Source organism: Triturus cristatus, chromosome 4_1, assembly GCF_964204655.1.
Source record: "Triturus cristatus chromosome 4_1, aTriCri1.1, whole genome shotgun sequence".
NCBI classification, from domain to species: Eukaryota; Metazoa; Chordata; class Amphibia; order Caudata; family Salamandridae; genus Triturus; species Triturus cristatus.
In genome coordinates this window covers 1,195,144,633-1,195,205,580 of record NC_140585.1, presented here as the reverse complement: position 1 = coordinate 1,195,205,580, position 60,948 = coordinate 1,195,144,633, and the positions used below count along the sequence as shown (strand labels likewise).

The 60,948-nt window shown below is 45.6% G+C and overlaps 2 protein-coding genes across 2 annotated transcripts; both read left to right on the top strand.

The window, feature by feature from the left end:
* Nucleotides 1-620: 620 nt before the first annotated feature.
* LOC146856365 (uncharacterized) lies at nucleotides 621-3,459 on the top strand. Its single transcript, XM_085654480.1, has one exon. It carries the CDS (start codon nucleotides 1,048-1,050, stop codon nucleotides 2,698-2,700), a length of 1,653 nt encoding a protein of 550 aa, XP_085510606.1. The 5' UTR covers nucleotides 621-1,047; the 3' UTR covers nucleotides 2,701-3,459.
* A 12,750-nt stretch (nucleotides 3,460-16,209) lies between these two features.
* On the top strand, nucleotides 16,210-18,992 carry LOC146856364 (uncharacterized). Its single transcript, XM_085654479.1, has one exon. It carries the CDS (start codon nucleotides 16,581-16,583, stop codon nucleotides 18,231-18,233), a length of 1,653 nt encoding a protein of 550 aa, XP_085510605.1. The 5' UTR covers nucleotides 16,210-16,580; the 3' UTR covers nucleotides 18,234-18,992.
* The last annotated feature ends 41,956 nt before the right edge of the window (nucleotides 18,993-60,948 follow it).

The following is a 60,948-nucleotide window of genomic DNA, read 5'->3' as shown; positions in this document are numbered from 1 at the left end:
AAAGATTTTTTTAAAGTTATTTCCTCAATTTATGTGTCTGAATTCAGTGTATTAGATTATATTGATGCATTAATTAACGTTTGTTTAAATAAACGTAGAAGAAGAAAAGTGGTTGGCCAATTTTGGCTTTAAAAAGGGGAAAGGCTGAATGCCTGTTCTGCTTGGGCCGGCGTGATTTCGGCTTGTTAGTCCCACAGGACCGAGGGCCCAGCCAGAGCCAGACATTCGCCCTGTAAGGGGCACCACTGCAGGCTCATAAAGCTCTGTTCGTAAGACAACTCCATCAGATGAGTTTTTGTTTACCATCTGAGTGCCCTCATTTGCACTATTTCATCTATTGAACTAGTTTCCTTATGTGGGTCAGGCCAACTTTCTCTGACGGCCTAAAATACGAGTTCTTTGGAAAAAAAGCATCCTCTTCCATAACACGACTGATAATCGGGGAGGGCGCGATTTTGAACTCTTTCCAGGTCTTCGCCCCTCCCTTGCCAGACTTTTGCTGCATGGCTCAGGCTTGCAGGAGTTAGCACTGCCAACTTATGTAATCGATGTTTATCCGGTGTCTCACAGTCTGCTTGTTTTTTTCCTGTAGGTGTGTCGTGGGCAGGGCGGGGTTGAGATTCCCCGCGTGACTCTGGAAACGAATCAGACGAGCAACCTAAAGCCAGCAGCAGCACCAGTGGAGCAATATTCGCAGCCGCGACACCAGAGAGGTAGCAAGTCAAGATCACCACTGAGCAGCTCTTCGCGTGCAGTGTGGGTCAACTGGTGATGGCCATCTTCAACAACACATAGGATTGAACTGGTGGCAGATCCCAGGCCTGACAACAAAACAAGATCTCGTCCTCCATCAACAGAACCAGAAGCAGTCGGAGTGAGTGCAACCTGGTGTCTCCTTCCTTAGCAGCGGGAAAGATTCCGGAGAGGGACTTGCGGAATCCTGTGCAATATCCATCCAACCAGTTGGAGCAGTCTCGGAGACAAAGACACCACCAAGAACGACATAACGCTGCATTTCAGGCCAAGACTCAACATCACTCACTGCCTATGATGGAGAGTCTGAGCTTGCCTTCCATCCACCTGCCCAACAGTTTTCCCGAGGCCCTAGAGCCGGGCCGGCAAACCAAGAGCAAGTCTAACCTCAGTGGCCGCCGCAAGCGGGAGTTCATTTCTGATGAGAAGAAAGATGCCAGCTACTGGGAAAAGCGCAGAAAGAACAACGAGGCAGCCAAGCGCTCACGAGAGAAAAGGCGCTTCAATGACTTGGTGTTGGAGAACCGGGTGCTGGCACTCAATGAAGAAAATGTGCAGCTGCGGACTGAGCTGCTGCAGCTGAAGTTGCAGTTTGGCCTCATCAGCTCTGCCTCGTTTGTGGAAAAGAGTCAACAACTGAGTGACCGAAGCTCCCTCAATCGTATCTATGGCAGCTACTCCAATGACTCCTCAGTTGCCCACCACTCGGACTCCTCTGAGGCAGAACAGTCTAGCCGGGACAGTGCTGGCAATTCCTTGCCCAAGTACTCACCTAGGGGCTCTCTTTCTGACCTATCCGATGGTTCTTCCCGAGACAGCCCGATCCCGGCCACCTACTCTGAAGCCAAGGCACTGGCCAGATCTGGTCGAGACTATGACTTCCACCATCACATGCACTCAATGGACTTCGACCACGAAAGTCTGAAACCACTCGTAGCTGAGCCCCGGGTGGCAGAAGGCCATCAACAGAAGATCACCAGCACAAGTCCACGAGGTGGAGTAATTCTCTTTCGGACCGGTGGCTACACCGTCGACCCACAACGAGCACCAGAGCTGCAGGCTGCTGGCCTGCTCTCTACGTATCCGAACAGGGTGCAGTCAGCAGCACCGGAGAAAGAAGACGAGACAGTGGTGCACCACGTCAGCACCGGCTCAACCCATTCCAGCCAAACAGTCCAGGTGGAGTTCAAAAATCCCACTTTGTACACTGGATACAATCTTTCCAGTGTGGATAGGCACTCAGAAGCTGTTGCACCACAACACACTGCAACTGTGATGGAAACCACTCCAGACTTGCAAACAAGCCAAGATGTCAACTATGAATGCAATGCAATGGGTCGGTGCACACCAGACACTTGTAAAGAAGCGGGTTTTCTTGATTCAGCACGGCCACTGAGCACAATCTCAGAGAAAGGAGAAATGGACAGTTCCCCTACGAAACTGGCTGTGGTCAGCGAGGAGCACACCTCATCCAACATGGCTGCTGCAAGGTCCCCCTGCTCTAGGGACTTTAGCGATGACAGCAACCCTGAGCAAGAGGACTCTTCCTGTAAACTGGACCAGCAGTCCCCACCACCCTGCGTCTCCAGTGACCTGCCACAGGAAGTCAAGATGTCCTCCCTACCCCACAAACTCCGCCTAAAATGCCGGGAGCACAGCAGTGGCGTTCACGAGCAGCCCACCACGCTTGGGGCCAATCACCAGGCTGTAATGCCACATGCAGAACATGCCCAACGATACCTTCTGGCCCTCGAAACAGCCACCAGCTACTGTCTAGCAGCAGGTACCCTTGGGCCCACCGAGATGGGGGGTTTCCAGCAGCAGAGGTGGCTGTGCCGCAGCGAAATGGGGGAGGACAAGTCGAATGAAGCATGCCGGATCTTCAGTGTTGGCCTAGGTCCCCAGGGCTGGAACTATTCGGACATGGACTGTGCCAACTGCGGATGAGCCATTTCTGGAGTAAAATGGCGCCAAAGACTGTGCTTAGTCAGAGGTTTCCTCTGACAGGGGGAAAGGTCAAAGGACAGGTGAGCTGTACCTAAATGGAGCCCTGCGCTGCCCCAGGACAGCTGAGGTACATTGCAAAGTTGTAACAGATCTACTGCTTTTCAGCAGGATTAGCACGTGGAAGGTGGAAAGACTGAGTCGGGCTCTGTGGACATCAGATTATGCTGAGGTCTCTGCAACAGGCGCATGAACTCTGTCAGCTATGTCACCAATATTTCACCCTGCCGTCCTGCGAGTGCCCACGAATCTCCGCAGCAGGTGCACGAGCGCACGAAGCAATGTGACTAACTCATCATGAGCTGAACCGCGCGCTGCCAGCGCGCCCCTCCCACTCACCTGTGTTGACATGCAGAGCCTGACACAGACACTGCGCAGAGAAGCAGCAAACATTGAACTAGCAGCAGGCTCGTTTTAAGGGCTTTGTCTGCGTTACTTCGAACCTCGCTTTCAGGCGGCTGAACGGATTCCGCCCCTCGTGGCGGGGTCAATTGGACAATGTTGCCTGGAATGCAGGCCTCGGACTAAATGTATATAGTTTATTTATGTTTGTCCAGGAAAAGATTTGTTTTGCCTCAGTGGTGAGCAGAGCCCTCATCTCCAAAGATTCTGCTGAACCTCCTAGCAACGAGACTTTTTATACAGCTGAAAAGCTAACATGACATTGTACATTAAATAATAAAAAAAGTTATTTCAAACTCATTTTCTGTCGATTGATAAAACAAGATATACAGATGGAGGGTTGGGAGTGAGGGGGCGTGGTACCAATGAAAATGTCATGTTTACCTGTTTGCGTTTTTTTGTGAAGGGTAAAAAGCAGACATTAGGTTTTGACTTGAGTGTCTGTCCATGCTGTCAGTAATTACTACCAGATCAGAGATGTGCGTGTTGACAGCACAGTGAGTCAATAAATGGGGGAGGTTTCCTTAAAAAAAATATTAATAGCTGTAAACGTGCACATGTGCTGGTACTGCTACGCTAATAATTTCAGGCGAGTTTATTATTTTATTTTATATGCCTCCTTAGCATACTAAAACCCGTTAAAATTCAAAGTGGACATGCAATTGTTAAGTAACTAGTTTCGGACATATTGTCGTAGAAACCTCGTTTTTTTCTCGCACAAAATAATATAGATGGATAAATACCAATAAGATGCGAATAATTATTGATTAATACAGACAGAACTGTAAAAAATGAAATACACTGGGGAGCCCTCGCTATAATCTGTATTTTTAAGAACTGGGTGTTTTATAATTTGCTATATACAAGGCAGCAGGTAGAAACATGTAGACTGAGTTGCATATATTTCTTTACTCATTTTACATAGTGCCAACGTGCCCTACTACTGCAAAGCACTTCAAGCCACTATACACATATACAGGCAGCAAAAACGAAATAGAAGAACTCTGAAAACACAGGCAGTCTCGGTAGGAATCTAAGGGGGTGTGAACTTGGATGTGAAGTTGGGGGGCGTGCCCCTGGGCTCTGATATCATATAATGACTATTATTTTCATATCTCCAAGAACAATTCTTGTTCAAAGAGGAGCTAGCCCACAATAGAAGGAATTTAATGCCCGTAAATAAACATCACAGCCGTTGTAAAATAGTAAAACAAAATAACAGTGAGAGATAAACTACAATTAAAATAAAATACAAAGGGCACACATATCATTAAAACAATTGTTGAAGAATGAAGGTAATCTATTAAGAGATAATGCTAGGATGGTCTATGTACATCGGCACTCAATGGATAATTCGTCTAGTTTTATCCATGCACTCAGGAAGTCTTTCTTTTTAGGGGCAGTGCATGCTTTTGTTTTGCTTCCCTTTCTTATTTGCAAAAGATCGGTTGTCCTGCTCTGGAACGCAAGGTAGTGTTTAATCCAGTACTTATTGGTTACTGTTGGTTGCTGGGATTAGTTTTGTACTCTCAAGGAACCCATACCACGCTCTTGCTCCAGTTTCGGCGTGGTATATTAAATTAATAGAGGTTAGATGTGATCATTTGTGGAGGATCTGTGATCATGCAAAATGACAAGTGGGATTACCAGATAGGCCAGAGGGGATATTGGGCCTAATTTAGAGTATGGCGAGCGGGTGGGTTACCCATCACAAACATGGCAGAAATCTCATCCACTGGTGGGGAAGTGTGGCTCAATGGTTAGAGCGGCAGACCCTGATGCAGAGGTCTGGTCCGGACCAGGGTTCAATTCCTGCCTCGGCGGGTCTTGGGCTCAATTTCCCCGGGCCCGATAATTATCGCCTCGGTGCCTATTCTAATCATGGGTCTCACTCTGCAACTCTGGACAATAGCTTGCTTAATCTCCACAACGGCCCCAAAAGCGCTAGGATGCCTGGCTTTCACCTTGGGGGTGCCCAGGAGTGGGCACTTCACAGGGAAAGGCCAGGAAGGGTTGCACAGCGCCTGAGAGACCCTTTCAGGGGTGTGTGGAGCGCTATATAAATGCACTACATTTACATTTACATCCACTTAATTACAAGTACCACAGGAAATAATGCACTTGCAATAAGAGACAGAGCATTTGTGACAAGAGTAACCCGTCCGCCAAACTACACATTGAACCATAGGTATTGTTAGGTTGCAGGGATATGGTTTTAAAGAAGGAGAGGTTGTGATCTATGAAATGAGTTGTGGGCATTTTGAAGAAATACAATACTAGAAACAGAAACCATTACAATTTCAGTTATAAATGATGTTGTGTCCGTGGCATACCTATCCAGTACATTTGGTTTTAGATCTAAATTCAATACAAATATTAAGGAGCAGGTACCCCTCCTCCCCTTTTCCTATTTATTCTCCTTTACATTTGCTTCCAGGTCTGGGCCTACAAAGAGATTTCAGCAGACAGGAAGGTAAAGGAGCTGAGGGCAACATGCGGAAGTGATGGAGCGCCCTGCTGGCCACCATCCCTCACTTTTCAGTGGAGGCCTGCACTGCAGGGAGGTGTCAGTCAGGGGGGGTAGAGGTGACAGAAGAGTGCTTCATTTCAGTGGCAGAACCCCTCTCTTTGATGTCAGGAGCACAGGCTCTTTCCAGAGATGGAGGAGGGTCTCTTAAGTGTCGTCCCTGGCAGGATCACAGTTCCCAGAACAGACAGCCCGGTGAACTTCCTGTTTAACCCCAGCCCCCACCTGCCAAGCTTTCCTATCCACCCAGCAGTTACTGTGCGCTCTATTGCTACTGTAGGTGCAACAGTGTATCCGGGCAGAAAAGGTGCTTGCAAGCCTAGATTTGTGCTCTGCACAGACTTCCTAGAAATGCACAATTGATTCCCAGGGCATTTAGGATTCTGCCAAATGTAATTAACTCTTACACTACCCTTATGACCTAGATGCATAGGAATTCAGAGAAACCCTTGCAGTAACAATACGTTTGTTTGAGGTGTTTTATACACGCGGCCTTGCTGTTTCAGAGCACCACGAAGCCTTCTAAACATACATGTAGATGCACTTGTCACCTAGTATCATGATCTCTAAGCTTTTTCGTTGATTTGTTCCTTAATTGTTGATCTCTGGACTTCCAGGCTGTCACGACCCAGTGCCTCATCAGAAACCACACTTATACAAGCACAAGATCGTGTGCAAAAAGTCCAAAGTGCAAAAAACCTTTTGCATAGGTTGTCTTTTAAGTCGTTGCAGATTATGTATTTGTGCAAACAGTTGGGAATGATGCACTTACACACTTTGCACAGATGAAGTTCACATTTTCCGAATGTGTCAGCTCCAGACAGGTACTAATCCATAAAAGGCACAAACACTTGGGCCCATTCTATCACCACATCATTTACTTCAGCTCTCTTCACACTGTTTACTGTCAAGGGACACCCTTTTAGATCTGAGATTTTCTTTGACAAATCATAGTTTTCAGATATGTTAGTCCTATCGGTTACATTCAAGTGAACTAACACTGGAACTCCCACTCTGCTTTAGGGTACAAAACCAAAGCTTTGGACAGGAGCATGCCGTCTTTGGCGCCAGCAAGTGGTAACACCATGACTGCCTTGTGGGTTCCGGGCCATGTTTTTACTGCAATCCTATTATTGAGTTTACCACTGCTCATTCTTGAACGCTGGCTTCTATATCACCTTCAGCCTCATAGTGACAAGTCCTAACCAATAAATAGATTTTATACAGCTGGGTTCTCCAAAGTCGGTCCTCGAGGGCCGGATCCATGCCAGATAAATGTAGTTATCTTAAAAATCTGGCACAGGCCCTCCAGGACTGTTCTAGAGCATGGGTGTTTAACGTGGGCCCAGGAGTGCCAGGGTTTGCCAAGTAGTCAATAGAACCATAGAATATACATTTACATACCATTGATCCACATTGAGCACCTTCACTCTAAAAACATGATATGGATCTGCCCTCATGGACGTGAGTTGGCCACCCCTGTTCTAAAGCCACTACTCCGCTGGAATATGTTCACCTCCTCCACTACATTGTTTGGAATTATTTAAATGTCTGTCATGTGTCACCTCACCCTTCTGTGCTGTATTCCCACATCTTGATATGGGAATGCCTCGCTAATATCTCCCCTTTTCCTTAAATACTTTGTTCCAAGCGCATGGTGCTTAAAAGCCTCTCCTTTCCCTACCCTTCTTATACACATTTGATACCATATGTAATTTAATTATCTTTTCCTCATCTCTCCCCTCTGCAGCATTTACATCTCTGATGCACTTAAAAGTCCTGCTCATATCTCCCCTCGCTCATCATCCCACTTTTCATCCATTATCCTTACTTCTCAGCCATCATTCTTACTTCTCATCCCTACTTCTCACCCATAATCCATACTTCTCACCCATCATCCTTACTTCTCATCTCTACTTCTCCTCCATCACCCCTATGGCTTCTCCCATCTCACATTCATCATCCCTACTTATCACCCATCATCCTTATTTCTCATCTCTACTTATCATCCATCACTCCTACTTCTCATCCCTACTTGTCATCCATCATTACTACTTCTCATTCCTAAATCATACTTCTAGTCCATCATTCCTAATTTTCCTCCATCATCCATCATCTCTACTTCTCATTTATCATCCCAACTTCTCATTGCTACTTCTCATCCATCTTCCTTACTTCTCATGCATCCTCCATTATCCCTACTTCTCATCCATCATTCATCATCCCTACTTCTCATTCATCATCCCTACTTCTCATTGATCTTCCTTACTTCTAATCTATCATCCATACTTCTCATCCCTCCTTGTTATCCATCATTCATCATCCCTATTAGTTATCCCTACTTCTCATGAATCATCCATCATCCCTACTTTTCATCCATCATCATTCATTCTTATGTCTCATCCCTACTTCTCATCCATCATTCTAAGGTCTCAACCCTACTTCTCATACCTCATCTATCATTCCTACTTCTAAATCCTCATGCCTCAGACATACAACACACTTTCAATGTTGTGAAACACAGATTCACACTGATTGGTTTGCAACAGCCAATCAGAATTAAGAGAAAGGGCTGCTTTCCATTGGTCTAGTCACGGGCACAAAGTCTTCTCATCGCACACTGTGTAGTTTGCTTCCAGTGAATCCAAGGTTGGATACCATTTCGTTTTTTTAATGCTTTTGTGTTTACACAGGCCTCTGCAGACAGCTCTGATCTTTTGGGAATGGCAAGGGTCCCAGGCTTGGGCTATAAATCAACACTTGGTGATGGGGGTATACATGTCACCAGAAACCTTTTCTGGTGTCAGTTCTGTGGCTGCCTTTGGCTCTGAGAGCTGTTTTGTTTTCTTTCCTTGCAGTCTGCAGATATCAGGGGCTAGGCTTCAGTGGTATAGGTAACTAGGAAGAGCAAGGCCTGAACAGAGGCATTACTTATAAAACTGAAGAAGAAAATGTTTCCTGATTAAATGAATAGCCTTCTCTCCAAGTGTTGGTTTATGTCCCATGTGGGAGGCCCTTTGTCTTGTGCAAACCATAAGAGCTTTCCTCAGAGGTCTGAGCATACAGAAAAACACTTACTTAAATTAAATTAAATGCTTTACGGCCTTGGATTCAGTGGAAGCAAACACCAGATGTATTTCCTCTCCTCTGTCCTCAGCCAGCATCTGTTTTTTCCAGTGGCTAGACCAATAGAATCAGCCCTCTCTCTTAACACTGATTGGATGTTGCTAGTCAATCGTTAGGAAGGGGTGTTTCATAACATTGAAAGTGTGTTGAGGTATAGGGATGATGAATGTGACGTAAGGATGATGGACGAGAAGTAGGGATGAGAAGTAGGTATGATGAATGGGAAATAGGGATAATGGATAGGAAGTAGGGATAAGAAGTCAGGGTGATGAGTGAGAAGTAGGGATGAGAAGTGTGGATGATGGGCGAGAAATAGGGCTTGTGGATGAGACGTGGGGATGATGTAAGAGAAGTAGGGATGATGGATGAAAAGTATGGAAGATGGATGTAAAGTAGGGACGAGAAACAGGGATCATGGATGAGAAGTACGGACAATGGATGAGAAGTGTGGATGAGAAATAGGGATGAGAAGCAGGGATGATGGATGAGAAGTAGGTATGATGGATGAGAAGTAGGGATGAGAAGCAGGGATGACCGATGAGAATTAGGGCTGATAGAAGAGAAGTAAGGATGATTGATGAGAAGTAGGGATAACAGATGGGAAGTAGGGATAAGAAGTAGGGGTGATGGAAGAGGAGTAGGGATGATGGATGAGAAATATGGATGATGGATGTGAAGTAGGGATGAGAAGCAGGGATCATGGATGAGACGTAGGGATAATAGATGAGAAGTAGGGATCAGAAGCAGGGATGATGGATGAGAAGTAGAGATGATGGATGAGAAGTAGGGATTAGAAGCAGGGATGACCTATGAGAATTAGGGATGATAGAAGAGAAGTAGGGATGATGGATGAAAAGTAGGGATGATGGATAAGAAATAGGGATGAGAAGCAGGGATGAGGAGTGAAGAATGAGGAATGAGGATGTCCTAAAAAGTATGCTGTACACCTGAACAAACTAAGACCACACATCTTCGCTTTCCAGTTTCCAGTGTTGTACCACCATATACTCAATACAAAAGTGTGTTTTTAGTAAAACATACTCATCGCAAATATTCTAAAACATGAACAAAGTACACAACTCCTTCCTACCCATCAATACCCTGCAAAAAACCCCAAAACAAATTACCTAGATGGCAAACAAATTGTGCACCAATAGCTATGAATACATCAATTGAAAAATAAACCGCCCTTGCTGCAGAATGTCCCTAAAAACACAATATCAAAGATGAGATTGTCACTAGCACCACAGCTAAGAATATTCAAGAAATCATTTGATGAAAACGTTTAATACAAGCAGACCTCTTTGCAGACAGATCCTCATAAACAATAATTCAGACACTATGACCACAATGATCACTAAACTGCAGAACACTACCTTCAAAACAGGCACAGTTTTCCTATCAACCTAAAATACCTAAAGATTCTATACCTACAATGACATGGCTCTCTGGGGTGATTGCCCACATCTTCATAGACATGGTAATTTGGGGTACACTTCCATGCCTTTAAAGACAAAGTTTTCTGGGGGCTTCCTTATCATCAGTGACATGGTCACCCAGGGTGCACTTCTATGTTCAATTAAGTGGTCCTACAGGGTGAGCTTCCATATCTACTACAACAAGGTTCTCCAGCGTGGGCTTCCACATCTACAAAGACACTGGTATCTATAATCTGCTACTGTAGCTAAACCGTCAAGGCCCTTAATGGCTGACTCTCAGATCTACACAGACACGTTCTTAGGTCCTCTAGGTGCACATCTGTAGCTACCTGAATATTAAGGTGTTACAGGACAGGCTTCCATGTCAAAGATGACAGCATGATACTTCAGGTGGGCCACACGGACAATGTCAATCCAGATGGGATTCCATATAATGATAGACAAAGTTCTTAAAGGATACTGTTATCTCTGTGAAGAAGACAAGATGCACTAGCGTAGTGATCCATATCTACATAGACAACAAAGTAATCCTAGGTTGATTTCCATTTCTACTCCATATTTGCTCATGTAATAGGGAAGCCTCCCTTATGAAAATTGACAATAAGGTCTTCCAGGTTAAGCTTCAGAATTTATATCTCTAATATGGTGCTCCAACACAGGATACCATATGGCAGAGTGATCTAGGGGGTCTCCATAACTACACAAAAATAGAGTCCCCTCATGTGGTGTCCCAAATCCATATGTGTATCCAGATTCTCTGCTGTGAGCTTGTTCATATAGACTTACACCCAGAAAGACACGATCCTTTAATGTTGGCTCATCTATCTAGGTAGATGTGAAGTTCATTCCTAATGGGCCTCTAAATCTACTAAAATTGTAAGGGCTTCCAGGTGAGCTTCCAGGTCCGCTGAGATAGCACTCAGCTACATCTGAGCCTGTGAGGAGACCCAAAAATAATATTTAGGAACTATATACTTGCCTCAAAGAGAACACAGGGAAGTGAATGAACACAAAATAAATTTCTCTTAATGACATGGAGATTAGAATTCTCATGAAAGGTACAAAAGTTGACCGGACTTCACCAAAGTCTACACATGCAAACCCAAATATCCGACATGAATATCTAGACCAAACTAGGGTGTAAAGAAAAAAAATCAATGTCGACAATTAACCCACTCTCGAACAGTATGTGACTGCCATCTTTTGTTGAATTTTCTTAACTCAATTAATGAAAAAATAAAAAAAAACATTTGACTGCTGTAAGACCAGAGAACCCATAAGTTTTCATTCAATCCGGACTACTGCCACTCTACGAAATGATTGCTAAGACCACCTGTAACACTGTCATCTGCTTTCCTTAAAATGTCATGGAGCTTTCTTCCAGACCAGCATAGGAGAGGGATTAAAAGTATGTTAGAACATTGGAATGTTGAGTGATCCATTGAAGACAATGGAGTAGCTCCAGTCTTATGAAGGCTGTTATAAGCCCGGAGCTCCAACGTTCCAATGTTTTTCTTTCTGTTGCTCCCTTTTTAAATTAGAACATTCTACCGTTAGTGGGTGGAGTGTTCTTATAGCCTTTTAGCCCTTCTGCCTCAGGCTATACTGGCTGTTAAAGGCCCTCTCCCTTGTTTTAGGCCCTTGCCTGTGGCTTGGGTCTATACCTCATGTTCAGAGCCTTTAACAACTGGACTAGCCCTCGGCAGCGGGCTATAATAAACACCATGAAACATAACAAGGGACTTGCAGAGTAACTTATAGCTGTAGGCTAACTCCAATTATAATTTTCACAACTATCTATCACACTTCCTCCTCTTTCACAATGCTACATGCTGTGCCCTTAAGACAAGGTAAAAGCATGTCTCTGGTCATTCACACATGACACCAAAATCCTTCCCTAATAGACTCATGGCAAATGCAACACACTGTCCTACAGTGTACCCTACTACTTACCCGCTTACACTGATGTGCTTTGGGGCCCCTCAGTGGAATACAAAGTGCTTTACAAATGCTAATAATGCAATACAATATAATGCATATGACATAGGTATAAACATGGAATGTTATCCTATGGAGGTAGGCTCATGAATTGCTGACTATGCTTCGACACGGTTGTGTCTCAGTCTTCATATTATGACTTAATTTAGTCTCTGGTCAACTGAACCAAAAGATGCCAGGCATTATGCTACCGTGCATAAAGTGAGCCATAGCAGGCCTGCCCTTTGTTCATCTTTGTCAGCATACCATAATACATGTGGCCACAACTCGGTAAGCTTGAATCCGCCTAAGCCACCACAAAAGCACAAAAATAAAACCCATCACCATGAAGTGAACTGTGATCGCCATGCACAGAATTTCCGTGTCCCGTTAGAGCCATGGGCTCCGGTAGTTGGTGACCAAGCCCTGGATATTGCTCCAAAGGGAGAGGATTCCAGCACCAACTGTTCTTCACACTTCTAACTGGTTGACTCACAGTGATGGCACTGGGATGGGTGGTATTTATTTTATTTTCTGAGAACCCACAACATATATGACTAGGGTCCAGTTGTGACATCACTAGAAGTTTAAGAGATAGAGAGGTAGTTAGAACGTTTCGAGAATCAATCAATCAATCAATCAATCACATTTGTAAAGCATGCTACTCACCCGCTAGGGTCTCAAGGTGCTGGGGGGGGGGCTGCTACTGCTCGAAAAGCCAGGTCTTGAGTCGCTTCCTGATGGAGAGATGGTCCTGGGTGAGTCGTAGGTGGGTGGGGAGGGTGTTCCAGGTCTTGGATGCCAGGTAGGTGAAGGATCTCACAGGGCCCTCCCCAAGACGGCAGGGAGGGGCTTTCAGAGCCTGGCAGGCCAACCCCCTCAGGAGAGATCAGAGAGGTTTTAAGGCATGAACAAAGTGGGCTCTGTCCCAGGGCCCCAGCCTTTCAGGGGGCCCCCTGACAGAGCCATCTCTGTTCTGAAAAGAGTCTTGCCCAGATGACCTTGAATAATTCTTAAACGGATTGTTCTAAATACTTTATTTTTTAATGTGGGTGATGTGTGTGAGAGTCGATTACAGGCATTTTGCAGAGAAATGTTGTGTTTATGTTTCATGCAACCTCCATAAAAAAGTTTATTTTAGATCAAAACCGAACCTCACATATTAGAAATCGGAGGATGTCACAGAGATTATGTACAGTAATATTAGTGAGCTGCTGCTGCGTTACAATATTGAAAACACATGCAACTATCCCTGAATATTAGATGTAAAACACATTTAGAATTTGGAGGAGTGTATCTGTACAAAGAGGGCATGAAATGGAATCATAAGTTCAAAGTTGTTCTGAACAGGGGCCCCCAAAATACGTTTGGCACAGGGACCCCAAAATCCTTAAGATGTCCCTGGGAGAGATGCCTGGAAACGAGGCACAGGACACAGACCCCGCTAGAGACGGTGTGGAAGAGATGCGATTGGCTATGCCTGGGCCCCAGAGTAGAAGGATCACAGGGAGGCAAAGGGGCACAGTGGAGATGCTAGGGTGCAGGGTCCCCCATGTAGTGATATCCTAGTCCTCTATGTGCCATTGGCCCCTGGCCTCTACCGATCATGCACATCACAACCCACAATTTACAATACCGCTGGAATGTCCCCCTCACAGCCCATGCAAACTATCCCATCACTCATCACTAATATTAACTCGTCCAAAATCAATACATTCTTTACACCCACTCACCTCTAACCCCATGTACCTCCATGCCCTCAGATCCCTCCCACTACCAATGCTGCATCTACTCTAACCCTTCTATGCTGTCATTCCACCCCAATCCTACTAGCTCCACAAAATCAGTGTGCACCTTCCTTCACCTACCATCATTACATCACCTCTCCACCCGCATTACCATCACTATACCAGCCGCGGTCCATGCAGATATCAGCGGTGGGTAGGTGGGGCGGGTTGGGTGGAGGATTTCATGGGATGACGCAGAGGGAAAATTAAATAAATAAATCATTTTCCCTCAGCATTGTCCCTCGAAATCCACCTCCACCCAGCCCCACTGCGGTTACCTGCACGGACCGCGGCTGCCCTATACTGCAGTAAACATACCACCATTCTCTTACTCCATTACCACTTCCACTCCCTGAACTACCTTTAACCCTGCGCTCCCCTCCAGGCCCTTCCATTCCCGTCTCACTCCATCACAAACCACCCTTCTCAGGGCACTATTTTGGAGACATGTCAAAGACATTGAAGCAGCACACGAATGACACAGCCATGTAAGCACTTCAGTGAGAAGGGGGGCATCTTCCTCTTGATGAAGATACGTTCGAAATGGGGCTCAGAGTAATGGTCAAGATAGTGTTAGTCGGTGAAGGCTGGAAATAAAGCCCGTGGTGTAGTGTTGGCCAATTTCACACCAGGAATAGGATTCAAATTAATGGGTGAGACAACCTCAGTTGAAGTGAGAGAAGAAGTAGGGTCTAGAAGAATGGACACAATACTATTGACTGATCTTAGAATAGAAGTGCGGCGTAACAGACAGGATAGTGTCCGCCCAAGTAATACTGGAGGTATAGTTAGGCGTAACGGCCGCCATAGTGTCAGTCAGTGTGAAACTAGAGTATACTGTCGGCCAAAGTGAGAATGGGGGTAGCGTCAGGAGTAATCAGCAAAAAAGTGTCAGTCAATGTTAGACTGGAAGGAGGGTCTGCAGTAATGCACAGTATGTGTTGGGTGATTAAGAGTGGAATTAAGGTATGGAATAAGGGAATGGGGTAGTGTAGGCTAATATGACATTGGAAATAGGTCCAATGCTGTTGGCCGAGGTGAAACTGGACTGAAGTAATAGACATTACCATGTTGACCAATGTTAAACGAAAACGAGGTACACGGCAATAGACAATATAGTTAGTGTTGGCCAAAGTGAGAATGGAAATAGGATCCTGAGTAATGAAACATATAGTGTTGACCAATGAGACAGGAAATAGGGTCTGGTGTATGGAGAGGATAGTGTCAGTTGCAGTAAGAGTCGAGGTAGAGCCATAGCAATTTCCAAAATAGTGTTCACCAATGTTACATAGGAAGTAGGGGCTGAAGTAATACACAGGATAATGTAAGCCTATGTGAAAATGGAAGGGGAGGAGTATGGTACATAGGACGGGTGGACATACTACTTAATTCATAGAGCAAGTTGGCCCAGAGCCGAGACAGGGAATTGGCTTGCCTTTAAGAGCCATAACACAAGCCAAGCCATTAACACATATGACATGTGAATTAGACACCCAACTCCGTTATATGATAAAGGCCCTTTAAAGATTTTTTTTAAGTTATTTCTTCAATTTATGTGTCTGAATTCAGTGTATTAGATTATATTGATGCATTAATTAACGTTTGTTTAAATAAACATAGAAGAAGAAAAGTGGTTGGCCAATTTTGGCTTTAGAGAGGGAAAGGCTGAATGCCTATTCTGCTTGGGCCGGCGTGATTTCGGCTTGTTAGTCCCACAGGACCGAGGGCCCAGCCAGAGCCAGACATTCGCCCTGTAAGGGGCACCACTGCAGGCTCATAAAGCTCTGTTCGTAAGACAATTCCATCAGATGAGTTTTTGCTTACCATCTGAGTGCCCTCATTTGCACTATTTCATCTATTGAACTAGTTTCCTTATGTGGGTCAGGCCAACTTTCTCTGACGGCCTAAAATACGAGTTCTTTGAAAAAAAGCATCCTCTTCCATAACACGACTGATAATCGGGGAGGGCGCGATTTTGAACTCTTTCCAGGTCTTCGCCCCTCCCTTGCCAGACTTTTGCTGCATGGCTCAGGCTTGCAGGAGTTAGCACTGCCAATTTATGTAATCGATGTTTATCCGGTGTCTCAGAGTCTGTTTTTTTTTTCCTGTAGGTGTGTCGTGGGCAGGGCGGGGTTGAGATTCCCCGCGTGACTCTGGAAACAAATCAGACGAGCAACCAAAGCCAGCAGCAGCACCAGTGGAACAGTATTTGCAGCCGCGACACCAGATAGGTAGCAAGTCAAGATCACCACTGAGCAGCTCTTCGCGTGCAGTGTGGGTCAACTGGTGATGGCCACCTTCAACAACACATGGGATTGAACTGGTGGCAGATCCCATTCCTGACAATAAAACAAGATCTCGTCCTCCATCAAGAGAACCAGAAGCAGTCGGAGTGAGTGCAACCTGGTGTCTCCTTTCTTCGCAGCGGGAAAGATTCCGGAGAGGGACTTGCGGAATCCTGTGCAATATCCATCCAACCAGTTGGAGCAGTCTCGGAGACAAAGACACCACCAAGAACGACATAACGCTGCATTTCAGGCCAAGACTCAACATCACTCACTGCCTATGATGGAGAGTCTGAGCTTGCCTTCCATCCACCTGGCCAGCAGTTTTCCTGAGGCCCCAGAGCCGGGCCGGCAAACCAAGAGCAAGTCTAACCTCAGTGGCCGCCGCAAGCGGGAGTTTATTTCTGATGAGAAGAAAGATGCCAGCTACTGGGAGAAGCGCAGAAAGAACAACGAGGCAGCCAAGCGCTCACGAGAGAAAAGGCGCTTCAATGACTTGGTGTTGGAGAACCGGGTGCTGGCACTCAATGAAGAAAATGTGCAGCTGCGGACTGAGCTGCTGCAGCTGAAGTTGCAGTTTGGCCTCATCAGCTCTGCCTCGTTTGTGGAAAAGAGTCAACAACTGAGTGACCGAAGCTCCCTCAATCGTATCTATGGCAGCTACTCCAATGACTCCTCAGTTGCCCACCACTCGGACTCCTCTGAGGCAGAACAGTCTAGCCGGGACAGTGCTGGCAATTCCTTGCCCAAGTACTCACCTAGGGGCTCTCTTTCTGACCTATCCGATGGTTCTTCCCGAGACAGCCCGATCCCGGCCACCTACTCTGAAGCCAAGGCACTGGCCAGATCGGGTCGAGACTATGACTTCCACCATCACATGCACTCAATGGACTTCGACCACGAAAGTCTGAAACCACTGGTAGCTGAGCCCCGGGTGGCAGAAGGCCATCAACAGAAGCTCACCAGCACAAGTCCACGAGGTGGAGTCATTCTCTTTCGGACCGGTGGCTACACCGTCGACCCACAACGAGCACCAGAGCTGCAGGCTGCTGGCCTGCTCTCTGCGTATCCAAACAGGGTGCAGTCAGCAGCGCCGGAGAAAGAAGATGAGACAGTGGTGCACCACATCACCACCGGCTCAACCCATTCCAGCCAAACAGTCCAGGTAGAGTTCAAAAATCCCACTTTGTACACTGGATACAATCTTTCCAGTGTGGATAGGCACTCAGAAGCTGTTGCACCACAACACACTGCAACTGCGATGGAAACCACTCCAGACTTGCAAACAAGCCAAGATGTCAACTATGAATGCAATGCAATGGGTCGGTGCACACCAGACACTTGTAAAGAAGTGGGTTTTCTTGATTCGGCACGGCCACTGAGCACAATCTCAGAGAAAGGAGAAATGGACAGTTCCCCTACGAAACTGGCTGTGGTCAGCGAGGAGCACACCTCATCCAACATGGCTGCTGCAAGGTCCCCCTGCTCTAGGGATTTTAGCGATGACAGCAAGCCTGAGCAAGAGGACTCTTCCTGTAAACTAGACCAGCAGTCCCCACCACCCTGCGTCTCCAGTGACCTGCCACAGGAAGTCAAGATGTCCTCCCTACCCCACAAACTCCGCCTAAAATGCCGGGAGCACAGCAGTGGCGTTCTTGAGCAGCCCACCACGCTTGGGGCCAATCACCAGGCTGTAATGCCACATGCAGAACATGCCCAACGATACCTTCTGGCCCTCGAAACAGCCACCAGCTACTGTCTAGCAGCAGGTACCCTTGGGCCCACCGAGATGGGGGGTTTCCAGCAGCAGAGGTGGCTGTGCCGCAGCGAAATGGGGGAGGACAAGTCGAATGAAGCATGCCGGAACTTCAGTGTTGGCCTAGGTCCCCAGGGCTGGAACTATTCGGACATGGACTGTGCCAACTGCGGATGAGCCATTTCTGAAGTAAAATGGCGCCAAAGACTGTGCTTAGTCAGAGGTATCCTCTGACAGGGGGAAAGGTCAAAGGACAGGTGAGCTGTACCTAAATGGAGCCCTGCGCTGCCCCAGGACAGCTGAGGTACATTTCAAAGTTGTAACAGATCTACTGCTTTTCAGCAGGATTAGCACGTGGAAGGTGGAAAGACTGAGTCGGGCTCTGTGGACATCAGATTATGCTGAGGTCTCTGCAACAGGCGCATGAACTCTGTCAGCTATGTCACCAATATTTCACCCTGCCGTCCTGCGAGTGCCCACGAATCTCCGCAGCAGGTGCACGAGCGCACGAAGCAATGTGACTAACTCATCATGAGCTGAACCGCGCGCTGCCAGCGCGCCCCTCCCACTCACCTGTGTTGACATGCAGAGCCTGACACAGACACTGCGCAGAGAAGCAGCAAACATTGAACTAGCAGCAGGCTCGTTTTAAGGGCTGTGTCTGCGTTACTTCGAACCTCGCTTTCAGGCGGCTGAACGGATTCCGCCCCTCGTGGCGGGGTCAATTGGACAATGTTGCCTGGAATGCAGGCCTCGGACTAAATGTATATAGTTTATTTATGTTTGTCCAGGAAAAGATTTGTTTTGCCTCAGTGGTGAGCAGAGCCCTCATCTCCAAAGATTCTGCTGAACCTCCTAGCAACGAGACTTTTTATACAGCTGAAAAGCTAACATGACATTGTACATTAAATAATAAAAAAAGTTATTTCAAACTCATTTTCTGTCGATTGATAAAACAAGATATACAGATGGAGGGTTGGGAGTGAGGGGGCGTGGTACCAATGAAAATGTCATGTTTACCTGTTTGCGTTTTTTTGTGAAGGGTAAAAAGCAGACATTAGGTTTTGACTTGAGTGTCTGTCCATGCTGTCAGTAATTACTACCAGATCAGAGATGTGCGTGTTGACAGCACAGTGAGTCAATAAATGGGTGAGATTTCCTTAAAAAAAAGATTAATAGCTGTAAACGTGCACATGTGCTGGTACTGCTACGCTAATAATTTCAGGCGAGTTTATTATTTTATTTTATATGCCTCCTTAGCATACTAAAACCCGTTAAAATTCAAAGTGGACATGCAATTGTTAAGTAACTAGTTTCGGACATATTGTCGTAGAAACCTCGTTTTTTTCTCGCACAAAATAATATAGATGGCTAAATACCAATAAGATGCGAATAATTATTGATTAATACAGACAGAACTGTAAAAAATGAAATACACTGGGGAGCCCTCGCTATAATCTGTATTTTTAAGAACTGGGTGTTTTATAATTTGCTATATACAAGGCAGCAGGTAGAAACATGTAGACTGAGTTGCATATATTTCTTTACTCATTTTACATAGTGCCAACGTGCCCTACTACTGCAAAGCACTTCAAGCCACTATACACATATACAGGCAGCAAAAACGAAATAGAAGAACTCTGAAAACACAGGCAGTCTCGGTAGGAATCTAAGGGGGTGTGAACTTGGATGTGAAGTTGGGGGGCGTGCCCCTGGGCTCTGATATCATATAATGACTATTATTTTCATATCTCCAAGAACAATTCTTGTTCAAAGAGGAGCTAGCCCACAATAGAAGGAATTTAATGCCCGTAAATAAACATCACAGCCGTTGTAAAATAGTAAAACAAAATAACAGTGAGAGATAAACTACAATTAAAATAAAATACAAAGGGCACACATATCATTAAAACAATTGTTGAAGAATGAAGGTAATCTATTAAGAGATAATGCTAGGATGGTCTATGTACATCGGCACTCAATGGATAATTCGTCTAGTTTTATCCATGCACTCAGGAAGTCTTTCTTTTTAGGGGCAGTGCATGCTTTTGTTTTGCTTCCCTTTCTTATTTGCAAAAGATCGGTTGTCCTGCTCTGGAACGCAAGGTAGTGTTTGATCCAGTACTTATTGGTTACTGTTGGTTGCTGGGATTCGTTTTGTGCTCTCAAGGAACCCATACCACGCTCTTGCTCCAGTTTCGGCGTGGTATATTAAATTAATAGAGGTTAGATGTGATCATTTGTGGAGGATCTGTGATCATGCAAAATGACAAGTGGGATTACCAGATAGGCCAGAGGGGATATTGGGCCTAATTTAGAGTATGGCGAGCGGGTGGGTTACCCATCACAAACATGGCAGAAATCTCATCCACTGGTGGGGAAGTGTGGCTCAATGGTTAGAGCGGCAGACCCTGATGCAGAGGTCTGGTCCGGACTAGGGTTCAATTCCTGCCTCGGCGGGTCTTGGGCTCAATTTCCCCGGGCCCGATAATTATCGCCTCGGTGCCTATTCTAATCATGGGTCTCACTCTGCAACTCTGGACAATAGCTTGCTTAATCTCCACAACGGCCCCAAAAGCGCTAGGATGCCTGGCTTTCACCTTGGGGGTGCCCAGGAGTGGGCACTTCACAGGGAAAGGCCAGGAAGGGTTGCACAGCGCCTGAGAGACCCTTTCAGGGGTGTGTGGAGCGCTATATAAATGCACTACATTTACATTTACATCCACTTAATTACAAGTACCACAGGAAATAATGCACTTGCAATAAGAGACAGAGCATTTGTGACAAGAGTAACCCGTCCGCCAAACTACACATTGAACCATAGGTATTGTTAGGTTGCAGGGATATGGTTTTAAAGAAGGAGAGGTTGTGATCTATGAAATGAGGTGTGGGCATTTTGAAGAAATACAATGATAGAAACAGAAACCATTACAATTTTAGTTACAAATTAAGTTGTATCCGTGGCATACCTATCCAGTACATTTGGTTTTAGATCTAAATTCAATAAAAATATTAAGGAGCAGGTACCCCTCCTCCCCTTTTCCTATTTATTCTCCTTTACATTTGCTTCCAGGTCTGGGCCTCCAAAGAGATTTCAGCAGACAGGAAGGTAAAGGAGCTGAGGGCAACATGCGGAAGTGATGGAGCGCCCTGCTGGCTGCCTCCCCTCACTTTTCAGTGGAGGCCTGCACCGCAGGGAGGTGGGAGTCAGGAGGGGGTAGAGGTTGCAGAAGAGTGCTTCATTTCAGTGGCAGAACCTCTCTCTTTGATGTCAGGAGCACAGGCTCTTTCCAGAGATGGAGGGGGGTCTCTTAAGTGTTGTCCCTGGCAGGATCACAGTTCCCGGAACAGACAGCCCGCTGAACTTCCTGTTTAACCCCAGCCCCCACCTGCCAAGCTTTCCTATCCACCCAGCAGTTACTGTGCGCTCTATTGCTACTGTAGGTGCAACAGTGTATCCGGGCAGAAAAGGTGCTTGCAAGCCTAGATTTGTGCTCTGCACAGACTTCCTAGAAATGCACAATTGATTCCCAGGGCACTTAGGATTCCACCAAATGTAATTAACTCTTTCACTCCCCTTATGGCCTAGATGCATAGGAATTCAGAGAAACCCTTGCAGTAAAAATACGTTTGTTTGAGGTGTTTTATACAAGCGGCCTTGCTGTTTCAGAGCACCACGAAGCCTTCTAAACATACATGTACATGCACTTGTCACCATAGTGTCATGATCTCTAAGCTTTTTCGTTGATTCGTTCCCTAATTGTTGATCTCTGGACTTCCAGGCTGTCACGACCCAGTGCCTCACCAGAAACCACACTTATACAAGCACAAGATCGTGTGCAAAAAGTCCAAAGTGCTAAAAACCTTTTGCATAAATTGTCTTTTAAGTCGTTGCAGATTATGTATTTGTGCAAACAGTTGGGAATGATGCACTTACACACTTTGCACAGATGAAGTTCACATTTTTCCGAATGTGTCAGCTCCAGACAGGTACTAATTCATAAAAAGCACAAATACTTGGGCCCATTCTATCACCACATCATTTACTTCAGCTCTTTTCACACTGTTTACTGTCAAGGGACACCCTTTTAGATCCGAGATTTTCTTTGACATATCATAGTTTTCAGATATGTTAGTCCTATCGGTTACATTCAAGTGAACTAACACTGGAACTCCCACTCTGCTTTAGGGTACAAAACCAAAGCTTTGGACAGGAGCATGCCGCCTTTGGCGCCAGCAAGTGGTAACACCATGACTGCCTTGTGGGTTCCGGGCCATGTTTTTATTGCAATCCTATTATTGAGTTTACCACTTCTCATTCTTGAACGCTGGCTTTTATATCACCTTCAGCCTCATAGTGACAAGTCCTAACCAATAAATAGATTTTATACAGCTGGGTTCTCCAAAGTCGGTCCTCGAGGGACGGATCCATGCCAGATTTTTCTGCACTGTTTTTACTCCCAGTGCTGTTAATTGCCTCTCTATTATCCAAGATCTCATCTACCCTGCTGTGTTGAAATCTCTCTACATTTTCCCTCAAAACTCTACAGATTTAAGTGCTAGCATCTCTCCTAAACATTTCAGGTTACGATTTTGCGCCTCCCTGCCAGGTCTCCTTTGGATACTCTAATTTGTCTTATCTTTTTGAGGTTTCATTTTTTCTTCTCCTCGGTCCTGCCCTTTTCATTAAGTTTGTTATCTTTTGAAACATATCGTCTGTCCTGAGGCAAGGTTTTTCTGGAATACATGGCGAGCTACAAAACAATTTATATGGCCACACCCTGCTCCTCTTTTAGTATGGGCTCTTGGAAAGTCCCTTGATGGCCAACAACCTTGGTAGTTGCCAGTAATTTTCTGAACTATCACAAAACTTGCTTGCCAATCAGGTAGGTGGTTGCTGAGTATTCTTGGAAAGTGCTCCAACACTCTTGCAACATCTGCCTACTTAGATGATAGAAGTCTTTTGAGAGGTTCGAACTACAGAAGAGACATTAGGGAGTTTTCCAAGTGTATGACAGTAGGGTTACCAGACTTTAACAACCAAAAGTGGGGAGATTTATAAACAGAGAAGTAGGACTAGATTTTCACATTGACAGAGGGACAAAAACAACAAGGCAGCACTAAGGGTAATACATTACATGTAACTTTTACCTCTGTGTTAATTAAGATGATTTCTGAAAGGATAATAACTAATCCCTCGTTGGAAGACATAAAAGATTCTCTCCATCTGTGTTCAGTTGACCTCTGTGAAAACCAGGAGATGTGCTGAGTTTAGTGAAATCTGTCAGGACAGATGAGGAAAAACAGAACTGTCCCGACAAATCCAGGATGCCTGGTCACCATAGTAAGTGGTGCTTTCCCAGGCGGAGACCTGCGTTGGAGTCAAGGATATGGATGGGGCCTGGAGCGTTGCAGAAATAGTGCATCTGAGCTCATGTTGGGTAGGCCACCAGTACAACATCCATTTTAGGACATCGTCATTCCTCACTCCTCATCCCTACATCTCATCCCTATTTTTCATCCATCATCTCTTTTTCTCATCCATCATCACTGCTTTTCATCCCTACTTCTCATACATCCTCCCTACTTCTCATACCTCCTCCCTATTTCTCATCCATCCTCCCTGTTTCTGATCCATCATCCCTACTACTCTTCCATCATCCTTACTTCTTACCACTCATCCCTGCTTCTCATCCCTACTTCTCATCCTTATTTCTCATCCATCATCCCAACTTCTCATCCGTCATTCCTATTCTTCATCCATGCTTCTCATACCTACTTCTCATCCATCATTCCTATTTTGCATCCATCATCCCTGCTTCTCATCCCTACTTCTCATCCATCATCCCTACTTCCCTGCCATGATCCCTATTTCTCAGCCATGATATCTACTTCTCATCCCTACTTCTCATCCATCAATCTTACTTTTCATCAATCTTACTTTTCATTTCTACTTCTCCTCCATCACCCCTATGTCTCATCCTACTTCTCATCCATCATCTCGACTTATCACCCATCATCCTCATTTCTCATCCCTACTTCTCATCCATCACCCCTACTTCTCATCCCTACTTGTCATCCATAATCCATATTTCTCATCCATCATCTATCTTCTCATATCTACTTCTCATCCCTCATCCCTGCTTCTCATCCGTACTTCTTATCAGCGGTGGCCGGCACAGGTAAGCGCGATGGTGTGGTGAAATGGGGCAGGGGGAGGCCGGGGGGAGTCAGACAACGACGGAATAGGTAGTATTTATTTAATTAATTATACCTATTCCACTGTCTGTCAACTCCCCCCTACCCCCACCCTGCCCCCTCGTGTCACACCATGTTTACCTGTGCCGGCTGCTGCTACTTCTAGTCCATCATCCCACTTTTCATCCATTATCCCTACTTCTCAACCATCATTCTTACTTCTCATCCCTACTTCTCATCCATAATCCATACTTCTCACCCATCATCCTTACTTCTCATCTCTACTTCTCCTCCATCACCCCTATGGCTCCTCCCATCTCACATTCATCATCCCTACTTATCACCCATCATCCTTATTTCTCCTCTCTACTTATCATCCACCACTCCTACTTCTCATCCCTACTTGTAATCCATCATGACTACTTCTCATTCATGAATCATACTTCTAGTCCATCATTCCTAGTTTTCATCCATCATACATCATCCCTACTTCTCATTTATCATCCCAACTTCTCATTGCTACTTCTCATCCATCTTCCTTACTTCTCATGCATCCTCCATTATCCCTACTTCTCACCCATCATTCATCATCCCTAATTCTCATTCATCATCCTTACTTCTCATTCATCATCCCTACTTCTCATTGATCTTCCTTACTTCTAATCTATCATCCATACTTCTCATCCCACCTTGTTATCCATCATTCATCATCCCTGTTAGTTATCCCTACTTCTCATGAATCATCCATCATCCCTAAATTTCATCCATCATCATTCATTCTTATGTCTCATCCCTACTTCTCATCCATCATTCTTAGGTCTCAACCCTACTTCTCATACCTCATCCATCATCCCTACTTCTCAATCCTCATGCCTCAGACATACATCACACTTTCAATGTTGTGAAACACAGATTCACACTGATTGGTTTGCAACAGCCAATCAGAGTTAAGACAAAGGACTGCTTTCCATTGGTCTAGTCACAGGCAAAAAGTCTTCTCACCGCACACTGTGTAGTTTGCTTCCAGTGAATCCAAGGTTGGATACCATTTCGTTTTAAAAAAAAATGCTTTTGTGTTGACACAGGCCTCTGCAGCCAGCTCTGATCTTTTGGGAATGGCAAGGGTCCCAGGCTTGGGCTATAAATCAACACTTGGTGATGGGGGGTATACATGTCACCAGAAACCTTTTCTGGTGTTAGTTCTGTTGCTGCCTTTGGCTCTGAGAGCTGTGTGTTTTTCTTTCCTTGCAGTCTGCAGATATCAGGGGCTGGGCTTCAGTGGTATAGATAACTAGGAAGAGCAAGGCCTGACCAGAGGCATTACTTATAAAACTGAAGAAGAAAATGTTTCCTGATTAAATGAATAGCCCTCTCTCCAAGTATTGATGTATGTCCCATGTGGGAGGCCCTTTGTCTTGTGCAAACCATAAGAGCTTTCCTCATAGGTCTGTGGAAACAGAAAAACACTTACTTAAACGAAATGAAATGCTTTACGGCCTTGGATTCAGTGGAAGCAAACACCAGATGTATTTCCTCTCCTCTGTCCTGAGCCAGCATCTGTTTTTTTCCAGTAGCTAGACCAATAGAATCAGCCCTCTCTCTTAACACTGATTAGATGTTGTTAGCCAATCGTTACGAAGGGGTGTTTCATAACATTGAAAGTGTGTTGAGGTATAGGAATGATGAATGTGACATAAGGATGATGGACGAGAAGTAGGGATGAGAAGTAGGTATGATGAATGGGAAATAGGGATAATGGATAGGAAGTAGGGATAAGAAGTCAGGGTGATGAGTGAGAAGTAGGGATGAGAAGTGAGGATGATGGGCGAGAAATAGGGATTATGGATGAGATGTGGGGATGATGTAAGAGAAGTAGGGATGATGGATGAAAAGTATGGAAGATGGATGTAAAGAAGGGACGAGAAACAGGGATCATGGATGAGAAGTAGGGACAATGGATGAGAAGTGTGAATGAGAAATAGGGATGAGAAGCAGGGATGATGGATGAGAAGTAGGTATGATGGATGAGAAGTAGGGATGAGAAGCAGGAATGACCAATGAGAATTAGGGCTGATAGAAGAGAAGTAAGGATTATTGATGGGAAGTAGGGATAATGGATGGGAAGTATGGATAAGAAGTAGGGGTGATGGAAGAGAAGTAGGGATGATGTAAGAGGAGTAGGGATGATGGATGAGAAGTATGGATGATGGATGTGAAGTTGGGATGAGAAGCAGGGATCATGGATGAGACATAGGGATAATAGATGAGAAGTAGGGATCAGAAGCAGGGATGATGGATGAGAAGTAGAGATGATGGATGAGAAGTAGGGATGAGAAGCAGGGCTGACCTATGAGAATTAGGGATGATAGAAGAGAAGTAGGGATGATAGATGAGAAGTAGGGATGATGGATAAGAAATAGAGATGAGAAGCAGGGATGAGGAGTGGAGAATGAGGAATGAGGATGTCCTAAAATGTATGCTGTACACCAGAACAAACTAAGACCTCACATCTTCGCTTTCCAGTTTACAGTGTTGTACCACCATATACTCAATACAAAAGTGTGTTTTTAGTAAATCATCGCAAATATTCTAAAACATGAACAAAGTACACAGCTCCTTCCTACCCATCAATACCCTGCAAAAACCCCCAAAACAAATTACCTAGATCGCAAACAAATTGTGCACCAATAGCTATGAATTAATCAATTGAAAAATAAACCGCCCTTGCTGCAGAATGTCCCTAAAAACACAATATCAAAGATGAGATTGTCACTAGCACCACAGCTAAGAATATTCAAGAAATCATTTGATAAACACGTTTAATACAAGCAGACCTTTTTGCAGACAGATCCTCATAAACAATAATTCAGACACTATGACCACAATGATCACTAAACTGCAGAACACTACCTTCAAAACAGGCACCGTTTTCCTACCAACCTAAAATACCTACAGATTCTATACCTACAATGACATGGCTCTCTGGGGTGATTGCCCACATCTTTATAGACATGGTAATTTGGGGTACGCTTCCATGCCTTTAAAGACACAGTTCTCTGGGGGCTTCCTTATCATCAGTGACATGGTCACCCAGGGTGCACTTCTATGTTCAATTAAGTGGTCCTACAGGGTGAGCTTCCAAATCTACTACAACAAGGTTCTCCAGCGTGGGCTTCCACAGCTACAAAGACACTGGTATCCATAATCTGCTACTGTAGCTAAACCGTCAAGACCCTTAATGGCTGACTCTCACATCTTTAGCTACTTGAATATTAAGGTGTTACAGGACAGGCTTCCATGTCAAAGATGGCAGCATGATACTTCAGGTGGGCCACACAGACAATGTCAATCCAGATGGGATTCCATATAATGATAGACAAAGTTCTTAAAGGATACTGTTATCTCTGTGAAGAAGAAAAGATGCACTTGCGTAGTGATCCATATCGACATAGACAACAAAGTAATCCTAGGTTGATTTCCATTTCTACTCCATATTTGCTCATGTAATAGGGAAGCCTCCCTTATGAAAATTGACAATAAGGTCTTCCAGGATAGGCTTCTGTATTTATGTCTCTAATATGGTGCTCCAACACAGGATATCATATGGCAGAGTGATCTAGGGGGTCTCCATAACTACACAAAAATAGAGTCCCCTCATGTGGTGTACCAAATCCATATGTGTATCCAGATTCTCTGCTGTGAGCTTGTTCATATAGACTTATACCCAGAAAGACACGACCCTCTATGTTGGCTCCTCTATCTAGGTAGATTTGAAGTTCATTCCTAATGGGCCTCTAAATCTACTAAAATTGTAAGGGCCTCCAGGTGAGCTTCCAGGTCCGCTGAGATAGGACTCAGCTACATCTGAGCCTGTGAGGAGACCCAAAAATAATATTTAGGAACAATATACTCGCCTCAAAGAGAACACAGGGAAGTGAATGAACACAAAATACATTTCTCTGAATTACATGGAGATAAGAATTCTCATGAAAGGTACAAAAGTTGACTGGACTTCACCAAAGCCTACACATGTACACCCAAATATCCGACATGAATATCTGGACCAAACTAGGGTATAAAGAAAAAAAATCAATGTCGACAATTAACCCACTCTCGAACAGTATGTGACTGCCATCTTTTGTTGTATTTTCTTAACTCAATTAATGAAAAAATAAAAAACATTTGACTGCTGTAAGACCAGAGAACCCATAAGTTTTCATTCAATCCGGACCACTGCCACTCTATCTCAACAAGAAATGATTGCTCAGACCACATGTAACACTGTCACCTGCTTTCCTTAAATGAGTGATCCATTGGAGACAATGGAGTAACTCCAGTCTTATAAAGGCTGTTATAAGCCTGGAGCTCCAACGTTCCAATGTTTTTCTTTCTGTTGCTCCCTTTTTAAATTAGAACATTCTACCGTTAGTGGGTGGAATGTTCTTATAGCCTTTTAGCCCTTCTGCCTCAGGCTATACTGGCTGTTAAAGGCCCTCTCCTTTGTTTTAGGCCCTCGCTTGTGGCTTGGGTCTATACCTCATGTTCAGGGCCTTTAACAACTGGAATAGCCCTCGGCAGCGGGCTATAATAAACACCATGAAACATAACAAGGGACTTGCAGAGTAACTTATAGCTGCAGGCTAATTCCAATTATAATTTGCATAACTATCTATCACACTTCCTCCTCTTTCACAATGCTACATGCTGTGCCCTTAAGACAAGGTAAAAGCATGTCTCTGGTCATTCACACACGACACCAAAATCCTTCCCTAAGAGACTCATGGCAAATGCAACACACTGCCCTACAGTGTACCCTACTACTTACCCGCTGACGCTGATGTGCTTTGGGGCCCCTCAGTGGAATACAAAGTGCTTCACAAATGCTAAAAATGCAATACAATATAATGCATATGACATAGGTATAAACATGGAATGTTGTCCTACGGAGGTAGGCTCATGAATTGCTGACTATGCTTCGACACGGGTGTGTTTCAGTCTTCATGTTATTACTTCATTTAGTCTCTGGTCAACTGAACCAAAAGATGCCAGGCATTGTGCTACCGTGCATAAAGTGAGCTATAGCAAGCCTGCCCTTTGTTCATGTTTGTCAGCATACCATAATACATGTGGCCACAACTCGGTAAGTTTGAATCAGCCTAAGCCACCACAAAAGCACAAAAATAAAACCCATCACCATGAAGTGAACTGGTATCGCTATGCACAGAATTTCCATGTCCCGTTAAAGCCACGGGCTCCGGTAGTTGGTGACCAAACCCTGGATATTGCTCCAAAGGGAGAGGATTCCAGCACCAACTGTTCTTCACACTTCTAACTGGTTGACTCACATGGATGGCACTGGGATGGGTGGTATTTATTTTATTTTGTGAGAACCCACAACATATATGATTAGGGTCCAGTTGTGACATCACTAGAAGTTTAAGAGATAGAGAGGTAGTTAGAACGTTTCGAGAATCAGACTGGCCAATCTCAGCTACTGTTAAATTAGCATAATGTCTAGGGTAAAAGAGAGCGGTCCTCTTGTGCGTCTTTGGTTCTTTAGTCAGGCTTGCCACAAGACCCTGGTGGTCGAGCAATGCGAAGGGGATGCAGGATCACCAAAGTAATTCTGGAATCATGTCTCCTGCATGTCTTCAACAGCCATGCTACCCCAATTTATTTGTTTTGATTGTGGCTTGTTCAGCTGCAAGGTCCTCACGGCCTCCAGGTGGCTCACTTCCTGAAGACGACGTCGTAATAAGCTTAAAACTATTGTGCCTTTCTAATGTCCCCCTGGTCAGGGGTCAGCTCCTCTGCAGGCTTTGGGCAGTAGACCTCCTTCTTATGCCAGGACAGGCTAAAGCTGCAGATAGGTTGGGTGTAGTGAGCAACTAGTTTCAGTGGCCAGATCCAGTTGAGGTGTATTATCCACACTGCACGTGCCCACTAAATGCACTTTACACACACTATATATGTGTCCCAGATAAACATACACCCAGAAGGAAGTGAAGGTTCTGGTTATGGTGGACAGTATGGTTTTCACATGGCTGAGTTAGTCAACTCTTCTCAGGCTAGAGTGATCTGCCATCAAATGCCAATGTTCTAATGCTCTGACAACAGCCACCCTGCAGGGGCAACACTTTCAGTGCACTGTGGCTACCCAGTAGGAACATCAGAAAACACAGAGCACCCTTAGAGGACTAGCAGATTGTCAACTACAAAGAGGAAAGAAACTATAGGAGCGTCAGGAAAAAGTGCAGCAGTGTACGCTGAGCTCCCGGCGTGTGCGTCTTTGTCCATCCCGGTCCCTGCTCTGCAGAACGTCATCGAGACACGTGCCGAGGACCACTTCCACCTCCTGGTGATTTGTTGACTCTTTAAGTTGAGCAGCTGCTGAACGGACATGTGTGTAACCTGCAGGGCGCGGAGTGGCGGCTGGTGACTCTCAAAAATGTTGAGTTGGCTGGTGACTCTCAAAAATGGTGAGTTGGCTGGTGACTCTCAAAAATGGTGAGCCATTCATGTCAAGTCAATTTTTTTTATTGTTTCAGTTAATTAAAACCATAACAATACAATTACTAAAACAGTGAATTGCAATGAATGGTGAGCCATTCATTTGGGTACTTGATGCTGGTGCATTGTGCTTTATCTCTTTCCCTTTGGTTGAACCTCCTTCAACCCACTCCCCGAAACATAAGATTTGCTCACTTTTACCATCACTACATTTGCATTGTGGATCGATCAATCCGTTAATGCTCTGGATATGATGATCAGTCCAGGGCTCAACACGATGCTTCAGCAGTTCACAGAGAGACCGGCAGGCGTATGGGGCTCACAGACAGCATTTCACACTTTATTGCTTAAAGAATCTGTCTGGAGTGAAGTGAGGCCGCAATGTTGGGGCTTTTCACGTACACAAGTCCCAACTTGCAAAAAGGACAAGATCTGCACAGCCCTTTGATACAAAATAAGAGGCAGCAATGCGTTTTACATATGCAAAATAAAGTGCGATGGAATATAATGTAGAAACCTAATGCACTCCGGGAGCTGCAGTTTTGTTTTATTTCAATGGATCCTTTTTTGGAGAGTGGTAGCTGATTATAAAGTGAAAGGCCGTGGCTACACAGTTGTGATCACAGTGACACCCAGTTACCTGGTAATATTATCTCTTGTCTGGACTCAGGGGTCACACAATCAAAAGTGATTGTTTGTGGCTTGCAAGATGATTGATAACGTCCTTGATTGAGGGGTTTCCTGGCTGCAGACGGACCTCCCTCTGCACCCCGTCTCTCATATAGAGAGTAGAAATATCTTCTATTACCCCCTTCCCTAGCAGAAGCAGTATTTTATATAGGAAACGAAAGTGCGCCATTAAGGCCTGGGCGTAGTTCGTGGAGTTTCGCTATGCAGAACTCCGCGAAGTGACAAAAAAACACTGCGGAGTTCCGCAAGTGGCGGAGTGCACTGCTAACTGCTGTTCGGGCTGGTCTTCCTGCCGCTTGGGTAGAAATTCTACCCGAGCGGCAGCTCCCGCTCGTGAACTTACCATTCGCGAGCGCGAGCATGGAAAAAACTCCGCTGCACTATGCGGAGAGTAGTTTTCTGCACTCCGCGAGCTCCGCGGAGTGCAGAAAACTCCACAAACTCCACGAACGGAGCGGAGCGGAGTTCCCCGCCAGGCCTATGTACTACACACCGACTTTCAAGGCGCTTCACCAAAAAATTGAGGGAGCGTTTTGATAAAAATAACTGAATAGCCAGGTTTTATTATAAAAATGCCAGTTTTGTCTATTCAATATATCTGTTATTAATTGGCACAAAGTCACAAAGTCACTAGCACACACAAACAAGCAGATAACGGCCTAGTGTTCAAACCAAGCATTAACATAGTCTATTATTTTTGCACTTTTTACATTGCGAGAACTCGAAAAGATAGTATTGGAGCACTTTACACACTGCCAGTTACATTTTTTTACAAAATATAATTCAAAAATTCATCTTACATCCGCAAGCCACTTCTTTTCTTCCCGCAGGTTGACTCTTCAAAGTCCACCCGAACTGCACTGCCTGGCTGTATAGAAGTGCTGAGAATGCCGGGTATGCGGAAACTAAAGCATCACCAGCTCAGCCAGTGAAAGCACTACTCTCATGCTGTTTATAATAGTAAAGGGCATAAGAGCAGTGTGACTATTGGCTGGGACAGGTGAACACAGCGCTCCATCCGAGACCGATGGGGCTGTGTCTCTGCTTCCCAGCTCCCTTTACAGCAATGACTGGGGAAGCCTGAACTACGCATGTTGGGCTGGCCGATAGCACATGACCGGCCAACCTGACATGCGCAGTTCGGCTAGACAGCCCCAGCTGGTCGCCTGCAGTAAACAACACCTAAAGCAAGAGACGGTTCTGTGGTAGCCCCGACTCATAAAGGAGACCAGGAATCCACTTGCGAGGGATTTAATAGCTCACAGGTAGGAGGTCCACGCCCCTATGGTCCTATGGAGAAACCGACCCTGAGGGCACGGTATACATACCTGCAGCGGACAGTCATCTTTTCAGGGAGGATAAGGGCCCTGATTATCAGTTGCAAGTTACTGGGGACGCAGTAAAATTGGATCCCATTGTACCCCCCGGACGCCCCATTACCATATGGGATCGATTTTTCCTGTCATCAAATGCATGTAATAACCATTCCATGGGATTTACCACATACATTTACTGCTTGTTGTGGGCAGTTAGTAAATTATGCTTGGTCCTGTGGGTGGGATGGGAGATGAGGGGTATCTTTTTACCCTTGTTACGAAAACATACACAGAATCAGACATGACTGCTGCTGTCAAAACTTCAGAAGATTATTTTCTGTCTGGAAATTAATTACTAGCTAGAAAGATTAGCCCCCGTTCTCCTACACCTGGTACAGAGGGCCTAGAAAATCCTAACAACCAGGGCTTTCAGTGGGATGAAAAAACTGGGGGGTCTCTCAAAGGGGAGTGGGCAATGTAATTAAGGCCGTGGCTTAAAAACACGTAAGCTAAGCATCTATGCTTAGCATAGTGTGCCGCCCGACTTGTACTTTGCTGTTTCTGTCATTGCATCCAGATATATGATGCAACAAGTAACAGCATACCTACAAGAAGACAGGACTATTGTCTTTGTCAATGGTTGTTAGTTGTATAAGATAAATAAGCAGCAAGTATGGCTAGTATATAATATTGACAAAAGCTTCCACTTAAAGCCCTGGTGACACGGCGACAATGTTGCTGCTCCTGAGTTTCAAAAAGAGAAGGGAAATGCAGAGAGAAATTTACTCTCTTTAAAGGATTTCCCTTCTCCTACAACGCTCACCTGGCATGACGTCATACCGTAACTTCTCCAGTAGTGAGAAGTGAGCAGTGTCAGCACGCGCACATCGATGTGCCTGCTGTCACTGTAGTCCGGGAAAAAACGGACCGCCTGTGCCAGGGTACAAAACAGAGCCCGATAGAGACCCGTTTCGAGGCCCCCTTTAAAAAACTGCCAGTGCTCAGCACCGGTGAGACCCGGCCCACTTAAAGCCCTGCTAACAAATCATTATCAACCGGAGCGCAATTAACGCTCGCAAGCAGTTAATGTTGCTGTATCTAATCAGGGCCAAAGTGAGTGCTATAGGTTTAGGTTATTTTAAACTTCTGTTATTTACAGCGCTTTGAAGCAGTGAGATTAACAGCAAGCACAATACAAAAACATATGTAACAGTGATTCTGTCGCAGGGCTTGCAGTTTCAGGCATGGGCCTTGAGCTGTTACTGACGGCTACTGCACACCAGGAATGAAACCATTCGCTCTGCAATAACATATAGTGCTAATATCAGCAACACACCCCACCCGGAAAGCTCATAATAAAAACACACAAGACACATTGTTTGTTGGAGAAAACATTGCTGTAGGTTTATTTGCATACAAATTATGTGAACATGTTGGGTCAACCCGGTGATCCAAGGGCAGGCAGCAGTGACACCCCTAAGCTGCCCTGCCCACCTGAAGTGCCAAATTTCACCGTGGCCTAACCAATCGGTACTCACCATTTTGGTGGATTACCTCTTACACCATGTGGACCACCAGTCCACCCATTTACTCATGCCCTTTGAGGGGGCAGGGCGTATCCAGGCAAGCCCCCGGTTGCTCAGGTTTACAACTGCCCGAAGGACTAATGGGGTGCCGTCGTTCCTCCAGGGTCCTGCCGTAAGGACTTCTTGGGGTTGTTTTGCATTTGTAACCTTGTGCTCCTACAGAGGGTACCCCTATGTACCATTCAGCCTCTGGACCACCCTGTAACTCCACCTGCAATACAAAATAACAAGTTAACAGCCTTTCCACCCTAGTGACCCTTCCAGCCAATATGCAGGTAAGCGGTAGGGAGGGAAACGGCATGAAGTATCAGCCCGCAAAAGGATCGCCAGATGGGCAGGGTAGGTCTATATACCTGCCTCCCTGCCCACTAGCGCACCGAAAATGACGTCGTTAGGTAGCGCAGGACCCCAAGTGGGTCCAAACACTAGACTTGTTGGGGTTTGTGCTCTCATTGGCACTTAGGTGGTCGCCCTCCTATGGGGGCACCCTGTGTGGGCCGCAGGCAGCCTCATAGTGCCAATATCGGCAACACACCCCATTGTTTGTCGGAGAGAACATTGCTACAGGTTTATTTGCATACAAATTATGCCAAAATGAAGAGTCAACTTACAGGTGATCCAAGGGCAGGCAGCAGTGACACCCCTAAGCTGCCCTGCACACCCGAAGTGCCAAAGTGCACCGTGGCCTAACCAATTGGTGCTCAACATTTTGGGAGCACCCCTTACATCATGTGGATCACCAGTCCACCCATTTACTCGTGCCCCTTGAGGTGGCGGAGCATATCCAGGCAGGCCTCCGATTGCTCAGGTTTACAACCGCCCAAAGGACTAACGGGGCGCCGTCGTTCCTCCAGGGCCCTGCCGTAAGGACTTCCTGGGGTTGTTTGGCATTTGCACCCTTGTTGTGCTCCTGAAGATGGTACCCCTATGTACCATTCAGCCTCTGGATCACCCTGTATCTCTACCATAGCTCTGGGTGTGGCACCTGTCACACTCAGGGCCCCCCACTAAGGCAGGCATTCTTTCTTACACCCTTCTGATTCTAAGGCATTACCCAGGTCCAACAGAAATATGTTCATGCCCACTCTAGACAAAAGAACCCCATCCACATCGAAACATCCCATGGACTTGGCATGCAAGAGTCTGTGTCTGATAAAGCCAAAACCACTCTGTTACATGAATCTGCGCATGGTGCTGTTCACTCTCCTGCAATAAATTTCTATGGCCTCTCCAGACCTGGCCCCATGCCAAACTAAACGTGGAATGATCTCAGACCACCATAATTCACATGTGATTCAACAGTGATTGTGTCGCAGGGCTTGCAGTTTCAGGCATGGGCCTTGAGCTGTTACCGATGCCTACTGCACACCAGGAATTAAAACCAGTCTCTCTGCAATGACATAGAGCATCTGTCAGCTTGCTCTTTGGTGCAGGACCGACGTGCCACCACTGAGTATGCGCTGAGGAATAGCATCTGTCCAGTGAGCTTGGTCTATAATGCTGTGCTAGCGTGCTGCATTTAAGAAGGGTTGAAAAGTAGCGATTCTGAATAGCAGAAAGTGGAGCCCTCAGGGTGCAGCTCAGGGCAAAAATCTAGGCATGCCCTATAGTGGGCTATTTCTGTGACCTGAGCATGCTGGGTGGTGCTGTTCCTACTACTTTAGGGCATGCTCAGTACCGGTTTATTCTTTTTGACCGTGGCCTTCTGAGGGTTTAGGTCTGATGTGAAATTGTAATAAATACCTGTTGTTCATAGTTCCAAAGTTTTCTAAGTTCAAGCGTGAGTAGTTAGGCCAGTCACTTTTTTTCCTTAGAAACCTGGGACTTGTAGTCTTATTTAACGTGATATAAATGTCCCAGAATTCTAAGAAAAACTGGACTAGCTACTCACCAATAGACCAATAGATTTATATAGCACTTAGTACACCTGACGAAGCGCTGAAGCGCTTTATGCCAGGCAGCACTCTGCTCCAGAGCCCACAGTATGTGGTTACTCCCATATTATTGGTTATTGTTGGCTACTGAGATTAGTTTTGTGTGTTTAAGATAGCCATTCCATGCCTTCATTCCAGTTATTTGTGGTGGATGAAATGAATATTAGCATACATTCCAATAGACCCAATTCAGGTGGGAGACCCCTGATTTACGAAGCCAAAAATGACTTTATTTTTGCTATCTCCTGTCTGAAATTGCCTTGCCCTCAATAGAAGTCAATGGGAGAAATACATTCTCCCGATGATTTTTAAAAAAAATCTCCCACTATTCACTACTAAAATGCTTGCATGTATGTTTGAGCTAGTTGTGATTATTAGTGCCGGGGTATGTGATATAATGTAGATGGTCGGCGTGAATAACAGGTGAGCTGGATGAGGTTATGTATTTTTAGGTTGCTGTGGTATGACTTTCAGAGGAGGAGAGGTTGTGATGTTGTAAATAAGTTGTGGGCAGTTTGCAGAAATACAATAATAGAGAATAAGGCAAACAGGTTGTACTCACCAAGAGGAGGCATACAGAGGATGGGAGGAACGGAAATGGAACAAAAGAAAAAAAGGGGAGAGACGAACAATGTATGAAAAAATATATGGGTTGTACTGCTCGATTTTCCCGGCCCTATTGTGTTGATGGGTGATTAGGGTGACTTCAGTCTCTCTACCATTCAAGCCTAAGGGTTAGAGTAGTGAATGAAGTCTATTTTCTAGGCACTTCGACATGATCCTGTGTTCTTCCCCATAGATTAGGGCTTGCACACATATACTAGGGGATAGATTCGTTAGTCTTAGGGATAACCTGCCCTGTAGTGTGGGTATTTCATGGAGCCGTGCTGAATTCAGGCCTGGTAGGCCTCAAACGGGGGAGACTCCATCTTTCTTTCTGCTCCAGCAGCTTGAGATGCTTCTAGGTTAAAGGGGATGTTTTAGTTATGAGGTGTTATTCGCTTGGAGAGAACCGGTTCAGACCGGCCCTTATCGAAGGATTGTATTTTTCTTCATGCCGAAGACGCTACATCAGGCCGGCCGGCTTGGAAAGTGTCCTTGGCACGGGGAGGTACAAGAATTTGGTGGGCGGCAGGTTACGGGCTGGAATTTTCCATGAGAAAATGCACCTCTATATTAGTGAAAGTCTGAGGCAGATACTGGCACTTATTCTTTCAATCCATAGGCGGCACCTAGCCGTTAGCAGAAAAGCTACTACTTATTCCAGGGAAGACAGATGATAAACTTAAGGATGGAGAAAAACCGAGGAGCAGATACCCTCCTAGCAGAATAGCCAGAGAGGAGAGAGTAGCCGATGAGGAAGAGATCCCAGTGACTCGGAGAAGGGAGAAGGGAACAGACCCGTGATTGCGGAGGTGTTACTTCCAAGCGAGCCGAGGCACAGACGAGGAGGGAACCTAGATGACCATTGAGTGCAGGCTACACACGACTAAGGTGATGTCGACCCCTTTCTTATTAGAGTATACAATCTAATCTTTCACTTTTCTTTGCAGGATATGTGTCATATAGTACTGTTATGTGATTGCGTATATAATTGGTAATAAAGTACTCAGTTTGTAGTGAATCAACATGTGCTGTGTGTTCTTGTATAAGGGGGTAGCCTATTCTTCTAGTTAGCTGTGACTTGACATGAACAGATGTTAACACTGGTCAGGTAAGTGGTAACTGAATAAAGGAGGGAGAAGCCCCTCAAACCAGAGAACAGGTTGTGCTCAAACTAGCAGTTCTTGTGTGATCCGATGAATAGTAAAACTGATTCCCTTGTTGTATGTTATGGTAATTATAGGATGAACTTGTACTGAGTCTGCCGTCTGGGTAGGAAGTCCTGGGTCCGTTTGGGACCGCGAGGCTAAGGCTGCCGTCTGGGTAGGAAGTCCTGGGTCCGTTTGGGACCGCGAGGCTAAGGCTGCCGTCTGGGTAGGAAGTCCTGGGTCCGTTTGGGACCGCGAGGCTAAGGCTGCCGTCTGGGTAGGAAGCCCTGGGTCCGTTTGGGACCGCGAGGCTAAGGCTGCCGTCTGGGTAGGAAGTCCTGGGTCCGTTTGGGACCGCGAGGCTAAGGCTGCCGTCTGGGCAGGAAGTCCTGGGTCCGTTTGGGACCGCGAGGCTAAGGCTGCCGTCTGGGTAGGAAGTCCTGGGTCCGTTTGGGACCGCGAGGCTAAGGCTGCCGTCTGGGTAGGAAGTCCTGGGTCCGTTTGGGACCGCGAGGCTAAGGCTGCCGTCTGGGCAGGAAGTCCTGGGTCCGTTTGGGACCGCGAGGCTAAGGCTGCCGTCTGGGTAGGAAGTCCTGGGTCCGTTTGGGACCGCGAGGCTAAGGCTGCTGTCTGGGTAGGAAGTCCTGGGTCCGTTTGGGACCGCGAGGCTAAGGCTGCCGTCTGGGTAGGAAGCCCTGGGTCCGTCTGGGACCGCGAGGCTAAGGCTGCCGTCTGGGTAGGAAGTCCTGGGTCCGTCTGGGATCGCGAGGCCGCCACTTGTATTATAAGAGGTCTTAGTATATATAGTAGGAATTCCCTGTCCTTAGGTGGTATAAATATATGTGGTTACTTATTGTGAATAGGCCCTAGGGAGGGGGTAACGTTCTGGCTGGGTTAGAGAGGCTCTGTTGAGCGGGTTCTATCTGATCCGAAAACCCAAGCAGAACATTTGGCGTCACGAACCGTTTTCGAAACCTGTGTGCGTCGTGTTGTCTCGTGTTTGCTTTCGGCGTGTGCGTGGTTTTGTTTGTATATTATTTGTGGTATAATTGTGTGTATAGTTTTTCTTCTTCTTTCTTTTCTTTTTCTTTCTTTTCTTCTTTCTTTTTCACAATGTTTTCTAGAAAGTCAAAATCTACTTTTAAGTTGCCCGTTGATATTCCCGGATGGGATTCAACGCCTTATGAAGCCTTAGCCCGTGAGTGGGCTGATTCTACTGGTTTGAGTGAGAATTGGAATTCTTCTTTGGAGCTGGCGGAGCCGGCTAATGTGATTACTTGTTTACAGAAGGCACCCATCTCGAAGGGTGAGGAGATTCCCATTTTGGGGCGCAGAGGTTGGATTGTTCTGTCTGCGTACAGGATTCTGCATGAGAGGTTGTTGAAGCTACAGATATCTCTTAAGGATGTGGAAGCGCACTTTGTTGAGATTCAGAATTCTCATACTTTGTTGCGGTGTCAAAATAAGTTGCTTGCTGACAAACTTGAGACTTACCAGACTATTGCCGAGAGGGCGGCTGTGCGAATTGCCCGTTATAAATACAAAAATCGGCGCGGCCGGGTTTCGACGCGAAAGGTGCGTCTGGTCGTGGCGAAAGCCGGACTGGATTGGAATCCTGATGAATGGGATGGTAATATCTGGAATTCGAGTGATTCTTGTTCCTCGGGTGAGGAATCTGTTAAGCGCGAGTCCTCCCGCTCCCGCCATGATTGTAAGCCTGCTTCTCGCACCCCTGATGGTGCACCCCGTGATTGCGCTCGTCCTTCGAGTGGGGTTGATGCTTCTTCCACTGATTGTTCCTCTACGTGTACTGGTCGAGCTCCTTGTGATGCTCACCCCGCGGTCTCGGTGCATCCAGCTTTTCGTCGGAAATTGCAGCAGTCTCCCGCTGCTCCGCAGGGTGTTTCTTTAGACTCTTTAGAGGACTTTACTCAACAGGAAATTAGTGATATTTTGCAGCGATTTCGGCAGCGAGCTGGTGAGACCTTACTCACATGGATGGTGCGCCTTTATGAACTGGGCGCTGCTGGCATTATGTTAGATAATGGTGATTGTTTGAAGTTTTGTTCCTTGAGCTCGGATTCTACTGTACAGGATCATTTTCGTAACTATAATGGTGGTGGTCAAATTTCTTTACTTCAATTGGCGACTGAGGGTTGTAATATAAAGTACCCTACTGAGTCTGATTGGCCTGTGAATGACAAACAGTGGTATACTTTGCGCGACGCTGCACAACGTCTCAAAGAAGAGGTGATGAAAATGGCGATTTTTCTAGGTACTGCTGACAGGTTGCTTGATGGTTCGTTGACATCTTCTGTGCGGAATCGTATTATTCGTTCTTCCCCTGTTGCTTATAAGCAGGTCATGATGACTTTATTGATTAATCAAACTGGTAACGTGTTATCTACAGTACTGGAATCGGTACGCCAACTCGGTGAGTTAGGCGAGTGGTTTAAACCTGAACGTCAGTCCCGGCCTGACACTCGTACTCCTGGTGACAATAAACTTACTAGACGTGATATCTTTTCTGGTCTTCTGGCCGATGGTGTGCGGAGGGAGGACATTGACGGTGAGACAACTGCTCGTTTGTGGGAGTTGTTTCGCAAACGTGGCTTGGATCGGAAGGAGGGTGCCCGGCGTGTTCGGATGTCTGAGTGTGATCGTGGTGGTTCTGACGGTAGCGGTGATGACGACTGCCGTGGGCGCTCTGTTCGTCGTGATGACCGACGTTATGTACGTGATATGTCCCCCCGTCGAGAGAGAGACAGAGAGAGAGAAGAGGAAAGAGAGAGGGGAAAAAATGATTATATTTACAGCAGACGTAGAGATGATAGGGATCAATCCCCTGAGTTGAGGAGGAGAGAGGATCGTCATAATTTGGCCGATCGAAACCAGCACTGTACTGCAGAAGACACGAACCCATTTCGTACTGGGAATGGATATGAACAGGAGGTACCGATACCTAAGAAACGTGAGAGTCTTTATCCTGATTTATCCTGGTACACAGAATGCAGTAAACATGACTAGGAAATAGGTCAAGCTCCAGTACACAGATGGGCTCACAGAGATAATAGACCCTATGTAGATATTGAAATTTATTGGAGACATCGTAATATCCAAAGGGCCCGAGCATTGGTAGATACAGGAGCGGAGGCCACTCTTATTCACGGTAAATCAAAGAAGTTTAAAGGTCAGCCTTTTACAATTTCCGGATTAGGTGAAAGGAAACTCCCGCAATTCAAACATTACTTGAAATGAGAATAGGTAGAATCCCTAGAAAAGAATACTCTGTACTAGTGGTGCCTCTCTTGGAATTCATAATTGGAATCGATATTTTGAAAGGAATGACTTTGCATTTAGATGATGGATGTTACCAATTTGGAACTACGCATTATATATCGTCCAGGCCTATACGGGTTGGTCGTTTACGAATGCCCCCCATAACAGTTCCTCAGGCGACAAAAGTGGTTTGTCAGAAGCAGTATCGTATTCCGGGTGGTCATGAGGAGATTAGCACCACTATTCAGGAGTTGGTGGATGCAGGTGTTATAGCCCCAGTTACTTCTGCTTGGAATAATCCTGTTTGGCCTGTACGGAAAAGTGATAATTCTTGGCGTATGACTGTTGATTATCGAGAATTGAACAAACACACACCCTCTTTGACCGTTGCAGTACCGGATGTTATTACCCTAATTGAAAGAATCCAAAAACATCCAGGTACATGGTATGCGTCAATTGATATTGCTAATGCTTTCTTTTCGATTCCGATTGCCCCTGAGTGTCAGGAACAGTTCAGTTTTACGTGGAATGGGCGTCAAATGACGTTTAGGAGTCTTCCTCAGGGCTATGTGCATAGCCCTACGATATGTCACCGGCTGGTGGCAGAGCATTTGGCTGAGGTACCGGTTCATCCGCAAGTTCAGATGTGTCATTATATTGATGATGTTTTGATCCAAGGCGAAACACAAGAGGAAGTTCAGACCCAATTGGACAGAGTCATTGGGTGCCTGCGTGAGAAAGGTTGGGAAATCAATCCGAATAAACTACAAGGCCCGTCCCAGGCTGTAAAATTTTTGGGTATTAATTGGCATGAAGGGCACCGTGAAGTGATCCCTCAGGTTAAACAGAAAATTCTTGATTTTGCAGTTCCAAGGAATAGGAAAGAAGCCCAAAGCTTCATTGGTTTATTTGGTTTTTGGCGTCAGCATATTCCTCATTTGAGTCAAATATTGGCCCCCTTGTACCGTGTCACCCGTAAAAAGAATGCATTTGATTGGGATACACCACAGCAAGATGCGTTCAACCTAGCAAAAGAGGCAATTCAACATGCTTTGGATTTATGGCCCGTACGTGATGGGGAGGTAGATTTGAATGTGTCTGTACAGGGCCTTTATGCGAATTGGAGTTTGTGGCAGAAGCAAGGCAGGAGTAGAGTGCCGTTGGGTTTCTGGACCAAAAAGTTACCTGATGCTAGTGAGCGTTATACACCTTTTGAGAAACAGTTACTTGCATGTTATTGGGCTCTGGTGGATACCGAGCAATTGACTTTGGGACATGATATAGTTTTGCGACCTGAGATTCCTATTATGCAGTGGGTTATGAGTTCGCCGAAAACTCACCGAATTGGACACGCTCAAGAGGCGAGTGTGATTAAATGGAAATGGTATATACAAGACAGGGCACGTGTGGGACAAAAAGGAGTTGCATCTTTACATGAGCAGGTGGCGCGAGCGCCATCGACTGAGACTGAGAGTGTATGTTCCGTACCTTTAGTACAGGAGTCTCCTGTCAAGTGGGGTAGACCCTTTGATGATTTGTCCGCGGAGGACAGGAACCATGTCTGGTTTACGGATGGTTCAGCAAGTTTCATAGGGCCGAAACGGCACTGGAAAGCGGTGTCCTATAATCCGATCACACAAAAACTGCTGAGCACAACTGGTGAAGGTAAGAGCAGCCAATTTGCTGAACTGTATGCTGTTTATCAAGTCCTGAAACAAGAATTACCCGGCACATGTCATATTTTCACCGACTCTTGGTCTACTGCCAATGGACTGGCAGTTTGGTTACCGACTTGGCATTCCCATAATTGGGAATTGCATTCAAAACAGTTGTGGGGAAAAGAGTTATGGCAAGAGATTTGGGAGATGCTCCCACAGAGTACTGTTACAATCTTCCATGTGGATGCTCACACCCCTATAGATTCTCTTGACAAATTTTTTCATAACATTGCAGATGAGAAATCTAAAATTGGTGAGGCAGTGGTGGACAGGCAAGATTCTGATATGGCGGGATTGGCGAAATGGGCCCACCAGAAGGCAGGACATTTTGGAGAGAAAGCCACTAGCAGGTGGGCTGCTGATCGAGGAATTTATATTCCCTTAGATTTGATCAAGAATGTTATTTTACATTGTCCCATTTGTCAGCATATCAGACAGCGCAAAGTGCCCCAAATTGTTAAAGGTCATTTACATCGCGGGAAACTGCCCGCTCAAATTTGGCAAATTGATTACATTGGTCCACTTCCCATGAGTAGGAATTGTCAATATGTTTGCACTATTGTTGATACATACAGTGGCTTGTTGGTAGCCCTTCCCTGCAAGCAAGCTACCCAATTGAATACCATTAAAACATTGGAATTGATTATCATGTATTATGGTGTGCCATTCCAAATTCAATCTGATAATGCATCCCATTTTCGTGGAAGATTGGTACAGGAATTCTGTGTGGAAAACAATATTGACTGGGTGTTTCATGTCCCGTACTATCCACAGGCCTCAGGTCTTGTGGAGAGATTGAATGGTCTGCTGAAGGGGCAGCTGCGTAAATTAACTGATGACAAATATAAGAATTGGCGAGACTTTTTGTCCCAAGCACTATTAATTTTGAATAATCGTCCTTTTCTAAATGCTGAATCTCCACTTATGCGTTTGTTCCCTCCGAATGTTAATGCTCAGCCAAATGAAATCAGAGAGACTGTGATGTACTGGGAGATTACTCCCGGAGCTTTGGCTCCATGTAGAGCGACCCCAGGGTCAGCAGGTTTAGACTTGCATGCCATGGATGACACCGTTCTAAAAGGTAAAGATCGGGTCATCATCGCGACCGGTGTTGGTGTTCATATACCACCCGGGAATTTTGGATTAATCGCCCCTAGATCGGGGCTGGCTGTAAAAGGCATTCAGGTACTTGGAGGGGTCATTGACAGCGATTATCAGGGAGAGATTAAGGTGCTCCTTCTAAATAGCAGTGAGGCTGATTTGCTGATCCATCGAACTGACCGAGTGGCTCAATTACTGATAATGCCTGTCTTCAGTGGTGGGATGGTAAAAGGCACTGCCCCAACTTTGCTAACTGTACGAGGCCAGAAAGGTTTTGGCTCCACAGATAACCCTGGGGCCAGGGTTTGGGTGCAGTCGCCTAAGACTCCCCCTGAACAGGCAGAGGTCATCGCCACCGGTCATGATAATACCATTTTAGTTATGAGACCAGGGAAAGATAGCTGGGAAGCGGTCCCGGCTGACAAATGTTACTTACGAGAATGATTAATGCCTGTATTTGATTCTCTTTCAGATCATTCTTTGGACTGTTGCTGCAGGATGTGTCGTCGCAGGACTATTTTCGGGTTGGTTCGACGAGAGAGGAGGACTCCCGTCAACCCCGGATGAGCTACGCGCCCGAGTGTCGCGTTCCTTCGCTGCGTGGGATTCGTCATCGAACTTTTGGACACTACTGGCGAAAAGGGTGACCGATGCCCCTCACTTTTGTTTGACGCCGATGAGATCTGTACACGACATCTTAGCGACCTGTCTGGTTGCTGTCCCTGCTTCACTGGAAACTCTAACTAATATTTTCAACATTTCAAAGGCTCGCCCCAATGTTCTTCTGGGCGATTTTGCCACCCATACGTATTGCCCCTTATGTACTGAACTACCGGACCGGATACCCCCCGTCCAGTCCCAAATAGTTACCTATAATATCACACAAGGTGATATGTGTTTTTTCCTTACATGTAATCCTAGTGCAATTTCTGAATGTCTACATCTGAAATTGAAAGGTGCTACTTCCTTCACCTTTCATGAGCGAACTTTGTGCTTTCAAAGGACACCGAAAACATGTGCTTCGGTCATGAACAATATGACTTGCAAGAGTTTGGTAGTTACCCCTAGTCATTATCGCACGATGTTGCTACCTGCCGGATGGCTTTTCTCATGTGGTAATACTTCTTGGCCATATGTCCCCGCAAATATTTCTGGTGGCCCCTGTGCCATTACGAGACTCAGCTTACTGATGTTCTCGTCACATCCGAATGCCAATTCTCGTGTGATTCGAGATGCAGTGATGTTACAGGAGGATTGTGACTCATCTTTGCATTTATATTCCAAGTCTGAATACCTTAGCCTGGCTATTTCAATTATTGGTGTTCCTGCTTTGGCGGTTTATAATGCTAAATCTATTGAGAAAATGGCCTGCTGGATGGTAAAATCCATTAATCATACTTCTACAGTCCTATCTGACATGCTGTTAGACGCCCAGGGTGAACGAAGAGCCATCTTGCAAAATCGAGCGGCCATTGATTATCTTTTGCTTAAACATGGACATGACTGCTCTGATTTTGAGGGTCTTTGTTGTTTTAACTTATCTGATCATACACAATCTATTCGCACCCATATTAACAGGCTACATGATTTGACGGAGGAAGTTAGAAAACACATTGACCAGGGCTGGTTTGACTGGCTCTTTAATTGGTTACCTGACCTGTATCTGTTACGTCGAATATTAGGAGGTATTCTAATTACCATCGCTGTTTTGATTTCTATTTGTTGCTTTATTCAGTGTATTCCTTCACTACTTCAATTTTGCACATTTGGTACTAGACATAGATCAGTTAGCTTTGTTTCATATTATTCCTCCACAGATGTTAGTTCTGTTTAATGAATGTATAATAGACTGAAGTCAAGGGTGAAATGTACTGCTCGATTTTCCCGGCCCTATTGTGTTGATGGGTGATTAGGGTGACTTCAGTCTCTCTACCATTCAAGCCTAAGGGTTAGAGTAGTGAATGAAGTCTATTTTCTAGGCACTTCGACATGATCCTGTGTTCTTCCCCATAGATTAGGGCTTGCACACATATACTAGGGGATAGATTCGTTAGTCTTAGGGATAACCTGCCCTGTAGTGAGGGTATTTCATGGAGCCGTGCTGAATTCAGGCCTGGTAGGCCTCAAACGGGGGAGACTCCATCTTTCTTTCTGCTCCAGCAGCTTGAGATGCTTCTAGGTTAAAGGGGATGTTTTAGTTATGAGGTGTTATTCGCTTGGAGAGAATGGGTTCAGACCGGCCCTTATCGAAGGATTGTATTTTTCTTCATGCCGAAGACGCTACATCAGGCCGGCCGGCTGGGAAAGTGTCCTTGGCACGGGGAGGTACAAGAATTTGGTGGGCGGCAGGTTACGGGCTGGAATTTTCCATGAGAAAATGCACCTCTATATTAGTGAAAGTCTGAGGCAGATACTGGCACTTATTCTTTCAATCCATAGGCGGCACCTAGCCGTTAGCAGAAAAGCTACTACTTATTCCAGGGAAGACAGATGATAAACTTAAGGATGGAGAAAAACCGAGGAGCAGATACCCCCCTAGCAGAATAGCCAGAGAGGAGAGAGTAGCCGATGAGGAAGAGATCCCAGTGACTCGGAGAAGGGAGAAGGGAACAGACCCGTGATTGCGGAGGTGTTACTTCCAAGCGAGCCGAGGCACAGACGAGGAGGGAACCTAGATGACCATTGAGTGCAGGCTACACACGACTAAGGTGATGTCGACCCCTTTCTTATTAGAGTATACAATCTAATCTTTCACTTTTCTTTGCAGGATATGTGTCATATAGTACTGTTATGTGATTGCGTATATAATTGGTAATAAAGTACTCAGTTTGTAGTGAATCAACATGTGCTGTGTGTTCTTGTATAAGGGGGTAGCCTATTCTTCTAGTTAGCTGTGACTTGACATGAACAGATGTTAACACTGGTCAGGTAAGTGGTAACTGAATAAAGGAGGGAGAAGCCCCTCAAACCAGAGAACAGGTTGTGCTCAAACTAGCAGTTCTTGTGTGATCCGATGAATAGTAAAACTGATTCCCTTGTTGTATGTTATGGTAATTATAGGATGAACTTGTACTGAGTCTGCCGTCTGGGTAGGAAGTCCTGGGTCCGTTTGGGACCGCGAGGCTAAGGCTGCCGTCTGGGTAGGAAGTCCTGGGTCCGTTTGGGACCGCGAGGCTAAGGCTGCCGTCTGGGTAGGAAGTCCTGGGTCCGTTTGGGACCGCGAGGCTAAGGCTGCCGTCTGGGTAGGAAGCCCTGGGTCCGTTTGGGACCGCAAGGCTAAGGCTGCCGTCTGGGTAGGAAGTCCTGGGTCCGTTTGGGACCGCGAGGCTAAGGCTGCCGTCTGGGCAGGAAGTCCTGGGTCCGTTTGGGACCGCGAGGCTAAGGCTGCCGTCTGGGTAGGAAGTCCTGGGTCCGTTTGGGACCGCGAGGCTAAGGCTGCCGTCTGGGTAGGAAGTCCTGGGTCCGTTTGGGACCGCGAGGCTAAGGCTGCCGTCTGGGCAGGAAGTCCTGGGTCCGTTTGGGACCGCGAGGCTAAGGCTGCCGTCTGGGTAGGAAGTCCTGGGTCCGTTTGGGACCGCGAGGCTAAGGCTGCTGTCTGGGTAGGAAGTCCTGGGTCCGTTTGGGACCGCGAGGCTAAGGCTGCCGTCTGGGTAGGAAGTCCTGGGTCCGTCTGGGATCGCGAGGCCGCCACTTGTATTATAAGAGGTCTTAGTATATATAGTAGGAATTCCCTGTCCTTAGGTGGTATAAATATATGTGGTTACTTATTGTGAATAGGCCCTAGGGAGGGGGTAACGTTCTGGCTGGGTTAGAGAGGCTCTGTTGAGCGGGTTCTATCTGATCCGAAAACCCAAGCAGAACAGGGTAACAGATGCAAACATTGAAAATGCTGGAGGGATATCTCCTGATGTTCACTGTCCAGTTTGGCTCACAGTAGTAATTACAAAAGTAAGGAGGGATACAAATGGATGTGTTTGTGTTTGGCATAGCACAAGTTAAAGCGTGAGGACAGCTTCCCCAGATAGTGAAGGTATATTGCTTGGTTTTCTGTGGAAGGTGGAGCTTCAGACACTGAGGTGAGCAGGATGGTGACTGAGCTCTCTTTAGAAATTTAATGAAGACTTAGATAAGAAGCAGGCCAGCAGATCAAACTTCCTGAAACGCTGCCATTGGTATGTACATTCATAAAACCCCATACTGGTAATACATAATTTTCAGTACGGACTAAGTACAGCTAAATGTTCACCCCAATACGATGTAAACACTCGCTCAGAACCTCAAAAGTGAAGCCAAACCCTTCCCACATGAAACACACTATAAATTCTATCTTCAAACCATACACAATAAACAGGAAAGCCAGTTACCTGATTGCCAAATAGAGAATTTCAGGTCCACTGACATTGGTATACATGCTGTACAAATACTACAAAGTTATGATACTGATTAACAATGATTTTGCTATTAGAGTGTGACTTACGCTTCTGAAACTAATGGATTACTCTTGATTTAAGGAATTAACGTGGAGTATTCATGACTTGCCCCAGGAATTCCGGAGTAACCCAGGTGCACTACAAGGGCAAGTCTCAGGCACCCTTTTGAATCAGGCCTCATCTATTTGTAGATCCTTATAGCAACTGTGGATGTTTGCTCACAGTACACATTTTGTGACGGCTTACCCACCCAGATCTCCTGGTAAGTGTTGTACCATGGTTTTAATATAGTTTCATCTTGCTAAGATTACCTATTATTTAAAATATACATAGAGTGGGCTTTGGCTCAGCTCAGAGCAGTATTGGGTGAACCAGGCCTAGCATGCTTCTTTTGGGGAAGAAATATGGAGACTAATGGTGTTAATAACTAAAATATATAATCATGTGTTTTTTCAACCAAACATAATCTTTCAATCTCTGCAATGGCTGTGGCCGAAGACATTACCTTTGGCTTGCTCGCTGCAATGGGTTGTTTCCTTAACTACTTGACCAAATGTTTTCCTGTAGAGTTGGAGATATCACAGTGCTGCTGTGGCCTGGAAGCTCTGTAATGCTGCATTCACCACAACCATCACTGCTCCCACGCCATTGCTTCCCTGGACTACATACTACTTGGAGACCTGAACTTCCACCTCGATAACCTCAGCAACCCCAACTCCACCTCCCTCCTGGACAACCTCGCCAACATCGGACTGAAACAGCTCATCACCCCCCCTACCCACTAGCCAGGACACACCCTGGACCCCATCTTCGCAGGAGGAACCAACATCCACTTGAGCCACACCTTGCAACCCCTCTGGACGGACCACCATTGCGTACACTTCTCCTTGGAGAAAACCACTGCTCACAAACCCACTCCATGCCCTCCGCGAAGGAATTGGAGCAAGATCACCGAGAAGCACCTCAACTCCACCCTCAAACACGATCTACCTCCCAGCATGACCAACGTCAACACTGCAGCCAATAAACTACACAGATGGCTCACCAACTGCGCAGACAAGCTCGCCCCACCTCCGTAACTCCAACAGACAGCACCCTATGAAAGCCACCTGGTTCACCACTAACCTCTGAGAATCCAGACACACCTGCAGACTTCTCAAGAAAGTATGGAGAAACAGCAAAACCCCAGAAGCTCAAATCACCTACAAGAACACCATGACAGAATACCACCAACACATCAGATCCACCAAAAGGACCTTCATCCAGGACAAAATCCTTGCCAACTCCAGCAACTCAAAGGAACTCTTCAGCATCATACAGCTATTCAACAAACCCCCAGTGAAGGCTCAGACATCACACCTTCCCAGGACCTCTGCAACAAACTCGGCTCCTACTTCCATCTCAAGATCAAGTCCCTCTACGACAACTTCAATGATCCGACACCAGACACCGAAACCACTCAAACCTCTAGCAATGCCAGCCAACCTACCATCTCCGTCTGGACCCCAGTCACCACCGAAGACACCGCCACGACCTTGAAGAACTTTCACTCAGGAGCCCCCACTGACCCATGCCTGTCGCACATCTTCCACAGAGTCACCGCCACCATAGCACTCGAGCTACGATGCACCATCAACGCCACCTTCGAATCCAGCTCAATCCCCATTGACTGGAAACGCACAAAAGTCAAGCCCCTCCTCAACAAGCCCTCCGCAGACCGGACGGACCTCGAAAACTACAGACCCATCTCTCTCCTCCCCTTCAAGACCAAACTCACCGAGAAGAATGTCAACATCCAGCTCACGAACTTCATTGAAGCCAACTCCATCCTCGACTCTTCCCAATCCGTATTCCACAGCAACCACAGCACCGAGACCGCCCTCCTCGCCGCCTCAGATGACATCCGCAATCTCCTAGACCAGGGCCACACGGCGGCCCTCATCCTACTGGACCTCTCTGCAGCCTTCGGCACCGTCTCCCACCGCACCCTCACCGCCAGACTCCACGATGCAGGAATACAGGGAACCGTCCTCGACTGGATCAGCTCTTTCCTCACTGGCCGAACCCAAAGAATCAGACTCCCGCCTTTCCTCTCCTAACCCACAGATCAGATGCGGAGTATCCCAAGGATCATCGCTCAGCCCCACGCTCTTCAACATCTACATGACCCCCCTCGCCGCTATCGTCAAACAGCATGAACTCAACATAGTATCCTACACCGATGACACCCAGCCTCTCCCTCACGAAGGAACCCAACACCACCAAGACTCAGCTTCCAGAAGGAATGAAAGACGCCGCTTCCTGGATGAGCAGCAGCTGTCTTAAGCTCACCTCAGAGAAGACAGAAGTCCTTGTCCTCAGACCCACCCCCTCAGGATGGGACAACACCTGGTGGCCACTACCCTCCACAATACCCCCACACCCACAAACCACGCCCGCAACCTCGGCATCATTCTCCTCCCTCTGCATGACAAAACAGATCAGCGCCGTATCCTCTGCAAATCCTTCAAATGGATCCCCCCGAATCCAGAAAAACCGTCACCCAAGCACTCATAACAAGCAGACTGGACTACGGATATGCCCTGTAAGCTGGAATCAACAAATCACTACTCCAAAAACTCCAGACCATCCAGAACACCTCTGCCATACTCGTCCTTGGCATCCCATGACATGACCACATCACCCAGCACCTACGAGACCTCCACTGGCTTTGTGTCGAGAAGAGAGTAACTTTCAAGCTACTCATTCATGCCTACAAATCCCTCCACAACACCGGACACCAATACTTCAACGAAAGAGTCTTCTTCCACGTACCCAAGAAAAGCTTCCGCTCCTCCGACCTCACCCTCACCGAAACCCCACGCATCCGCAGAGCCAGAGCGGGTGGAAGAGCCTACTCCTTCACCGCGGCAAAAACCTGGAACTAGCTCCCACTCAACATCAGATGTTCCCCCACTCTGCACACCTTCAGGAAGAGCCTCAAGACCTGGCTCTTTGGCTGATTCGGAGCTGCACGCCCTCCACCCTGCGCCTTGAGACCCTCATGGGTGAGTAGCGCGCTTTACTAATCCCTGATTGATTGATTAATGCTGCTGTTGCTCAGGTCTTCATTCTTGCTCGACATACCCTTCAAAGTTTCTTCTTGAATCTCTCCTGGTGGATCACCTTCTTTGAGTTGAGTCCTCAATCTCTTGAATAGTGAAACATTCTCATGTAATCCTGTGTTGTGGCCACCATCGTCCTCTCCACTATCAACCTACACATGATGCTCTAAATCGCCAGCTGAGGTGACAGCCTTTTACTAGGACCTAGTCTCTTACACAGATCATCAGATACTGTGCCTTTTTGTCTGTGACTGGCTTTCGATTTGAATTTTCTTGTCTTCAGTGAATTGTATTCCATTGGGTTGCAATAGAAATAGTGCCACTCACTAGACGACCAAACACGAGCATTGCCTGGTCACAGAATGTCGTGCAAAGAGGGTCCTTATGATAAATTATGAAAAAGTTATGTCTGGACCATTCTGTGTCCTGGCCTTGGAATTTTAATGGAAGTCCTTATAAAGTCTAAATTTCTCCATTTATTTATAGCCACTGAGGAGTGACCTTAAAGTAACAGATGCCCAATTTCTCGAAGAACATCTACAATTCTCCTCCTTGAAAGGGAGTCCCAGTATCTGTCTTCAGTTTGTCCGAATGCCAAATGTCACAACCATTTTCTCCAGCTTGGGTTGGCTGTAGTAGAAATCTGTGGATTGGAGTATTCCAAAAATAGGATAACTGTTGCAATTGTCTATATAGACTAGCAAAGGGCCTTTCTGTCTCCTAAGGAGTGTGCAGACAACAAGGTGGTGCAACCAGTGCTTAATTTTTAGGGACCGGCACTCATTTTTCTGCATCAAATATTTACCAAGCACAAGAGAGGGAAAAACAAACAAATCTGAAAGAGAAAGACTGCAAGAGTGAGATAAAGGGACAGGAAGTGCCTGGTGGTGGATTAAAGAGGCATCAGGTGGATTTCAGACTACCAGCACTGGAGGCCCGCAACATTTTGAACCGGTGCAGCATTGAGCCTGGGATTGCACAGTGCCTGGTGCGTGGGCATTCAAACCTCTTCAAAGAAGTTGTCACTTGTTTGCCTGATAAGAGCATAGTTAGTTACGCTGTAGTAAGGCTTCTCCAAATAGCAGTGACCTATTATGTGATGTCTACTTCTCAATACATACACAGAACACAACAAAATCAACACAAGCAGCAGGTTTCCAACTGACAGCAGCAGGACTTTGAGGAGGCTAAGTTTGAATATCACTTAAGCAAGAATGTTGTTGTAGGGATACCCACCATAACTGGGCTCATTTCCAAATGTTCTGTGTCCCACTGGACACAAGAAGGGGTGACGACAATTGGAACATTCTTTATAGAAAGAATGCTAGCAGATCACGATAACTTCGCTCGCACTCAATGGGTCCCTCAGACCCTGTTTATCCCCCATGCTACCATTTCCCATTACATTAAACGTCTCAGGTCCCCCGAAGGCATAGAACCTTCCACCGATGAGCTTGTACATGCAATGCATTTAATGGGAGAGAGACATCACTTTACCCGTTGGTTTACAAGGGCTTCAGGGCACACTCAGGAACAGCACTCAGCCTATTCCGAACAAAATGGACTGAGAATGTGGGCAGGGACCTGACTGATAAAGAATGGGCTACCATACTAGAATTCCCTAAAAAGCATCTAGAAATGCCAAATTTAAATATATACAGTACATGATACTGCATAGGGCATATCTTACACCACACCGTCTTAATAGAATGTATCCGAATGCTCAAATCCCTTGTCCTATGTGTCAGGAGGCGGATGCTGATATACTTCATATGTTATAAGAATGCCCGTGATTACCATCCTCCACCAACAGCATGTCATAAACTGCAGATCAGCCACCAAACACGCAACAGAGCTAGCAGAAACCATCCATGTCCATGACATCGACATCACGTTCATCACAAAGACATGGCTAAATTAGTTATCCTCTCCAATCATGGACATGCTGATACCCCCAGGCTTTGCAATCATCAACAAAGACAGAAAAAAACAGCGAGGTGGGGGTGTAGCAATCATACAAAAGAACAACATCTCCAAGACGTAAACTGACACCTTTAATTACAACACCTTTGAATGTCTAACCACTAACATCAAGACAAGTGACAACAAAACACTATTCTGCCACCTCCTCTACCATCTGCCTGGCAACACCTCCGCATTCGGAGATCACTTGTCCGACCTGATAACTCACTGTTCACTCCGAGACACCAACAACCTTATTCTAGGGGACCTCAACCTTCACTGGAATGAGGAAAATGACTTGCTAATCCAAACCCTGAACGAGCTCCTACACAATAACAACCTCACCCAACACTGCACAGAGGAAACCCACAAAAGAGGATCAACCCTGAATGCCATTATTGCCCAACCGGAGACAGTCACCATCGACCATATCCTGCCTGTTTACTGGTCTGACCACCACATCATCTTATTCCACATCAACCAAATGATCCCAGACAAGTCCGCTACACAAGACCCCCCCTCCCCCCACTGGGTGAGAAATCTAACTCAGATTCCCCTGGTTGACTTGGAGGAAAGGTTAAGCTCTCTTCTTCCCACCTCCACAGAGGTTCTCAACACAACAGAACTCACTTCTCACTACCGTTCAGTGACTAAATATCGAGGGACAAAATATCGACTATACATAAAATCGACACCAAAATATCGAGGGACAGAATATCGACTCCCTATCTACAAACAGGTAAGTACTAAAATATCGATTCCAAAATATAGACTGTCAAAATATAGTTAGCCAAAATATCGAATTTTTTAAATGTATTAAAAATAATATAAAATTCATTAAATATTAAAAACAATTAAATAAAACATACATAATATAATATAAAAAAGCTTAAAATGTAAACATAATATAAGTAATTTAAAAAAGTCGAGATTTTGTTGGATACTGAGAGCGTAGAAATTACTATTCCCACTCCAGTGAGTGCAACAGTAGGGAAAGCGTTGGATAGCGTAGGGGTAAAAATTACTATTCCCACTCCAGTGAGTGCAACAGTAGGGAAAACGTTGGATAGCGTAGGGGTAAAAATTACTATTCCAACTCCAAACAGTGCAACAGTAGGGAAAGCGTTGGATAGCGTAGAGGTAAAAATTACTATTCCCACTCCAGAGAGTGCAACAGTAGGGAAAGCGTTGGATAGCGGGAGGGTAACAATTACTATTCCCACTCCACAGAGTGCAACACTAGGGAAAGCGTTGGATAGCGCAGGGGTAAAAATTACTATTCCCACTCCAGTGAGTGCAACAGTAGGGAACGCGTTGGATAGTGGGAGGGTAACAATTACTATTCCCACTCCAGAGAGTGCAACAGTAGGGAAAGTGTTGGATAGCGGGAGGGTAACAATTACTATTCCCACTGCAGAGAGTGCAACAGCAGGGAAAGGGTTGGATAGCGTAGGGGTAACAATTACTATTCCCACTCCAGAGAGTGCAACAGTAGCGAAAGTGTTGGATAGCGTAGAGGTAAAAATTACTATTCCCACTCCAGTGAGTGCAACAGTAGGGAAAGCGTTGGATAGCGGGAGGGTAAAAATTGCTATTCCCACTCCAAAGAGTGCAACAGTAGGGAAAGCGTTGGATAGCAGGAGGGTAAACATTACTATTCCCACTCCAATGAGTGCACCAGTAGGGAAAGAGTTGGATAGCAGAGGGTAAAAAATACTATTCCGACTCCTGAGAGTGCAAAAGTAGGGAAAGTAATAATTTAAATTAAAAATAAGATGACATTAATTATCAATACTAATAAAAAGTTAATTAAAAATAATTACCAATTAATAACAATTAATTACCATTTAAAAATATTAATTATCAATTGATAATTAATTACCAATTAATAATAATTAATTACCAATTACAAATTAATTATCAATTATCAATACACATAAATAAAAAAATATATATTTACTTTATTACAATTAATTTACTTCCCACCCAATTCCCCTATAAACCCACAACCCACTCCCAATAATAAAAAATACAATTAACATTATTATCAATTAATCAATTAATAAAAATAATTTTGAAAATAATAAAAATTATTTAGCAATTCATGCAAATTATTTACCCATTAATACAAATTAATTACCAATTATTAATTAATTATCAATTAATTATCAATACACATAAATAAAAAAATAATTATTTACTTTATTACAATTAATTTACATCCCACCCAATTCCCCTACAAACCCACAACCCGCTCCTATTAATAACAAATACAATTAACATAATTATCAATTAATCAATTAATATAAATTAATTACCAATTAATAAAAATAAATTACCAATTAATAATTAATTATCAATTAATTAATTATCAAAACATATAGATATAATTAACATTTAATTAACCATAATTAAATTACTTCCCACCCTATTCCCCTATAAACCCACAACCCGCTACGGAATTAAATTACGCAATAATTAAATTACATAACATTCATTTGTTGAAATAAATTAAACCTACATTACAAAAATAATACATAATTTTAACACATATACTACCATACATAACACAATTTTTATTTTCCGATATTATGGTAATCTATATTTTAAAATTCGATATTATGGTATTCGATATTTTTAAGGTCTATATTTTGGTAATCGATATTTTGTACCCCAATTTCGATATTCTGACCTATCTATATTTTGATGAGTCGATATTCTGTCCACTCTATATTTTAACTTCGATATTCTGGGGAGTCGATATTTTAGAATCGATATTTTGGGTGTTTACCCTCACTACAACACATCTATGACAGACATTCTAGACGAAATAGTGCCACTGAAACTAAAAAGAACCAGAAACATCCCATCTAGATCCTGGTTTAACACAGACATAAACTTCGAAAGAAGACAACTAAGAGCCGCAGAAAGACTCTGGCGGAACAACCCATCCATAATCCTATAGCTCAAATCAATAGACAGGAAGTACAAAAAACACATCAAGAACGAAAAGACTTCCTTCTTCTGCAATGCTTTGGACAACGCAAAAAATAGGCCCAAGGAACTCTTCAAGCTTATCAGACAACAAACTTTCAAACCCCCTTCATCCTCAGTTCAGGCCTCCAAAGACCTGTGTGAGAACTTCGCTAACTTCTTCAACAATAAAATCACCAATATTAAGCTCTCCCTAGACGACAACTGCAATCCCCCTTACAAGAGTGCATCCCCAGGAACAGAAGCCACCACACCCAATCTCCCTGCAAAACACTGGAAATCCTTCAACCTCATCTCCGAAGCAGAGATACTCAAAATGATCTCCACCTCCAAACCCTCATCACATGCCTTGGATCCTATACCAGCCCAGATGGCCTAATAACTCAAACTCTCCTAAGCCCAGCTCTGGACCAAGATCATTAACAGTTCCCTAAGCACCGGAGTCGTACCCGACTGCCTCAAAGTTGGCCAAGTCCCGCCATTACTGAAAAAAAAAACGGGTTTAGACACTAGTGATCTGAATAACTTCAGGCCCGTCTCCAATCTTTCTCTCCTAGCTAAAATCCTGGAAAGGTGTGTTCTCTTCCAATTGACTCAACACCTAGACTGCACTAACCTTCTAGACCCCCATCAATCAGGCTTCAGAAAAGGCTGTAGGACGCTGACAGCGATCCTCAATGTCATTGACGATTTACACATGTCTCTCGATATGGACCAATGCTCCTTACTCAAACTCCTGGACTTATCGGCTGCGTTCGACACGGTTGACCACAACTTACTCATCAAGGTACTGCATGACAGGGTAGGTGCAGAAGAGGTGGTTTTAAACTGGTTCTCCTGTTTTCTCCAGAACCGCACGCAAAGAATAAAAATCAGAAATTTCTCGTCTGACCTACACCCTGTCAGCAGGGGTGTCCTCCAAGGTTGTGTTCTCTTCCCACAACTGTTCAACATCTACATGGAATCCCTCACCTCCATACTCAAAAACAAAAACATCCCCTTCCACCTATACGCAGATGACACCCAGATCTATCTTGAAACCTCTTCCATTGATGACATTCACAGACTCAATGACACTCTAAGAGAAGTCCAACACTGGCTATCACGAAATCACCTGAAACTCAACAAGGACAAAACGTAAATCCTCCTCATCTCCAACAAAGAGGAGAACCCCCAAATCGCTGAATGAATAAAAGCGATTGATGCTCTCAACGGCAATCTCACCCTGATGGACTCTGTAAAATCGCTGGGAATCACCCTGGACCCAAAACTAGACATGCACAAACACACCAAGAGCACTGCAAAGAGCGCCTTCTTCAACCTGAAGCTACTCAACAAAATAAAACCCTTCATCCCGCCCAACGACCTCAAACAAGCTACTCAATCCCTGGTGCTGTCGAGACTAGACTAAGGGAATGCTTCCCTCACAGGTACAGCAAAATCCCACTTAGTTCCCCTCAGAACAACTCTCAATGCAGCAGCCAGAATGGTCACTGGAGTAAAGAGATATGACCACATCTCGCCCGCACTCAGAGAGCTAAAATGGCTCCCAGTTGAAATGCGTGCCAACTTCAGAATGGCCTGCCTCACGCACAAAGCCTTGCACACAGGGAAACCCGCTTACCTGGCCTCCAAACTCAAGAAGGTCGGCCAGACAAGGAGCCTCAGGAGCACCAACACTCTACTCCTCATACCTCCGAAACCCGCAAACAAAAAAACACTTCCCGTTCCTTCTCTGGAAACGCGACCAAAATCTGGAACTCCATCCCAGTCCATATCAGGACTACCCCCTCCTTCATACAATTCAAAAGACAGCTCAAATAACTCTTCCTAAACCGTTCTCTCCCGAAGGGATAGCTGTTGCCAAAACGCTCAAGCCTGCACGCTACACGACACAGACACTTTGGTGCCGATCACGATCCGGTAAAAAAATTGCCCGTCCAACTCGTATCCGGTCTTTTTACCGTACGAATCGTACAAGTGCCGTACAAACTGGCAATCATGATTCGCATGGTAAAAAGTCCATACGAACCGCATTGGGAATTATTCCCCACACGTCCTCGGGTCAGAAAATGTGTCCGACACCTCCCCGGACGATTTACCGTACAAACGTGAAAAGTGAAGTCCGACCGCGCAAGTACGATCCATCCCGTGCGTCCGATGTCACAACCGTATGGTAAAAACACCGTCCGCACCGAACTCCCATTGCAACCATGGAGACATGTGCCCACATACGCGCCGACCCACCCCCCCAGCCCCCGTGAGTACGCGCCGTACCCCCGTGTATGTACACCCCTGTACGTGTCGAACCCCCCGTGTATGTACACCCCTGTACGTGTCAAACCCCCCGTGTATGTACACCCCTTTTCGAGTCGTACCCCCACCCGTGTATGTACACCCCTGTACGTGTCGAAGCCCCGTGTATGTACACCCCTCTACGTGTCGAACCCCCGTGTATGTACACCCCTGTTCGAGTCGTACCCCCACCCGTGTATGTACACCCCTGTACGTGTCGAACCCTCCGTGTATGTACACCCCTGTACGTGTCGAACCCCCGTGTATGTACACCCCTGTTCGAGTCGTACCCCCACCCGTGTGGGGGTATGCACCGTACATACACGGGTGGGGGTACGACTCAAACGTACAGGGGTGTACATACACGGGGGTTCGACACGTACAGGGGTGTACATACACGGGTGGGGGTACGACTCGAACAGGGGTGTACATACACGGGTGGGGGTACGACTCGAACAGGGGTGTACATACACGGGGGTTCGACACGTACAGGGGTGTACATACACGGGTGGGGGTACGACTCGAACAGGGGTGTACATACACGGGGGGTTTGACACGTACAGGGGTGTACATACACGGGTGGGGGTACGACTCGAACAGGGGTGTACATACACGGGGGGTTCGACACGTACAGGGGTGTACATACACCGGGGGGTACGGCGCGTACTCACGGGGGCTGGGGGGGTGGGTCGGCGCGTACCGGGCCCCCTATTCTGGTCGTTTTGCGGCGTACTTCGCTTTTCCGGCACTTTTTGGGTGCCGTAAAAATATTGCCGTCCGGACTGCTATCGGTTCGAATCGTACTTCCTGGGTTGTGAAACGCTGCCTGACAGCGTCCCGACGTCACGTCGGGGCATTCCCGGATCACATTCGTATGTATATTTTCGTCGGACGGTGTTTTTTCCGATTCGTACGGAAATGGTGTTTCCGTGCGAATCGTACTTCCATGTTTGTGAAGTTTTACAACCGGGTACGAGTCGGACGGAGAAAACGCTCCGTCCGACGGTTCGTACCCGGTTTTTACCGTATCGTAATTGGCACCTTTGTCATTAAAGACTTCTACCTCATCTTCTTCCGGACTCGTCCCTCTATCCCCCCCTCCCTAAAGGAGGCACGGCTCAATCTATGTGCTTACTAGTGAGACATTCCATGTCTTATTTGCCCTCAATGTTGTTTAGCGCGCTCACTATTGCATCATTCTATGTCTTCCATGCCTTCAATGCTGCTCAGCTCACCGAGAATTTGGATGCGCCAGGAATCAATTTGTATACCAATGCTAAACTGTGTGTTTTTCCCCATGTTGTAAAGCGCTCCGATACCTTCGGGTCTGGCCAGCGCTATATAAAACTCTGCAAATAAATAAAATAAATAAAAGATTACGAAGCTTCTGGCATAAGAAATCACTGGACTGATGTCTGGGCGACAGCAGAAAGTTGCCTGTTGGGACTACACCGGTGTCCGAAAGTACAGAAAGTATGTTACAGGTTTGCGGACATGCCATCCTCATAGCAAAGCGAGCCATCACCATGAGATGGAAATCTGCCTCCCCTCCTACACCACTCACATGGCATGCAGAAATTATTCGCTGGGGCACCGCACCGAGTGCGTTTATGCAATTATTCGACAAGAAGAATTTTGTGGACTACCTAAATTACCCATTTCTATGGAATGGGATCCGATGCTAGAATCATTAAAAGCTATAGACCCACTAGCAACTCCAACATCCTAGGGTGCTACCACATCCCCCACGTCCATACCAGCTAACATGACCGAACCCATCAATTCATATATTTTAAACTGTCTTAATACACATGTATATTAATCAGAAAATGGTATGGTTTCAAATGAGAGAACACAATCTACCATGAAAGTCATTTATTTAGGATACCAGAGAAGCGGGGGGTATTATTAGTTTAAAGAGTAGTAGTTTATAGTTTACTGAGTAGATATGAGATTTGTACAGTATGACAGATTATTTACAGTTGTAATTCTTATTCCTTATGCCAGATATACCGCTGTATTGC

Bases quoted from the DNA above. Each gene is read 5' to 3' on its own strand.
- LOC146856364 (XM_085654479.1), top strand. From the start codon at position 16,581: ATGATGGAGAGTCTGAGCTTGCCTTCCATCCACCTGGCCAGCAGTTTT.
- LOC146856365 (XM_085654480.1), top strand. From the start codon at position 1,048: ATGATGGAGAGTCTGAGCTTGCCTTCCATCCACCTGCCCAACAGTTTT.